General features: G+C 32.0%; 2 protein-coding genes and 1 non-coding gene across 3 annotated transcripts; 2 read left to right on the top strand and 1 right to left on the bottom strand.

The window, feature by feature from the left end:
* The first annotated feature begins 11,899 nt into the window (after positions 1–11,899).
* Positions 11,900–14,419, top strand: LOC113851373 (trypsin inhibitor DE-3-like). Its single transcript, XM_027481836.1, has one exon. The coding sequence runs from the start codon at positions 13,726–13,728 to the stop codon at positions 14,308–14,310; it is 585 nt and encodes a 194-aa protein (XP_027337637.1). The 5' UTR covers positions 11,900–13,725; the 3' UTR covers positions 14,311–14,419.
* An 8,941-nt stretch (positions 14,420–23,360) lies between these two features.
* On the bottom strand, positions 23,361–23,467 carry LOC113851680. The gene has a single exon (XR_003502251.1). It is a non-coding gene; the product is annotated as a small nucleolar RNA R71 (small nucleolar RNA).
* Positions 23,468–36,925: 13,458 nt separating this feature from the next.
* On the top strand, positions 36,926–55,624 carry LOC113849644 (RCC1 domain-containing protein RUG3, mitochondrial). The gene is made up of 6 exons (XM_027479686.1): positions 36,926–37,533; positions 38,449–38,588; positions 45,987–46,181; positions 46,300–46,428; positions 46,523–46,678; positions 54,859–55,624. Exons 1-6 carry the CDS (start codon positions 37,016–37,018, stop codon positions 55,050–55,052), a joined length of 1,332 nt encoding a protein of 443 aa, XP_027335487.1. The 5' UTR covers positions 36,926–37,015; the 3' UTR covers positions 55,053–55,624.
* Positions 55,625–72,089: the final 16,465 nt, after the last annotated feature.

Below are 72,089 nucleotides of genomic sequence, written 5' to 3'. Positions count from 1 at the left end.
ACCAATTCTAGCTTGAGCGAGCCTTACTCTTGCCTGAGCGAGGCCACTTTCACCTAGGCGAGAAAACCAGACACTGCAACAACTCAATTTTCTATTTTTCTCGCCTGAGTGAGAATAGGTCCAGAGAGCTCCTTGTTTTTCCTATGACTCCTCACCTAGTCTAAGTGTTAACTGAAAAGCTTCCTCCTTTTATTTCAGGTAATTGCTTACCAATTTGCCCCAACTGAGTTTCCAGATTTCTGATTGTAGCTTCTTTATTTCTTTGATGAGTTGAAGAAGCTTGCATAAACTTCTCCAAAGCGTCTTCCAACTTGGAAACCCTCTATGAATTAGTGGGGTAATTTTGTTGCTACTGAAATACAGGTTATCTGTTTGATGGCCTAGCCTCTTGCCTCCACCCTTGGTTTTTGGCCTCGATTGCTCCTCCAATTTTGATTGTTATCATAAGAGCTTTTTGAGAAGTTATTAGGTAGTTGTTGATTGTTCATATACTATACTTCCTCCTTTTGCGCAATTAAAGAATAAGAACAGTGACCATTGGGAAGGTCACCTCCACATAAATCACATAGAAGGCTAGATATTTGATTGGTGAAGACTTCAATTTGTTGAGTCAAAAATTTATTTTGAGCCAATAATACATCAATGGTATTTAGCTCAAGAACTCCTCTTCTTTGAACAGGCTACCTATGATGCTGAGTTTGATAGTTAGTAAAGGCTAAAGTCTCAATAATCCTTATAGCTTGTTCAACATCAGTAGACATCATTGTACCTCCAACTGCTACCTCTAGGATCATTTTAGTGTTGGGCCTTAAACCATTATGAAATATGTTAAGTTGAGCAATATCATCAAACCTATGGTTTGGACACTTCCTTAGTAGAGATTTGAAGTGCTCCTAAGCTTCATAGAAGGATTCATCAACTCCTTGACAAAATACTAAAATGATGGATTTAGCAGTGATAAATCAGGATGGTGGAAAGAATTTATTTAAGAACTTCTCCTCCACATCATTTTAGCTCGTAAGACTTTGATTTAGGTTTGATTGCAGTCATGCTTTTGCTTTTGATTTAGCATACCATCCTTAGACTGAAGGTCAATCAGAGCAAACCATTCAGACCTTAAAAGATTTACTAGGAGCTTGTGTTATTGAGCAGAAGGGTGATTGGGAGGATATGCTTCCTTTGGTGGAATTCACTTATAATAACAGCTACCATTCTAGTATAGACATAGCTTTTTTTGAGGCCTTGTATGGCATGAGATATCTGACCCTATTTGTTGGTTCCAAGATGGAGTCTATTTGATGGTTGGACCCAAGATGCTTCAAAGAACTACAGAGTAAGTTGCTCAAGAGAAGAATAAGAGTGACTCAGATCTGTCAGAAATCATATGTTGATCGACACCAAAGACCTTTAGAGTTTGATGTGGGTGATCAAGTATTCTTAAGAGTATCACAAATCACGGGTGTTGGACAAGCTTTGAAAGCAAAAAAGCTAACACCTAATTTTATTGGACCATATCAAATACTACATTCGTAGGGGACCAGTGACCTATGAATTTGTGTTACCATACTTATTAAAGACGTTGGATTTAAGGAGCTCAGAGGTAACACCATCCGACTAGTGAAAGTCATTTGGAATCCAGTCATTGGTGATGTAATGTGGGAATTGGAGGACCGGATGAGGGAGCAATACCCTCATTTCTTCCCTGATGAGTGAATTTTTAAGGACGAAAACTTATTTTCAAAGGGAGAATTATCAAGCTTATATATTTATATATATTTTCCTTTTAAATTGTGTTGTAAATGCTTGAATTTTATGAATTATATATGATGGAATATTATTGTGAAAGCTGTGTAATGGCTGGATAAAAAGTTGTGTGTTTGTAGTGTTGTTGGTTTGTTTTGACATAGTTAGTGATGGGGTTTGTGATTAATTATTAAGAGTTTATGTGAGTGTGTTAACATTAAGAATATAGCAGAGCCTTTTCTTATGAAACCCTTGCTCGCATTGCTTTCATTCTGGGAAAAATAGGAGTTTTGGTGTAGGTATTCTTGCTCAAGCGAGACTGAGTCGTGCTAAACTGGGTATTCTAGAGCGATCTCGCTTAAGCGAGATAGGATAATGCTGCCCCAATGTTCGTGGGCAAGTGTACCCATCAAAAAGTAATAAAATAGTTTTCAAAAAGAGTTCTTAAGTTATTGCTCCACAGAGATTATTTTCAAGTACCAAAAATAGCTTGATTCGATTGTTTAAATGTAACGGGATTATAACAGACCAAAAACAAAGCTTAATGTTAACAATAAATTAAAAGAATAGCAATACAATGTATGAGAGAGATCAGATGAGATGAGCCTAGGACTTATGAGTTCACCTACTACACTTCTTTATGTTCTAATTAATTTAATTTTGATATTGGTATCCAAATATTTGTCAATCACTCATAATTAGTTCTATTAACACCCAATGATTATGCAATGTTAATATTCTTTTCTCTGAGCAAACACCCCTAATGATCATGCAAGGTAATTGGTCGGGAAAGCACGAAAACCTAATGAGTTTGTTAATTTAATAACGACTTAAAGAAAGGAATTAAGTGTGATTAACATAGCCCCTTGTCTCATTTTATCCTATAGTTTCATTAATTACACGTGATACAATCGCCTACAATGCAACTATGGGATGCTAAGGTTGATCAAATCTTAACATACACAATATAATCCAATAGAATAAAAACCAAACATTAAAGAAAAATCAATACCAACATTGAAGTAAAAATCACATAAAGTTTGTAGTAGGATCCGCCATAGCCTTAGCTATGGGTTTAGTTACTCATAACAAAATAAACTACGAAGAACGTGATAAATAAACTCATAACCACAAAGGAAAACTCAAACAAAAGAAACCCATAAAGGTAAAAGACTAAGAGAGTTCTCGTTCTCTAAAGGACGCTCAATTACTTGCTTGGACTTCAAGGGGAAGCTCATTATCCTTGCCAATGGTCGCCAATGACTCTCAAAGATGTGTTTCGTTAGAACTAAGAAGGGGAAGAAGGTGTGTAGAGAAGTGGAAGTGTCAATTGTGGAGCATAGGGCCTCTTTATATCGGTTGTGCCCTAAGTTTCCAGTCAGTTGAGTTCTATCTTTTCAAATTGGTTTTATCCACAATCAGAATTGCTCCAAATCTTCATATCTAAGTTTAAATTTTAAATTCAAAATTCAAACTTAACTTCACATAGCACTGCCAAGGACTAAAAAATCTAATTTTTATTCAGAATATCTCTATAATGCACTAATAACAACTTTCGACTAAATTGCAATAATTAATAACATAATTAGTGTAAATGTGTATAAAATAGAGTTTAAGTGTATAAATATAAATCATAAAATATATCAAAATATGAACTTATCACCCAACTATCCTCTCGTCTGTGCGAGATGAGCTTGCTTAAGCGAGAAGTTGCAAGAAAAATGGGAAACTCTTTGAACTCATTCTCACCCAAGCAAGATGTCGCTCGCTCAAGTGAGAATGTTCTCACTCAGGCGAGAATAACAAAAAATTGGTTAAAAGCAATTATTTGGTTTTCTCGTCCAGGCGAGAGTTAGCCTCAACCAAGCGAGAAAGGGTTGATTTAAGGGTATTTAAGAAACTGCAGCCCTCAAAAACTTTCATTTCTCATCAGACCACCTTCCTGTCTTATTTTCTCTTTATTCTCTCACATTTTCTTATTAGAGAAAACCTCACAAAGCCCAAATCTCTTCCCGATCCGAGTGTGAGCACCCATACCATTCAGATCTAAGTAAGTTTCTGGAGCTTAATTCTCCTCCTTTATTCCTTATTCCTTTGTTTTCTCTTTCTCAAGAGTTTTCTACCTTGTCATTCTGAGCATATTTGAATCATTCAGATTGTATTCTATATTTCGACGTTGTACCTCTCTCTTTGGGACTCATGAGGAGAATGATCTTAGAAATCCATTTCCAGGTAAGGGGAGCTTACTCTAAGTGTTCTTTATTATTTACTCGGATATTGTGATATGCATATATAAATCTTGTTTTAGCTGAGAATGAGTTGATGTATAAACAAATATTAGGATATAACATAGAGTATGTGTGATAGGGTTCTTTGTTGTTCTGCGAATGGTATGAAACTATTTGTGTTTGGGATAAATGTTTGAAATACTATAACATAATGTGCTGAAAATATTTGATATATACTGCCAAACCAAAATGTTGAGGTTGGCTGGTAAATGTTGTACTTCTACACAAGTTGTAGAAAAGGAGAAAATGTTGTGAGCCACTCGATTTTGCTGAGAAAAAAATAAGATAGCATCATGCTGCTTTTATCATTCTAGAGTCAAGTTACATGTTTAGGTGGTTAGACATGTAACAGGAGGAGAACTGTTGGGCTGTGTTGTGCTGTGTTTGGATCTAGCTACCGGGATAGGTTGTTCCTAAACCAGAAAATTGTTATATCCTTCTAGATTACTTAGGTTGTGAAACTAGTTGGAACTGAGTTATTGGGAATGGCCTAAATTGTTGCATTGATTTGCTGAACATTGTTGATATATTAAGTTGTATAAATAATTATATTATATTCTGCACTTTTTTTTACTATGGTTATTTGCTGTGTAAGTTCATCCTTGTATTTTGTCTGTGTTGGTATGTGTGCTACGAGATGACCATATGGTGGTACGAGAGTAGGTGTGACAGGTGGTACGTCCACTCATGCTGGAGGGTCTAGTTGAGGAGGAACTCGAGCCTGATATTTTTGGAATCTGTAGCTATACTTTTGTTAGTCTAGGTCTTACCTATGAGTCTAGACTATTTAGCTACAGATTTGGTTATAGAATGTAATTAATTGTTTTTAGCTTTGTATTCTTTTGAGCTCCATATTGAACAATTCTTGTAAATATTGTTAGGAGACAATTATATATGTATATATTCAAGATTTTATAATGATGCCCTTGCGACCTTACTTTATTATTGAGATGTTGAGTTAAGTTTTAATTCTTTTAAATGGATAAAAATTTATACATGTTTTAATAGGATAGTATGTTAAAAATCCTTCTCTAAAAGTGGTTGTGACATATGATGACTCTATAGTTAAAGTAATGCAAAAAGTAAAATTTAATAATTCTAATTAAAACTTTTACTGGCTTAAAAAAGGCGAAGGCATGCTTCATTGCTAATAAAAAAGTTGAAAGGCTGGCCGGTGAACTTATTATCTTGAATGAGTTAAAATATAGCATGCTAATATAAAACATGAAGAATAATAAATAATCTTGTCATGTAATCATGTAATAATTATTATTTTATAACAAAATTTAAAATATGAAATAGAATAAAGAAGAACGTAAGGGAAGCTTTTTATGAAGTGTTGACTGTAACATCTTAACTTTTTAATCTTAACTATACATTTATTTGTATAAGATTGGAATAAAGTGCAAATTTTAGTATACAACATACATTATAAATACATATTAATTAGAATCATTTTGTGAATAAAATTATTCTTAAAACTTGCTAACAACACAATATTAATTGAATAACGGTGAAAAAAAAATCATAATAAATCAAAAAATATTTACAAATATGATCACCAAGCCTGCATTTATATATATACACACACACACCATCAAGTACAATAATTTACAAACCATATCAAAATACATGAAATCTCATATAATAATTACATAACCAAAATGAATAAAGTCCCAGAGCAATCTCAAAACATATCCTAACACTAAGGACCCGGTGTTAGTCATTTCCATGCCATCTCCCTATCTCCTCTAAATTCTTAGAATTAAGTTCATCGTCTGATCCAAGGTAGAGGTCTCCTGAATCGATCGTAACCTCAACTCTCGAAACTCGCTTGAACGTAAATCGGGTCGGCCGTCCGAGATGGTCGTGATCATGGTATGTACACAAATATTTTATGGCTGTTAGGGTCCTAACTGTACTATTATAAATATATATACATAAAGTACGATGAATTCTATCATTTATAGGAAAGTCAAAAGGGACACTATAATATAGTTCAAATTCCATCATAATAATATTTCTAGGTATATCATAAACATGTACAACTAACTTAAAATAACATGTTCTCTGATATTTATTAAATACATAATTAAGGCTATATTGTACAAAGCTATCTGCAAGCTTAATCCTTTCTTGATGTGCTGTTATTTTATTTTTCTTAAAATTTTAGTAAGGAAGAGCGTCTATTCTATCATTTTACAAGTCAACATATTACACAAAATCATAATATAACATAAAGGAACATGATCATTTCAGCAACTAATCCACAGAGCAATCATAATCACATATTCATAATACAACAATTTATTATAACTTATTTAATTATCTCCTTCAAATACGCAATCCCAATGCATTGTGATCACAGACAACGATGCCTCCAGCATTTCTTAAGGTCTTACTCAATTAGGTAAATAGTCACTGGTTAACACATATACACGGATACAGCTATACAATAATGGGCCTTTTACCAAAGGTATAGTCAAGAGTCTAGTCAAGAAACAAGTGTGAGGCTATGTGATGCATTCGCTCTTAGAAAGAGTGTGTATACATACGCAAATGTCGTTCACCACCCTATGTGTCCCCCAGATTTCCTATCATCTCCGGACTCTATACCGCCAGTGTATCTCTATAATTATTCACACTAGATTCATTTCATATCCAACACTTATACTTATCTCAAGAATCCCTTTATTCTTCACTCATAAGATCGTGCTTAAGCACTTCTGGACTAAGTCCAGACTACTCATCCCTTTAGAGTATAGTTTCACTCATTAACTCATTCAGACTAGCATCATACTTTATAACAATCACAAAATACTCATATACATATTTCATATAATTACACCATAATCACTCAACATGTTTCCATAACACTCCACATAGAGTACTTACTATATATTTCATGTAAATATATCACAACCATTCAATCCAAACAACCAAATATGCATATTCTCAACTATCATTCATAAATATTATACTCCAAACACATATTTTCACAAAATCCCTATGTCATAATGCCCCAATTCAAAATAAATACTTCAATAGAACAACAAAATAGAGCTCTTCTTATCTCAAGGTGAGTATGTGGAGAAATATTGACAAATATTAGAGTTCAACCATGGAAGTTCTCCTGAGTACCAAGAGATATTTGTGAGAAATGAAAAATATGAGAAATGATAAGAGAAAATAAAGTTTAATCTAGAGAAACTTACTTGGAGTCGTTTAGATTTAACATCCAAAGTCAAATTTGAGGAGTAATTGGAGTTTGAGAGAGTTTTATCTAAGAGAAGAAAGTGAGAGTTAAGAGAAAACGAGAAGAGAGCGTAAGGTTTAGAATGAAATGAAATTTCTATACTGGAAATCTCTTAAATACCCCTCAATCTCGTGCACTCTCGCTTGAGCGAGAAACAGCTCACCTGAGTGACGCTATTCTCGCCTGAGCGAGGTATAGCTGCCTAAGCGAGAACACCAGGCAGTGGTCTCACCAAGCATTTCCTGATACGCTCGCTTGAACGAGGTCAAACTCACCTGAGCAAGATAACGTCCAAAGAGTTGGATATTTTTCTGTGAGTCCTTGCCTAACCAATTCATCTCACGTACGTGAAATTACTACTCGCTTGAGTGAGATCATGCTTGCCTGGGTGAGGTGATAGTTGTGCTGAATTTATCTTATCTTGCTTGAACAAGAATCATCTTGCCTGAATGAGATTGCTCTAAAATCATGTCGTTCTGGGAGTTTAGTCTTGCTTGCTTGAGCGAGATCTGTCTCACCTGAGTGAGATTCCTTGCACTAGACTTCCACTAAACATCCTAAAATCATTCCAATACACTCTAACAATATATAATACCAAACAATTCATCAATTTATTTACTAAATGAAAAAGAGGGTGATACATTGACACCTCATAAAACTTTCTACAAAATATACTTACAAACATATATATATATATATATATATATATATATATATATATATATATATATATAAGGTTTTGATATGAAAATGAAAAAACAGACAAAAAAATATTTTTCTTTCTCATTTCCTCTCTTCCCCTAAAGTTAATTCTCAAATTTTAATGATTCTTTAGAGTTTTTAAAAAGTTATGGGAAGATACATTAATACAATGATGTGACAAAATTTTAAAACTATAACACGCAACATAGTTATAATGCTAAAAAAAAGAAAACAAGTAAAAATTAATGCAGAAACATAAACATTAAAGAAAAGAAGAATTTTAATTTCAGGAAAAGTTATTTTAAACATGGTAAACTTTTTTTTAATAATATTATTTTCTCCTCGTTGAAGCAAGTCGTTGTATACCGTTTCATGTTTTTCTAGAAAAAAAAAGTTTGCATATTAAAATGTAATTAATATCCTATTCGATTAAAAAATTTGGTAGCAGCAAGACACTTTTAAACATGTAGGATTTGAACACAAAATTTAAGGGTGATCTAAAATTTCATATATATTTATTTGATAAAATTTATTGATTTGGTAAATACATAAATCAATTAAAATAATTGTAGCTAAAAAAAATACTAAGAAAATTTATATATGATAAAGACAAATATCTAAGTACATTTAATTGTTTGAATCGATATAATAGGACAAATAAAAATTAGATATGTCTAAATATTTTTTTTATCTAATTAATAGAGAATATAGCAAAAAAATCAACTAATAAGATTTTGAATTGATATAACAAGAATTGCTTACTAATATTATGATAAAAATTTTATGAATTTATTTATGTCATAAAGTTGATCTTCTAAAATTTTGAGTAATAATGTAATTTCACATTAAAATATAATAAACATTTCATTTCTTATATGAGAAAGTGTTTTCAAAGATATTATAAAAATTGATATATCAAACAAAAAATATAGGCTTAATAAGTGTTTGGTGTAACGTCTTTAATTTTTTTATAAAATTTAAGAAAAAAGTTATACGAAAAGAGAAAAATAAACTAAATTTCTTTGTATTCATAATATAAAAACTTGACAAAACTTAAAAATTTTTTGTCATTATTTAATTCACAAAAATACAAAATATATAGAAAGCTATAAAAGATAAAACATGACTTGCAAAATAAATTTGCATCAAAATAATAGTAAAATATGTGTATGTATTATCATTTAGATACAAAAGTTCATATATACAAAGATTGATCCAAAATACATTAGGACTTAATTTACAAAATTAAAATATACTAAGTCCTAATGTGCAGATCACTGTCACACCAAAACACTAAGACTATGACCCTAGTCTTCATCGAACCAGCCTTCTATCTTAGTTAGCTCCTCCAAAGTCAAGTTTTTATCCTCTCCAAGATCTCCTATGTTGGCCACAACCTCAAGACCAGTCACTTGTTCTAAGGTAAACTGAGTTGGTCTTCCATAGTAATCATGATCTAGGAAAGTATATACATAATTTACCGCATCTAGCCTCTGAACCAAATCTCTGTATATGTACAAACAAAGAGTGTGGTGGTCTGGTGGATCCTACTGCTAATAGGGTAACCAAAGGGAATATTATATCATATTGTCATTTCTAGAGTAAATACATTATCCAATCCATCATTACTATTTACAAAAAATTTACAATGGTAGACCTGCTGCCACTCCCTAAATACATAATTATGTCTACTACTAATTAGCAATTCTGACAACCTAATGGGTCTTTGAGGGTCTGTCATCCTTGTTCCCTGAAAATATTAGTAACAATGACGTTTTCTCCTCACAACTGAATCAAGATAAAATTAACTTAATAATTTTAAAACACGCATATGCAAGATAACATACAAACTAACTCAAATAATAAGCATATCAACCATATCACTCATAAACATATAATATTTTCCATATACTGTGATTGTATTTTTTCAACATTTTTATCATTCTTTGACTCCTTATATCTCAATCAATCATTGTCCCTAGGATCCCTTGAGGTCTTCCTCATGTATAGATGTTGCTAGTTAGTCGCAATAACACAGATATAACGTGTGCTGATCCGACCCCTTTAAATAAAAGTATGGTCAAGAATATGAGTCAAAAAATAAGTGTGAGGTCTATGATGCTTTCATTCTCATTAAGCAATGTGCACCCAATATAGATATTCATTCTGAGGCTTTTGTTCTTTTGTTATTTGTCACAAGTGGTTCTACTACTTCCACTGAGATTCATATATATTTGAGAGAAAAAAAATAGAAGAATGTAAGCTCAAACATATCTCAACTTCCAAACAAAGTTTCATGCATATATATATATATACATATATATATATATATATATATAATTAATTCATCAACAAATTTGCCAGAGGTCGGACACATCTGAACTAAGCCCAAATCGTATATATGTTATCAATATTCATATCAATCAAAAGAATCAAGTATACCTTAACTCATTCACTATTTAAGAAAATAACCATAGTCTCAACCCCTCAAAGTAATCTTTTTTCATCACATATTTTTGAAATAAATAAGAGTACATAGTCATACATATAAACAATAGGTATTCAAGATTTTAAGGATGCGATAGAACTCATCTTACCTCAATGAAATGATTTTCTAAAGGGTTTTGCGGAAGAGTGATGTAACATATTTTAGGTTTATATTTATAGTTTTATTTTAATTAATAAACATTTTTCATATACTTTATTTTTAGAGTTTCTATCATTTTCTAGTTATTTGAATAAATTGGGCTTATTACAAATAAATGCTTTAATTTTGTATTTTCGGTTATTCTGACCTCTGACTACTCTTTTGGCCATAACTTTGTCTACAGATATCTTTTTTGTCTAATTTTAGTTTCATTGGATTCTACACATCTAGGCCTTTAAAATGCATATATGGATCGCTAAATTTAGAGTTGTTTTTAATTTTTTATGATTTTTGAAGTTGAGACAAATTTGTTGAATATTGTTATGGGATAGCATTTGAAACCTTGTTATTTAATAATTATATTTGGACTTTTAGGCATTATTAAGGCTTGAATTTTGGCCACTTAATTTACCCTAATCAGAACCTATAAATAGACTAATAAGGTTCTGAATTAGGGAGGAGATTAAACACTTTGAGCTTTTGAAATTTAGCCGAAATGAGAATCCTTGTTTTTACTTTCTCTCATTTTCTTCTCATTCTTGCATGGGTTAAGTGCTTCAATGAAAAGCTAAACCTGCCGTTCAATCTGCAGAATCCAAATGTTGTAACTCTGATTTGAGTTCTGGGCCAAATTACTCCAAGTTTATTCTCTTTTTCTCTAACCTCAGATTTGTGTATTGTGATCGTGATTAACTTTTTTGTTGTTAGAATTCGAATTAGGATTCGATTGATATTCTAATTTGATAATTAATTCAGGTTACGTTAAATGATAATTTGATTTAATTCGTGATCTAGTTCAATTAGGTTATTCGATTGAATTAATAATTGAATTGAGTAAACATTTAAACTCAGATTAAAATCTTTAGATACTATGATAATCAGAGTTACATACATTTAGTATTCTGTGGATTGATATTTCTTAATTTGTTTCTACCCAATTTTAATTTGTTCGTAATTTAATTTAATAAATTCACAGTTTTCAAACCCCCAAAATTTACTCATATTATTTTTAAAGAACCTAAAATTAAATGTAATTGAAGATGTGTCTCTGTGAATCGACTTAGGTTGAGCTCTATACTGCAAAATCCTTAGTGAAACTTAGTTGTTTTGAGAGTGACTCGGCATCTTCTATCAAAGAGATCATCCAAAGACCAAGTTCTTCTTATATATTACAAGGTAGACCACATTTGAGAAAGGAGAAAATAGAGTAATATACAAATGAGATTTAAAGATTGAGTTCCAAGAAATTTACTTGGAATTAAGAGGAAAGAGAAACTCAGATTCATAAGGAGTTTGAGGTTTGGGAGATATTTCTCTGAGAAAGGAAATGAGAGAACAGAGAAAGAAGTGAGTTTAAAGGTTTTCTTGACTTACAATACAAGTTTTAGAATGAAAATCTCTTAAATATTCTTCAAAACTCGCGAATTTTCGCTTGAGCGAAAAAAATCAAACAAAAATTACTATTCTTTTGTTGATATTTTTGCTCAAACAAAAGTATTTTTAATTGAACGAAAATACGACAGAGCTACCTATCTATCGTGAATTTTTGCTCGAAGCGATTGCTTGAGCAAGAGTATAGATGAGAAAATCTAATCTATTCTTTTTGAACAATTTTTTTTTTTTGAGTTAAAAGAAATATTCTTTTATTCATTTTTTTTTTTAGGAATGTTACATTTGTTCCTTATAAAAGTTGCACAAACACTTAATTAAGATATTTAAGTTTAAATTGTACAAATTCCTTAAAATTATAATAAATTAAAATACATATTTAGTTTCTATATTTTATAAATTTATGAATTAATTTTTATACTTTTTTTTTTAATTTATGTACTTAAAAAAACTTATGTGTTAGTTCTTTAAAACAACTGACGTTTATTTCATATACTAATATTTTGTTATGATTTAATTTTATTTATTGTAATAAGAAGCAAAACATAAATTATAAATATCGAAACGTAATAAAATACTTGTATAAAAATTAAAATATAACTTTTAAATATAAAAGAGAATTTTACAAAACGTAATTAATTTTCTATCCGATTAAAAAATTGGGTGGCACCACGGCGTTTTTAAACAAACATGAAGGATTCGAAGGCAAAATTTGAATCATGAACTTTGTGTGCGTGGAAAAGGACACACTGTTCTTCAACACGATTTTCATTTTCACGGGAGCTATTACTTGAGCTCCCGTGACCCAAAATTTAGTTACTTGGCCCACTGTGTATTCCGCTCCAATTATTAGCTGAAGCACGCTATTCACATGGCACAAATTTATTTTTTTTCTATTCTACAAAGATAGAAAGTGTCATTTCCAGCTGTAAATGTCGTTATACAATTTAATTTCACCTACATATTTTTATTTGTTAAAGATATCAATTGAAAAATAATATTTAAAATTACGCTAAAAAAAAAAGCAAATATCTTTCTTCAATAGTAAAATGATAAAAAATTTAAGAATATAAGTAAAAACTCATACAATATTTTTAATGCAAACATGTAACATTTTTATTAAAATGTTGTATTTATAATTTTTGAACTAGTATCTATAATCATCACATAAATAATTATTTTCATGAGTGCTAATGATTTATTACTTATTATTAGTGGAAGTAATTTGAATCAATCTATGTCTAAAATCTATTATATACCCAAAAAGAGTTGTGTAAGAAATTTAATCACTTAGTCCGTCTATTAAATATTTAATATCAGATCTTGATATTAAAATAGCACTCATAAGTAAAATGAAATGAAATATTTTTGTTAATTCTTATTGCATTATATTTTATTTTAAATAATTGAAATTGTAATACTATGACTATTTTACTTTGTTTCATTTCATTCATATTCCAATAATTTGTTACCATAAGGGAAAAAAAAAAAAGATAAGCGAGCTTACGATGAAAAGTAACTGAAAAAAATGAACATAAAAAAATTGTTACAACAATTTGTTACGTTAATAATTGTATTATGTAAAAATTTAGCTGCAAGTGACCATGGATGTCTATAAATACAACCTCTTCTTTCTAAAACTCTGCACATCGAGCCTCACCATTGAATAACGCAGAGTCTTCTGATAAGTAACCAACGAAATGAAGGGCACTACCATATTTGCTCTCTTCCTTTTCTCTTCTGCCTTCTTCTACCAACCTTGGGCCACTGCTGGTTTTGTGTTCGACACGGACGGTGAACCACTTAAAAATGGTGGCACATACCATATATTTCCGGCTATATGGGCAATAGGCGGGGGCATAGGAACTGCCGAAACTGGAGATGAAACATGCCCTCTATCTGTTGTAGTAGAGGGCAGTGAGTTGTCTCCAGGACAACAAATAAGAATTTCAAGCCCTCTCAAGATTGCATTTATCAAAACTAACATGCCTGTGGAGTTTGAATTCACTGCTGGACCTGTTTGTGCCCCCATTCCATCAAAGTGGACTGTTGTCAAGGGTCTGCCGGAAGGATCAGCTGTTAAAATCGCTGAGTCTGCAGACTCCCTCACTGGTTGGTTTAGAATTGAGACAAGTGAGTTTCGCGAAGCCTATAAGCTTCTCTTCTGTGAAGCAAAAGCCGACACTTGTGAACATGTTGGACTTGGCCCCGACAAGAGGTTGATTCTGAAGGAAGAATACCCGTTAGCCGTTGTTTTTAAGAAATCTTCAAACGTTGTTGCTTAAGGAAGCAGCTAGCTGTGGAAAACTATGTACTTTCTCGTAGCGAGAGAGATGTATATGCTGTGTTGCGTTATTAAATAAATATAAATCATGTGTCTTTCTCGCTTTTAAAATTGAGTAAGCTCTGTTATTACCTTTTCTTTTAACTCAAAAGAGATTGAATTTGTGGGAAATCTTAGGCATGAATAAGCTGAAATCATGATCAGTATTTGTTTGGTGTTTGGAGAGAAGAAAAAGAAGAGTGTTGGAGGTAAAGCCCAGGATTGAAGAGGAATTATCATTAAACAAAAAAAAAAAAAGGAAAAGATAAAAAAGGAGAAGGAGGGTTAATACAACAAAAGAGGGTAATACTCAACTATATTGGGACAGGAATATTAACAAACTAAAAAATTATGATACGACTGTAATGCTAAAAGAAAAAAGAAATTAGTACAGAAACACAAAAATTAAAAGCAATGAGGAATTTTAATTTTAGTATAAGTTATTTTAAAATTAAAATAATTTCATTTCTATAACTATTATAATATTCTCGTTCTATTAATATAAAAGTTCAAAAAATTTTAAAAATTGTAAAATATTAGTAGAAGATATACTAAAGCGTCTGAGATAAATAGTTGTTATCTGACACGAATGACATTCTTATCTTTTTTTAACTTTTTTTTTCTTTAAAAATTAACACATTTTAAATATTTCTTTTCTATTTTTACTCTAATATTTCAAAAAAAATTCACTACAAAAATTAACATATAATAATTTATTTTATATTTCTTTTTCTGATTCTTTTTCTCTATTTTTTAAAAAAATATCTCACTCTATATATTGACATTAAGTTAATTTTTTAAAACTTTACTCTCTAAAATTTTCTCGCGTTACATTTTTCAAAAATATATATAAAATACTTTTCAACTTTTTTTTTCTTCCTGTTAAGCGTACGTATTAAACAGTTAAAATAAATTTACGATTTATTGTTTGTTCTTTTCTTATTATTTAGTTTATGTAAATTAAATTATTTTGAAAAATATAGGTTGGTGCTTATTGTGATTAATTTATCAATAATTCTTTGAAACCAAATTAACTTTGGATTATTGAAAATAATTTTTACATTGACAAAGTGATAAATTTTGTAATATTGATGCAATAGTAATTAACTTCACAAAGTCTCATTTGCTAAATAAACCTATTTTTAAATTGATGCATGATTTTTGTCTCAAAATTCATTATCATCAAAATGTAATCATAAATTTATGATAAAAGAAGTTAAACTTTAAATTTTATGTTTGTTTAGATATAATTTTCAGAAGTATTGCGATTTTAGAAGTGATTCAATTTCGTTCATGATGTTTTCTATTAAGAATACTTTAGTCATTAAATGTGTAGTCACACATATAGTTTGAAAGATAGGTTAACAATTTAATTTTAAATTTATCACTGAACAATAATAAAATTTATAAATTAAAAAAAATTGATCTATTAAAATAATTATAAAAAAGAGAATTAAAAAATGAAGAATAAATTTAAAATATCAAGTCATTAGTATTAACGGAGATTTAAGAATGTTAATTATTAACCATTTAATTATCAAAATTTAAAATAATAAGAATTTAACTAAAAGCTTTTAAACTACAAGAACATTAATAAAATTATAAGAATTAATTGATTAATTTAATTTTCTAAAAAAATATTTTTATTAAAATATTAATTATATAAAAATAAAAAATAAGAAATGCTTCCCAATCTATTCCAACTTAAATATGCCATGGATATCGCTTGGCCGGAACCGCTTTGTCACGCAGGGGCCCATCGCCCTCCGTACGCTTTGCGAGCGAAGCAGATTCAGCGGCTAATAACACGTTTCACCTTCTGTCCTGCAAGCAGAAAAGATTTTGTTGGGTAGTGTTTCAAGAATATTAATTAAAATAACTCTTAAAAAATATTATAAATTATGTTAGAATTATTAAATATATATTAATAATTTTTATTTTTATTTCTTAATTAAAATTTTAGAACATTGTTACTATTTAGTAGAATAATTTTCTAGAATATGTCGGATGAATGTCGAGAGATGGACATTGCTGCACGGCATCTTCACAATTAAAACACGTGTTCGGACGACCATTTATCTGTATTATTATCTTTTTCCTATTCATTGTCTAAAGAAACAGATTAAAATATAAAAACAAGAAAAACAAATCATAATAAAATAAAATTACAAAAAATATTAATTTCAAATTTTAAATTTAAGTTTAAAGAATAAAAGATAATAAAATTTTATTAAAATATATTTATTATATTTTTATAATAATAAAATTTATTTTTAATAAAAATTTACTCATTAAAATTGAGTCTATTGTCACATTGTTAAATATATTTTAGAAAAAATATTTTTTAAATAAATTAATAATATTTAAATATAAAAATGTAAATATACCTAAACTTAACTTTTACTATTATAATTAAGAATTAATTAATAATATTTTAAAATATACATCATTTTAACAATATAAAAATAATTTATATATATATATATATATATATATATATATATATATATATATATACTCACTAAGTAAGTCTCATTAACTAATCGTTAAAAGAATTAAATGATATCTTTAAAATAATAGTAAATATTTAAAAATAATTAAAAATACTTAAAATAATATTTTTAATATTAATTATTTAGCTAATATCTTTAAGTAAAGTGATAATTATTAAATTAAATATATTTATTATATTTTTATAATTTTATTATAATAAAATTTATTTTTAATATAAATTTACTTACATAAAAAAATATTATAATAAAAAAGATATTAGATAGTAGTTTTTTATTATTTTAAAAAATATTTCATAACGATGTAATATTTATTGTTATGCAAAGTGAATATTGATGATGTAACATCCTATACTTTGATTTAAATAAAATGAGGTTGGTTAAAGTATAAATTGGAATTAGATTTGGATAGAATTTATATTTTTTTTTAAAAAAAAGTGAACAGTAAAACCGCTTATGAATAGTAAACTGCGTATGAACAGTGAAACCGTGTATGTACAGTGACGATGACGTCATCAGTGACATCATGGCTGACGTCACATCCGCGTACAGTCCGTGTACACAGTGATCGCGAACAATGTTTCTGGCGATGAACAGTAAATTCTGGCGGTAAACAGTAACTTTCAAAAAATTTCTATAAAAATGGGGTTTCAGACAAAATTTTCATTTTTTACTCCTTTCCAAGGTTCTTAAAGGTTCTAAGACTATATCTCACCATTTTCTCCCATATTAAACCTCCTAAACTTAGATTTTTCTTTAGATCTGTAATTCTACGTCTGATCTAAAGGATTTCAAGTAAGTTTCTCTAAGTTTGAAGTTAGATTTACCGTTCGTTTCTCTTCTTCTTCTTCTTCTTATAGATGTTCATGATGTTCTTAAAAAAAACTCCGTTTTAGAGTTCAAATCTTCGGTTAAATCTTTGTAAAAGCTCTGTTTTGAGGTAAGGGGGCTCTACTTTATCATTTTGTTATGTTTATTACTTGTATTCTCATGGATCTTGTCATGTATGTGATTATATGTGGAATAATCCTTTTTTTATGAGAAATAATCGGTGAAAAGTGAGAATAATTGGCTGTTTATGTGATTTTATGATGAATACATGGTGAAAATGTGATATTGTATTCAAATAGGGCATGATAAGGTATATTGAGGATGATTGATATGATTTTATGATTGTGATATGGAATAAACAAAGAGATGGATGTTTCATATTTGAATATATTGTGTTTCATGTAACAATGATATGTATTGTGAATATGCTATGATTTGATGAAAAGTATGTGGAAACATGATGAAAAATATGTGTGAACATGAAAAATGGCATATGTGAACATGTAAATATACTTGAAAGAGTATGAGATGGAAAAAGGATATGATGTAAATAGTTACAGAGATACACTGAGGAGTGGAAGATGGAGACGATATGGGATATCTTGGGGAAATGTAGGGTGGTGAGTGACATTCAGGATTGTGCACGGAATATTTTGTTCGAATGCACCACATGGCCACACACTGATTTCTCGACTTGACTCCTGACCATTACCTTTACTAAGGGGCTGTCTATTGCATGTGTTGTATCCGTATTGCATTGGGCCATCCGACGACTATTTACATGGATGTGTAAGACCTCAGAATAGAGGCATCGAATAACTGTGGCCACAGGGCGCGGTAAGCGCGGATAAAAGTAAAGAAATTGTGAATCTGTAGAATATAATATGTGTTGAGATGAGAATATGCTTTATATGACATTGTGATATGTAATGCCATGATGTTTTCTTTAATCATGATAAGATGTGTTTTGGGATAAATATGTGTAATGTATGAGTGGTAGGGTAGGGACTCACCTTTACACAATATTTTTCAGGAAATCAGGACGAATAGTACCAGGCTCACAGTGCATGGATGGATGAGAATTGTTATAGGACTTAGTTATTTTGAGTTATGTAATGGATAATTTTAGTTCTATAGCATTCTTTTGAAATAATTGTAAAACTACTCTTTCTCTTTGTTGCTGATGAAAACTTTAGAATCTTTGTTTTTGTAAAGTACTTATAAATTAATGAAATTTTACTCTATGAACCTTATACCATTTCAATGTCTCTTTTTTTTATTAGAAAGTTTTTGAAGGAAAATTTACTTTACCATATTAATTTTTATGAAAATTTATCATATATTGAGGAAAGAAATATAAGGCGTTACAGATGAGGTTTAACATTTATTGTTATTGAATTTGAATTTGTATGTTTAATATTTTTTACGTTTAAATTTGAATTTATATGTTTAAAGTTCAAAAAATTTTATCGATGAGATTTCTTATATAAATCAAAATTGATTCTTTATCTTGCTGAAATACAAGTTTATATGCAGTATTAACTAAATAATCTATGTCTAAATAAAAAAAAATCACTAGTAAACAAAAACAAATAAAAGTATTAAGAAGTTTCATTATTAATATAAAGAGAAAAAGAAAGAAAAAATGAGAAAATGAGAAAAAAAAAACATGTGAAAACTTAGAAAATGTATCTACAGTTGTTGGAAAGGGTCAACTTTGTACTACATAAAAGACGAAGAAAAAGATATTCATAAAATTATCCATCAATGCGTGTGTTTTTAAGTTAAAAGTTGTTAAGATTTTTTAAAATTCTAATTTGTAAGAACGGTTGACACACAACTGCTCTTTTGAAGTAACTTAAGAAAATAATTAACACATAGCCGCTTTCAAAGACTGTTCATTAAATTAGAAACTAAACCTGCATTTACATGTAATGAGTATAATAATTTACAAACTGGTCATTAAAATATGTAGAACTTAAAATAATAATTACATAGTTAAAATAAACAAAGTCCTAGAGCAATCATGACCCATATCCAAAATGTAACATCCTTAATTATTTAATACAGTAGGGAAAATAATTTTCAGAATCAAGAAGGAAAATTAAATTAGATCCGCTTGCTCGCAGAATACCATGTTCAAAAATATAAAACATTTCATTTAATTCACTTAGACTTATAAAAGTTTAAATGACACGTAATAGAGATTATACAAATTTAAGTAAAAGATTAAGATAACATTAATATACATTATTCTCATAAATTTACAAGAAGTTAACATTTGCAAAATATTTTAAAATACATTAGAATTCATCTATAACATTTACAAAATACAAATAAAAGGTGATAAGTCCTAATGAGCAATGTATCCATCCTAAAAATTAAAGATGATCCTAGTCATCTTTCCCAAATCACCCCTCTATCTTTGCAAGATCCTTGGAATCAAGATCTCCACAGACTCAATATAGCGATCACCTGAGTTTGTAGTGGCCTCCATACTGGTAACTAGCTCAAAAGTCCACTGGGTCGATCTTTCGAAATGGTCATGATTATGGTATGTAAAGAGATAGGTCACTGTTGCCAAGGTCCTAACCATACCTCTATAAATATACACATATGGGGTATGGATGTTTATTAATATGAATATGTAGATGACTATTTGAAGGTGTATTTGATGTGAATATATGTGTATATGTGTGATGACATAGATGCGTATGTGTATACGTATAAGAATATGTGTATGTGTTGATTTGGTGTTGAGAGATTGGATATATTTGGGCTGATTGGGAAAATAGACTAAGAGTGTGCTGTGATGAGAGAATTCTCGTTGTAACGAGAAGGCCATGGGCGAATGACATGAATCTGGCGTTCTCACTGTAGGAGAGGGCAACAAAGAAGGGTGTATTTTTGGGTGTAGTCTCGTTGTAGTGAGAGGGACTCACTGTAGCGAGATTCTGCGAAAACCAAAATGTAGATGCGTCTAAGATTTTCACTGCAACGAGGAGGGGTCTTGCTATAGCGAGATTGTCACGACTCCAGGGGTATTTGAGGGGGTTAGGGTTCGGTAAACTCATTTCTAGAAGGACTGCATATAAAGCATCAAGTCACCTTAGTCGAGCATTCTCAGACAAATGGGTAAGCCGAGGCAGCAAACAAGTTCATTTTGCACAAACTCAAAAAACACCTAAGCTCAGCAAAGGAGAAATTAGCAAAGAAATTACTAGAAATTCTATGGGCATATCGGTGTACTCCCTAAACAAGCACAAAAGAAACACCTTTTCGGTTAACCTATGGTACTAACGCCATGGTTCTGGTTGAAATTGGTGAACCGTCGTTTCAGAGGCAATACTTTGACAAACACTCTAATATTGAATCCTTAGCTATTAACTTAGACATATTGGATGAAATACGTGACCAGGCAGCAATTATGACTGAGGCCAGCAAAAGAATAATGGCAAGAAAGTTCAATTTGAAGCTTAAAACAAGACAATTTCAGGCTAGGGACTTAGTATAAAGAGCCACAGGGGAAGCATGTCGAGACCAACGAGAGGGAAAGTGCGTCGCCAACTGGGATGGACCCTTTCGGGTAATATCTTGCTAGACAATGGATCATACAAGCTTGAAAAACTCGAAGGGAAAGCTATACCGAGGACTTGGAATGTGTCACATCTCAAACATTATTTCAATTAAAGCTTATTATGTAATTCAGTGCACTCTTTTCCTCGCTCAGTTTTGTCCTCTTAAAAGAATGTAAAAGAGGTTTTCCTGATAAAGTTTTTAATTAGGCACTTTATCAATAAAATTACAACCTTTTTTTAGAAGTATTCAGATAACACAATCAATTTACTCCCGAGTATCCCACTCGGTTAAGGATGAATCAATTACTTAATTATTTTGTCCTGAGTACCCCACTCGATTAAGGATCAATTACTTAATTATTCCCTCCCGAGTACCCCACTCGGTTAATGATGAATCAATTACTTAATTATTCCCTCCCAAGTATCCCACCTGGTTAAGGATGAATCAATTACTTAATTATTCCCTCCTGAGTACCTCACTTGGCTAAGGATGAATTATTCCCTCCTGAGTATCTCACTCGGTTAAGGAGGAATCAATTTATTAATGATTTCCTCCCAAGTATCCTACTCGGTTAAGCATGAATCAATTTATTAATTATTCCCTCCCAAGTACCTCACTCGGCTAAGGTAAGAATTGTCACTTCCCGAGTACCTCATTTAGTTAAGACAAAACACATTCATGGTTACTTTGCAGTTATCAACATAAGCAATGAATAAAGAACGTTAAAAAAATAATTGAACGTGATTATAAAAACCAAATTTGTATTAAAGGCCAAAAAAGCATTACAAGTATAAGGCACTATCGACCTTAACGCCAACTGCATCTTGAGTAGGAGCATCCTCGGCAGCCTCATCAACCCTTCCATGATCGCCCCCATTTGCTAACAGGTTTTAACAAGGAGCAAGGGTATTGGCCTCAACATCATTGGGCACTTCGTCATAATAAAGGAATTTTACTTGAAAGAAATCCCTCATCATATCGAAGTGAAAAGCAGGAGGCACTTGACAAAACTGCACTGCCTGTCGGACAGCGTGTCGAAAACTGATTGCATGCTCATCGATGAAGTTGCGATGACACTCGACTACAAAAGCCTTCATGTCTGCATCAACTTTCTCCATATTGCACCTCTCCCTTGCCAAGGTGTCGGCCAACTCCAATCCTTTGGCCTTGGTAGATTTCTCAGCGACTCGAGCCTGATCTTCAGCAGCCCAGACTCGATCATCCATTATCTTAAGGTGCTTTTTCAACTGGCCCACCTCATGCTCCAAAGCTTGATTAGTATTGGCCAAGTTAGACCAAACTTCTTCATTTTTTTCAAGAGCCTTTTCGATGGTAACTAATTGGTGTTCAGTCTTTTCAAGATCAAGAATGGGCTCCAAAGCCAGGTTTTGGGCCATAACCATGGCTTGGGTTTAGAACCTCACAGAACCACGCCCATTTTGATCTCTTGTCATGACCATCAAGGAGGGCCTACTTGTCATCCGATACTAAGTCTGGTGAAACCAACTGTGTTGGCCGAACATTCTTTCCAAAAAAATTTTCTATCATTACCATTGATGGAACAACAGATTTGGTCAAAGAACCACTCAGTGTGGAAGTGGTTTTTTGAGAGGTTTCGATGCGGCCTTGTTTCTTCTTTCGGTCACCTTCTGACAAGTTTGTAATTAGGTCCTCTTTTACAGCCCATATATTCATATTTGATCTTTATTTTATTTGGGTTTTACACTAATTTGTATATTAATTGTGCAGTTTGGTATAAAGAGGCACTCCTGGAAGCATTGCGGCACCAAATGTGGAGGCCAACAATTTTGAATTGAAACCAGCACTTATAACCATGGTCCAGAACTCGATACAGTTTGAAGGCATGCCTAACGAAGACCCTAATCTTCATCTGACAAAGTTCCTCCGATTGACGGATACCATCAAGTACAATGGAGTCTCCAACGATGTTATTCGACTCCGTCTTTTCCCATTCTCGGTATCTGAAAAGGTGAATGCTTGGTTCGCCTCACTCCCAGCCAACTCCATTAGAACTTGGGAGGATCTCACTCAATAATTCTTAGGAAAGTACTTTCCCCCATCAAGGTCCTCTAAGCTTATGATGGAGATATGTTACTTCCAACAACATGAAGTAGAATCTTTATTCGTGGCATGAGAGCGATTTGGAGAGCTTTTGAGGAGATGTCCTCATCATGATTTTCCAATGTAGAGACAGGTACAAATTTTTTACAGTGGCTTATCAATCACTACCAGGGCTACGATTGATGCCGCAGCAGGAGGGTCCCTCATAAGAAAAGATTCATATGATGCATACAAGCTGGTAGATGAGATGGCATCTTCTAGCTTTCAGTGGCACACCGTTGACTCGTAAGACATCAAGAGGAAAGAGACCGCTCTGGTCTACTAAGCAGAGAGTAGCAGCCCACTAATGAACCAAATGGAAGCCCTTGCAAAGCAACTAGAATCTTTAATGAAGGCTCAAGACCAACCTGTAAGAGCTCTTGCAAGCCCAGAATTTAAGCAAGAAGAGGCAAACTTCATGGGCAATCACAGTTTGGGGTGGAGGAGTAATCCTCCTAACTCTTAGGGGAATGGCTTTGGAAGTCAAAATTCAAGTGTTTATCGCCCTCCTCATGTGCAAAGTCAGGGAGCAAGACCTGAAGGAAAAGAAGCTCCTAGATCTCAATCCAACTTTCAAGAACAGATGATGCAATATGTGCATTACTCTGATAAGAGGATGACAGAGCTTGAATCCAAGTTAGACCAATATATTGAGAGAACTGATAAGAGGTTCGTAGATGTTAAATCAAAAATACAAGTCAGCTCCTCTAAGATGAGTGCACAATTGGAGCAAATTACAAATCTTCTGAGTCAAAAAGTGATGGGAACACTACCATTTCAACCTGAGCCTAATCCAAGGGAGCAATGCAATGTCATTACTCTAAGAAGTGGGAAAAATTTGAATGGGACGCAAACACATAAGTCATGCACGCCTGTGCTGAAGGAGGAGCACGCCCTTGCATCACCCTGCACGCCCATGTTGCCTGAAACAGAACAGCTGTGCTTAGAACAGCACGCCCTTGCAGACAACGAAGGGACGACCATGGTAGACGGAAGCAAGGTCATGCTTAACGAAGGCATGCCCGTGCTGGATAATGAGCAAAGCCGTGCTTACCACCCAGATGCAAAAAAGGAGACAAGGGAAGATGCACCAGTGGTGACAAAACCGAAAGTTCCATTTCCACAACGATTGATGAGTATCCAGAGAGACCCTCAGTTCAATAAGTTCCTTGGGATCCTCAGAAAGCTCCACATCAATATTCCTTTTGTTGAAGCCATATCACATATACCGAAATATGCTAAATTTCTCAAGGAGATGCTAAGCAACAAAAAGAAATTGGAAGAATTCGAGACAGTTAGATTGAATGAGGAGTGCTCAACAATTTTACTAAGGAAGCTGCCGCCTAAGCTTAAGGATCCAAGGAGTTTTACAATTCCATGCACTATAGGCAATTCTTATTTTGATAAAGTGCTCTATGATTTAGGTGCTAGCATCAATCTAATGCCATTTTCTGTGTTTAAAAGGTTGGGTATGCAAGAACCCAAGCCAACTTCAATCTCTCTACAGCTTGTTGATCGTTCAATAATGTATCCTAGCGGCATAGTGGAGGATGTCCTAGTCAAGGTAGATAAGTTCATGTTTCCTGCAGATTTCATTGTCCTTAACATGGAAGAGGATGACGAAGTACCCATCATACTAGGAAGGCCTTTCCTAGCCATAGAAAGAACGATAATAGATGTTCAGCAAGGGAAGCTCACACTGAGGCTAGATGATGAGGAAGTTGTATTTCAAGTTTTCAATTCTTTCAAGTACCCTTCTAGCCAAGAGTCTTGTCACTTTGTGAGCACTATGGATATTACTTCTCCTCCTCCAATTTATGTAAAGCATGGAACCACAAGAAAAAGGCCAAGGAGGATGCAATATGAGAAGAAGAAAAGACAAAAGCTTAAACCATCCATTAATAGCCTCCTAATTCGAAGCTTAAATTTTCTTCTCTTTATTCTAATCCCCATCATATGAATAATTTTTCTGATGTAATAGGTGTCAGGGAGGCAAAGCTACTGGGGAGACAATTGTATATCAAGGGAGTCACCTCTGAGACTCATACCTTCTTCCCACCATGATTTAACATGAACGTCAGGCTCGTGACGTTAAACAAGCGCTCCCAGGAGGCAACTTGTGTCTTTTATTTTATTTAAATTTTATTTCTTTTTGTTTATTTTAATTTTTGCTATTTATATTTTATTTTTACAATAAAGAATAAGCATATTGAAAGATTGCAAGAACGGAATTGATTGTTCCCATACTTTTGAGCTTTGATTTGGAAGCACGCCCATGCTCATCACATATACGGCCGTGCATTGAGTCGCAGTTGTGAGAGAAAGCTTTACATCATAAGCATGGGCGTGCTCAAGATTTCAGCATGGTCGTGCTCCCTCACCCAAAGCCGTCGCGCCAAGAATTATCATTGAACCTCTTTCCTTTTTATTCAATTGCACTCTTTGCATGCTTTTAAGTTAATTTCTTTCAAACATTGAGGACAATATTTCGCTTTAAGTATGGGGGAGTAGTTCCTAATTATATGATTGTTATTTGCATGTTACTGAGTAAAGTGCCTATACTATTTTTTATGATAATTTAAAACTTTTTACCTCATGGAACCCAATTTTTTCCAGATAGAAGAGCATGTTGAGTGATTATTATTGGCATTATACTTTCATTTGGAAACTAATAATTAGCTAGGTTCCTTACTTTTATGCTCTACATTAAACTTTAACCCGCAGATGTGAGTTTTGAGCCTTAAAGGGGATTTCTATCTTAATTTAATTAATTGTACCCCTTTCCTCATTATTTTGTGTGATTATCTCCTTAGGTTTTGTGCTCTAGAACTTGACTTGGAACCGACTTAAGACTTCTCTTTTTAATTGCGTGTTTTTAATATGATTGAGGCATAATAGGATTTTTATTCTTGGCCTTCAGCATGTTTGAGATACAACTAGTTGTCCACTTTGAGCTTTATTGATTTTCTTGGTCCCTTACATTAAATTTATAAAATATTTTGATGACATTGAGTTTATGAATGAAGCAATTGAGTTGTTGAATTGTTTGATTAATTCTTATCTATATCTCTCATATGCAAAAAGAAAGAAAGAAAGTATGAAAAAGAAAATAAAAAAATAGAAAAAAAAGAAAAGAAAAAGAGTTATATATGATTGAAAGGAGAGAGGAGTAAAGATAGTGTTCATATACAAAAATATAAAAATTACTCCAAGAGCTTCATTTGTAAACTTAGGGGATGTTTATAATTTTTATAATTTATTAACCCTTTCTATATCCCCTTTCTTTCATTTATCTCACCTCAAATTATCATAACCCCTTGGCCACATTATAACTTGAAAAAGACCTCATGATTTTTACTTGCATTTAATTTATTTAGTGGAGATTCAGTTTATAGTCAAGCCTATGGTAGTACACTCTTCTTTAGGAGAATTGAGTGATATCTTATTTGTCCCTTAGTGAGAGAGGAAAGTAGAGTACCTCAGTTTGATGTTTGAGTGAAAAGTATAGAAATATAAGATTCTAATTGAGAATCCTTTTAATTGCTTATGCTCAGTGATATTACTCTTGTTGCTCTCTTTATCTCCTCATCTCGGGTTCCTTGTGTGGTATTATGTTTTAAGTGATTATGTTACTCTTAACTAGCACTTTGCTTCAGGACAAGCAAATAGATAAGTATGGGGGAGTTAATAAGTCTGTAATTAGGCCCTCTTTTACAGCCCATATATTCATATTTGATCTTTATTTTATTTAGATTTTACACTAATTTATATATTAATTGTGCAGTTTGGTATAAAGAGGCTGCAAGTGGATTTTGGGTGCATTCTAGGCCCAAATTGATGGAAGATTAGAGCTTTGCAATAATCAGTATGCCCAAACCCATTCAATAAGCACGGGGTGCTTTGAGCCCATGCACGGTCGTGCTTAAGGCCTTGCACGACCGTGCTCATCTGCGGGAAGCCCATTTATGAAAAGTTCTTAGGGTTTTCAAATCCTATAAAAGGGAAGATCTGAGGCACCATTGAAAAACACTGTTTTTACATCTTGGCTTTGACTCTAGAATACATCTGATCTCGTCTCTCTTGCACGGGATCCTTGGCACATGCTTGGTGATACTTGGAGCTTCAAGCGATCGTACTTGAAGACCGGGAACACATCTCACACTCTAGTTTGCTATTTCTTTTGATTATGGCTTTGTTTATGATTGTTTTATTTCTTTTCTTTAGCATGAGTAACTAAGTCCATACCTAGGGCTATGGGAACTATTGTTCATGAATTTATGGAATTTTGATATTTGAATTTAAATTTGATTTCCGTTTTGTGATTAGATTTTATCCTATTGCGCTTCTTTCTTAATCCTAATTAATTATATTGTCAGGCGATCGTACCTCGGTTAATTAATAGATCTATAGGGTAAAACGAGACAAAGGATTAGGTGGACCAAACCAATCTTTCTCTTCTAATCGTTATTAAATTAACAAATTCATAGGCTCCTAAAACTTTCTTAAATTAATGTCTTGCATGACCATTGAGGATGTCAATTTAGAGAAAAGAATATTAATATTGCATGACCATTGAATATTAATAGTATTCGTATGAATGATTGGTAATCACAAGGAAATTGAATTTAGAGTTAAATAGAAAAATAACATAAAGGATTGAATGAGAAAACCCATATACCCTAGGTTCCTCTCCGATAAGTTTAACCAAGGCGTGCAGTGTATTCCTTGCTCTTAGTTTTATAATTGATTTTATAAATTCTTATTTTTAATCAATCTCGTATCTTTGAAGCTTAAACAATTAAATTAAGAAATTCTTAGTAATTGAAAATCAATCCTTGTGGGACGATATTTCGGGAACTTAATTTAAGAACCCTTTATTACTTCTCGATGGGTACACTTGTCCTCCAAACACCTTCCTTATCCTTGCCCTTATCTTTTCTTTTCTTCTAGGCACCTTCAGGAAGTGGAATGACGACTGGCGGAGGGCGAGCAGTATCAAGATCTAGGACATAGTCCACTTGAGGATGGCAGTGTTCCTCAGTAGTTGTACCCTCTGGGGTAATGAGTTTGAGTGCTTGTTGGTAGGTCACACCAGCTCTTTTTTGCGCCATTATGCCTGCACTGAGAATAAGAAGTCAAATCAATATAACATGATCAATGAAATCATAATCAAAGAAACAGAGCATACCCTCCAAGTCTAACCGAGGCCTGGGAGACTTGAGCAATAGAATTAGAGCGCGAGCAAGAAGCTCTTGGGGCAAAGTTTTCAAATAGTTTAAATTTGATACCTCTTCAGGGGACAACATCTCTTCAGGGTATACGTCATGCCAACGGGGAATGAGAGTCCAGTGAAAGGGGAAGAGGGGCTTACATTCGTTATCATAAAAATACTTCTTACTAACCCAAGGGTTTACTTTTACTTTGAAGTAACCAGTCTTGAAACTCTTAACGAAACCCACCTAGCTTTATCAAAAGGATGGGTACAAAAGAAATGAAGAAAAAGACCTACACTAGGTTCTATATAATGATATCTACATAATATCCTAAATGCTTGCATAGCCGCCCACCCATTCGGGTGTAGCTGAGTAGGCGGCACATTCAGCATATAAAGTACTCCCATTTGAAAGTTATCAAACGATAATACACCCTACCTCCCTAAACATACACTTATATACAAAAAAAAGTCTCGGCTAGTCCAACATCCTTGCCTAAAAATACAAATTCAGGATTTGTCGACCCATCTCCTCGGTCATCGTGGCACAACCTTTAACAGGATCCCTAGAACTACTAGGCCCTGAACCCTTAGATATCGAATCTTTCTACTCCATTGAGTTATCCATACATGAACTAGAAGAGAAGAGAAAAGGATAAGGTAGAAAGGAACGTACCTTTGAATCTAAAAGAGAGAATACTTAAGCAAACGAGCAAAAGTATATACCCTTCAGTGTAGAGTAGAAAATGTACATAATGCCTGGACCACCACCTATTTATAGAACATATGCCTTCGGGCAGATGAAAGGTCACTGTCTTTCTCAACCGTCAGATCTCTTTCAAGATTAACAGACAAGAATAAACAACCTTTCGTTTCAGAGGCATGAACCATGAGGAAACCCTAATTTGTCCAAACCCTAAAAAGATACATACGTTGTTTTGATAGCCACGTCAGGGACAAATACGATAAATGACCCGACCTTTCACACGTAAACAGTAATCCGAACACCTCTTCAACCTGATAGCAACAGTTTAAACCACATACCCTGTTGGTTAGTACCCTTCTGCCTATATGAAGGAACAGTACCAAGATAACAACAAATCTAAAGCCCTTGGGTCATATCTCCTCGGGCTTGGAAGGCTAGTGTACTGGATAAGACACCACATGAACATTGTGACAGAAAAAGGAATATGAATACCCCTTCGGTGTAGAGAACAGATATCCCTCCAGTTAGGTTAAAGTAAATTAGTAAATATGATTAAAGAGACTAAAAAATAGATAATCATTAATTATCTATATAATTAGAAGCATAAAATTAGGGCTGAGTCATGAAGCCCATTATTTTGTCTATAAAAGAAAAGTACAAAGACAGGTAAAAGGGTTGACTTTTAAATAGGAAATAGTATTGATTGCCTAAACTGACATCTGACTTTACTATCAGAGTGTCTTTTGCAAATACACTTTCCCACGTCATATAAAAAAGAGTCAAAGATACCTGCATGGACATTATTTTACAGGATAGAAGAAGAGAGTATAGAAGACCATTGTATCCATAACGAGACCATTTACACTAGTGTATAATAATCTCTTTATACATCTTAGACTTTATTTAATTAATTTCATAGATTTGAATTTTTAGAAAACATAAATAATACAAGGGCCGGCTCAACCAACTAAAGCAAGGGCTTTAATTTTCAAAAAGAAATTATTTTAATAGTAATATAATTTTTAAAAAAAATTAAAATTATATTTAAAAATAATTTGAGTAACGTTAGCTTTTTATTGATATTATAAATAACTTTAATAAATAGTAAATATCAATTAATAAATAATAACTAAAGATAATATTTAATAAATAATAACTTTCAAATAATAAATAATAAATTTTTTATTTTAATTTTTTTTTAAAAATAATTACATAATAAAAACATTAAACAATTTCTTATCTCTTACGTAGTTACATCATAAAGTTTGCCATATGATAGCTATTTCCCATTACACTTGTCGCAAGGTAATTCTGAACGTCTGTTTCACCAGAAAAATAATATTTAATTATATATAATAATCTTGAAGATTAGTTGAGCTACCGTAATCCAAATTTAATTACTCAGCCCACTGTATACGTACCGCTCTAATTATTAGTTGAAGCGCGCGATTGACATGACACATTTTTTACTTTTTTTTTTCTATTTTACAAAGATAGAAAGAGTCATTTTCGGTAACCGTCGTTATACAATTTAATTTCATCGTACATAGTTTTATTTGTTAAGAATACCAATTGACAAATAATATTTAAAATTATGCTAAAATAAAAACAAAGCAAATATCCTTTTCAAAAGTAAACTGATAAAAAAAATAGTAGTAATTAATATTTTATGAACTATTTTAATCAATATTTTAAGAATAGAGGTAACAACACTACACTAAAAATTGATTTTTAGAGCACTAACTTAGATAGTAATTAATAAAAATGTGTTTTGTATAAAACACTAACAAAGCAGTTCTGCCCTAACTGCTCTCCAAATTTAACTTATTAGAAACCACTCTCTAATATATACTTCTAAAAGCAGTTCATTTGGAACCGCTCTTTAATATGTACTTCTGAGAGCAGTTCATCTGGAACCACTCTCGTAAGTGTATTTTGGAAAGGGGATGTTAAATAACCACACTCAGAAGTGCTATACTTTAGAAAGCGGTTCACACATGGAACCACTCTGAGAATTTTATAGAGCTATTAACACGTGGAACCGTTCTGAAAGGTGTAGATCAGACAACAATTATTTCTTAATTTCTCTTAGATGATGTATTTCAAATTAAACCATAAGCCCTAAATCCGGCTATCCCTGTCCCCGCACCAAGTCTGTACCTCAAATTTGTCTGTGTTTAGTGTTTTTTGAGAAGTTTTTGTAGAAGAACAAACACCGTTGACATCACATTCGTAATTTTAAGATATATTCTTAATTGTTTCTTTATTTTCTAGCTATATTTGGACATTTGCACTCTTTCATTCAATCTGTTAACTAAAATGCACATGTATTATTGAAGTTGAACAATTACAAACATCCCTCTTCCATACTTGGCTTTTGGTGAACTGCGACAAATTAGTGAAACTTCTTTCATTCCAAGTTATTGTTGTTGTGTTTGTATGAATTGATTATATTCTAAAGCTTACCATTGCTGCGTGACAGAGAGCATGAAATTAGTTTTTATTTTATAGAAGTTGATTTGAAAAGGTTGAACTTTAGGTTAGTTAACCTCTGAAATATTGTTGGAATGGTTATTTAGGATTTGCTAAACATGATATTTGGACACTAGTTGACTGTAATGCAGGTGATTTATGTGAAAATGCATTTGATTGTTGTGAAAATTGATGTTCTGAATTGAAGTCTCATGTTCTATTGTATTTTTTTTTTGTTCCAATATAAATAGAAAGTAGGGAACATACTGTTATGTTGTTATGGGAATTGAATTAAGTTTATGTGTTGAACAAGATATTGTTGTTTGTTTTTCCCTCCTTATGTATATTTGCTCTATGTATGAATGAAATTGATGTTCTGTCTTATAGAATGTTATGAATGTATGATTATTGTTAGTGATTAAACTTTGTAGGGTATGATTTGAAATCTAAAATTAGTGAAATTGAGTTACCCTATAATTTTGCCCCCCTTATGTAACATTTAGAAAATTTTGATAATTAATCTCTTTTAAAATTGAGTTACCCTATAATTACGTTACGTGGAAAGTTTGATGTAAGCTCAAGTTTGTACTCTTCTAAATATAGCATTTATGGTTAGTGTATTGGATAAATACTTAAGTAACCCTAGGATATAACATTAGAAGGCAGGAAAGTGTGTGATGTGTTATTTGAAGAGAACAAAATGGTACATGCTCACCTATCATAAGTCTAATAGTTTAGAGATCATAAGATACTTAGGTACAAAATCTTATAGCTTCTTTAACCATAGTTGCAGAGTTTATTGCATGTTTTGAGGTGTCCAACCATGGGATATGGCTACAAAACTTTGTCACTAATTTTCCTATCGTCAACTAAATTAACTTTGTCACTAATTTTCCTATCGTCAACTAAATTAAAAGGCCATTAAAATCTATTGTGACAATAACTTTGCGGTTCTTTATTCCAACAATAATATGAGTACAACCAAGTTAGAATTTATTGATATCAAGTTTTTGGTTATTAAGGAAAGAGTTCAAAATAAACAAATTTATATAGGACATGTAGAGACTACTTTTATGTTAGTTGATCTACTTACTAAAGGCTTAGTGTCTAAAGTTTTTCATAAGCACACTGCTCATATAGGTGTAATTCTTGATTGTTCCTTAGTTTGAGTGTGAGTCTTATTTATATTCTATATACTTTTGTTTGATACAAAATAAATTAAATGTCTATGTTTCTACTTTAAATTTATTTTATGTAATAATTATATTGTAATTTTGAATTGATCTCTATAAATATTAAAGTTTGGACACCAGTTGGAAATATACATGATTAAGATCACATTGTAATTTCCATGCCACTTATCCATATTTAATCTATGTCATTGAAGTACATGTGACTTTGGTGATTGATCAAAAGCTTTTCAAGCAATCATTGGTGGAGTATAATAGGTCTTCTTGGATGTTAATTGAGCTTAATTTCATAATTTAAATAAGGTCTTGAGATGTTGGGTTAGGCCTTTAATGAAGTTATATGAATTTCTTGCTTAATTCTTAGATTTTTCTATAGCCTCACCTTTCTTCTTTGTGCAGGCAATATTTAGAGTTGTAGATATCAAATTTAGGAGATCTTGGTGGCTTTGGAAAGTTAAGACATAGATCTACAATTTCATCTGATATGCTTGTTGGCTAATTCGATCAAATTCAGGATTAAAATTGCGCTCAAAGTTGGATGCAAGTTGTTGCTGGGCAGCAAGATCCTCCCTCATTTAAAAGGATATATCTCATTCAATTTAGGCCCAAATCAAGCAAACTATATGTCCTTGGAAAGCTTATTCAAAGGGCTTTTAATTGGGATAAGGGATACCTTAAGAATTTCACTTAGGAGAAATCCAAAAAGACACTTGGTTCTCATAATTCATAATATACTTTTTCTTATTTTTGGAGGAGCTCTCTTTTCTCTTTAAACTCATAGGGCATTTTTTTGGTTTTTGAGCACCCATTGAGATAAGCATGATAGACCAATTTCACAATCAACCTGAGGAACTCATCATTCTAAGGTCTTATGTTCAAATTTGAATTTGCATTTCCATTCTTTTCTTTCTTTTTTGATTCTGAATTTATTTTAAATTAAACTTGATTGAATTTAAATGTTCTGAACTGATAAGAATAGAACCTTAATGATTTAAAATCTACCTAATTAATTTCAAACTAATCAATTGGGATTTAATTAGGTTTAATATAAGGCTTAATCACATATTTGAGATTAAGGTTAATTGGATAGGATCTAGATCGATTTACATAGCATTAATTGTGTGATTGCTAATTGGTGCATGTGTATTGATTAAATTCTTGAAGATGTTCATGTAGTTAATATGATATTAGAATTGAATTGCATCTATTTTGATAATCTGTGACAAATTGAACCATTGTATGAGATTTTCTTAGGTTGAACTTTTTTAATTGATTTTTCTCATTTTGTCTTTCTGTTAATTGACCTTTGTTGCGTAATAAAATCCCCCCAAACATGTCTCTCTTAATTGTATTAAAAAATGTAACTCTTCTCTAGAATTTGACCTAGGTTACACCATATATTACATTTGTTTTTAGTACCTAGTTCATTTGATTGCAATCGCAACTTCGCAGATTAATGATAATTGTAGTTTAATCATAATGGCATTTGATAATAGATATAGTGGTTCCATGTTCTTATATAAAATGAACCAAATTGTTTATGAGAAGTCTAAAATTAAATAATATATAGTTGCCAAAAGTTTTTTGTGATATAAATGCCAAAATAAATATGCCTCCAAGTGAAGATTGTTAGAAAATTTATATTTTTAATAAAATAAGGTAGACTACATATTATCTATAATATTTATATGAGTTATTTACATTTTTACAAACTTAATAAAAGTAATCTAATTTTAGCCGGTTCTTTAGACTACTAATAGAATATAATATGAGCTTAATAAGTGGATACTAAGTTTAGGCCTATTAAGGAATAATGAAAATTTTAATAGATTTAAAATAGAAAAAATAGTTATGGTCTCCAATATACTAAATCAAAAAATATTTATTCTCTTCCTATCAAAAGAGAAAATGGTAGGCTTCACCGGAAAAATACAGCAATTTGGTTTAGAAAGATCATTCAACAAAGGTTCATATTTTGCTGCATTTACTTTATTAAATCCTATAAATCCAAGTATTCCTCAAACTTTCTTCTTCTCTTAGTATTTTGACGTAATGTATATTTATTTATATGAAATTTTATAAAGATTAATTTTTTTTAATAATTCAATCAAAGCATTTTCATTAAAATAAAAAAAACAAATATTAAAAAAGTAAGTATTAATTACACAATATTTTTCAAAATTTGCATTGAAATAAAGAGATATGGTAACTTTCTTTTTAGTTAATAATTAAAGAGTATATATTAAAAAGAGTGTTTTAAAGTATCATGTGTTGTTATTAGCATTTCTTTAAAACAAATATTAAATTTAGACCTCGAGAAAAATGTTTGAAAAAGATAAAAATATTTTTTACCAATAATAAAGTTGTTGGTATTATTATTATTATTATTAGACCATGTTTCATCAAACGTGTTTTTCTTACAATTTTATTATCCTTATTCAGTCATAATTCATTCCTTCTTAAATGCTTTTGAGAGTTCAAATTACAATTTAAAAGAAAATATATCTCCTTTGTAAATCTATGTATCTTTGTTCATATTTCTATTTTCAAATTGTTTATCATACTTTTTACAGTTTGAGATCAAATTTTATACACGAAAATTTAATTGACACTTGTAAAAAAGTAAATTTGTTTCATTTTATTAAAATTTTCTATATTATAATTAAATAAAATAAGAAGTTGCGATAGTCTATATGCTAAACATGTATCAATTTATTGGATAGAATTCTATTTCTTTTCATAATTTTTATATTGTACTTTAATAATATATATTGATTTATTTTATATAAAATAATATAATATTTTGTGCATAGCATAGGTAATTTGTCAAGCACAATCAAACCTATGCACTAAATCAAGTCACATACTAAAAGAAAGGTAAAACTATAAATATAGATAATTTAGAGAAAACAGATGAAGATGGTGAGATCAATGAAGACATATCACTCATAATAAGATATATCAAGAAAATGTAGAAGAAAAAAAAATCCATACAAAATCCTTCACAAAGGTAAGAAATATTCAAAAAAGGTATGTTATGAATGCAGGAAGCTATTATATCAAAGCAAACTATCCAAATTTTAAAAAGGACAATAAGAAAATTTTAAAGACAAAGAATAGGCCAGAACTTTTCTTAACGTGGGAGGACATAAATAATAGAGTAGTTATTCAGACAGGGACAATGAGACATTTAATGAAACATATATGTATGATAGTTAATACAGGTGACGAATCAAAAAATAATTAAAATTTGAACTCTAAGTTAGAAAAAGAATCTTATGAACTTAAAAATTTAAATACTATTATCTCTAAGTATTTTAAATTAAAAAGAATGACGAGTTGAGTAAGTATTTTCTAAATATTTTATTTTTATTTATTTATTTTCGTAATTTTTAAAAAATTCTTAAAATTATGATGTTGAAATTAGCCCCTATCATTACTTAGACTTGAGTTAACATATAAGATTCTTTAAAGTTGTGGTGATTTTTACGTAAAGGTTTGTAAATGCAAAACGACTGGGGTATATATTATGTTATGTACCAGCAAAATTAGTTACAAAATATTTAAAATTGTGGCCATTTGAAATCGCCCCTAGACCAATACTATTGGCACATTGAAACTAATTGACGTGTGTGAAGTACCGTGATAAATATCATTTATAAAAAAAAATGTTGATACTTAAAACATCTGATAAAAATAATTTAAACAAAAAAATAGTTTAGAAAAATATTATTTTGTAAACAATTTTTTAAATATTATTATTTTAGTAAATAGCTTTTTAAATATTATTATTTTGGTAGAAAAGTCTAAATTTGAATGTAAATTTAAAAAAGTAATTAAATTTTAAAAGTTAAGTAAATGACAATTTTTTTTTGTTACAAACGGAAAGTTGATAGATTAAAACATTAGTTAAAGATTTAAAATTATAATTTACGCTAAAGTCATGTGATACAAACAAGACAATAAAAATGCAATTTACATGATCAAAGAATGCTCCTGACCGAGCAGTAACAGCACCGCGTGAGAAGAACTGAGCTGACGAAGTGATGGCAATTGTCGGGCACCGCCGCCACATAGCCGCTCTTACTCACTGCTTACATCACTCCTACACCGCCTCATCCATCCCTAAAATCCCCTTCCTCTTCACCGTAGACGAGGCAACCGACACCAAGACGCTTCAGCTTCTCTCTTGGGGAAGAGGCGCCTCCGGCCAACTCGGCGGCGGCATCGAAGAAATCCGGCTCTACCCTTCTCCGGTGGCGAACCTCACTCTCCCCAAATCCTCCTTCGCCCTCTCCCAAACTCCTGGCCAACTCTCCACTAACGAAGCAAAGAAGAAAGAGGTCGTTGAAGTGGGCCTCTCTTGTGGGCTTTTCCACTCTTCCTTGGTCGTCGATGGGGCCCTTTGGATTTGGGGCAAAGGCGATGGTGGAAGATTGGGCTTTGGCCACGAGAATGCCTTGTTCGTTCCTACATTGAACCCTCACCTTCTTAACGTTCGCTCTGTTGCACTTGGTGGCTTGCATTCCGTTGCGCTCACTTCTGACGGCCAAGTCTTTACGTGGTCAGAATCACTTCAACTCTTCAGAATTTCCAATTGGTTGCTAAAATTAGGCAAATTGTGTGTTAATATGAATCATAGAGTTAGTTGATTGTTCGAGGTGACACGATATGTGAAGTTAAATTTGATTAATTAGAGATTGAGTGTGCGTTTGGTTCTGCGCTCTTTTAAAATCAAAGAGTATTAGGTGTTAGAAAAGAAATCTAACTTAGCTCATTAGGTCATATTTTTCTTCTTGTTATAAACAATATTTGATGTTCCGTATGCAACTAAGTGGCAGAGGCTGGGTATCCCTTGTATTATATTTCATTTTAAAAAAGAGAAAACTGTTTTTGAGAAGGAAATCCAACAAGCCCTAAGTGATCGAGATTCAGAGATGAACAAATTTCATCTCTTGATGACATTCATCAACGAATTGCTCCCAGGAAGTTGTGAAGTTAGTGTGGGCTTTGTTGATCAACTGACAACTAGATTTCTTGATGGATTATCTTCTAATTGGACACCTATCTTGAGTTCCAGCTTGTGATTTAGATTAAAGTTTTTTTATCTGTCAGTAGCTACTTCAATAAGTGTACCCTAACGTTGCTAATAGATGAAGGAAGAGGTTTAGTTTGGTGCAATGGTGTTATAATTCAGCACTTGATAGGGTGGGAGTGGGTGCAGGCTGTCCTGTCACTGCCTGTTGTTATCTGTTGCTTGCAAATATTTCATTATAACTTTTAGAATCAGTTCTCCTTTTCAGTTCTTAGAATGTTATTCTTTAAATTAACAGACTTTGTTGAGGTTGGAAATACTTTTGAAATTTCAGGGAGTTAAAAATGTTCCTAAATTTTGTGATGAATGTTTTATCCTGCCTATGTATTTAAGCTTTTTTGGCTCCCAATAACGTTAACTTTTATATGAAAATGAAGTTTGCAGGGGTTATGGTGGGTTTGGTGCACTTGGACACTCGGTATATCATAGAGAGCTATTTCCTAGGTTAGTAAAAGGATCATGGGAGAGAGCTATAAAACACATTGCTACTAGTGGAACGCATACTGCAGCAATCACAGAATCAGGTTTGTTTGATGGCTGGAACTTCATTTTGAAATGTCCATAACAATTTTAGATTAATGAATTGTAACATGTAGGAGAATATCGTTATTGAATTTAAAATCAGGCTCATCATTTCGGTTATGTTTTCCTTATGTCAAATTGTTGTTTGCCTATATTTTCTAACCCTAAATTATTTTTTCTTCTATTTTGTGGAACAAAAAGAGTGTTGGAATATCTCATCATACCGATATTATATCTTTTAGAATATTTTTGAGTAGTTTCCTTGTATTACATCTTAAATTCCATAATTTCAACATGGTATAGGAGTGGTACTATCATCTGTTACCTATCTAATCACTATTCATCTGGCAAATTCCCCAAAATTTGATGTTCTAATTTATTTCCTGATTCTTTTCAATTAGTCGTCTTACACTTTGATCAACTAAATCGTGTTTTCTGTTTAGCATTTAGCACCAGACGTGTTTTTGGTGTCCATCATTATTAGAACTGTTGTCTGTCAATTTACCATTTACCAAAATCTCAGGATCTCCTGCACACATGTGCCCTTTTCTACTGCTTTCTCACCCACACACAACAATTGTGCATGGCAACATGTAGAAGTATCTTTACAACCATTGTTTCTTGTGCCCAAGTTGTTGGCCAGTCCTCACCTCTTATCTGTTCTTGGTTTGTTGTTTTGGGTCTCTTCCTTTGTTCAAGCTTTTCAACTTTTTGGTTGTTGCCCTTATAAGCACTAGTTTGAAAATCGGACTGGATTGGCCGGTTCAACTAGTTGAACTAGGAACAGGCCAGGTGACTAGACAGGACAATACTGAAAACCAGCCAACCATTTAAACTGGTTGTAAACTGGCAAAACCAATGGTCTCATGGTCTGACTGGTTTTAGGTTGCATGATACACGATTTGAAAAAAATTCCAAAGATTGTCATCTTCATGCCTCAAACTTAAGCTATATAAGACAAGACTTAGCCACTGCACCAAGCATCTTGTTGTTATACATTTATACAATATGCAAATTCTAAATAAAGACCAATTTTATTCCTTGTTTTTTATATTTCTTAATATAAATTCTATTCACATATATACATGAATATTATATATATATATATGACTAAAAAAAAGCTCATGACTTAAACCACATACTGACTCGGGGATATATTGTCATTATCCAAAGTTAGCAGCATTAACTTTTATCTATTTTATCATCATAGTTTGTTTCATTGACATCATCTTCCTGCTTGTGTATCATATACATTAGAATTTATGATAGGATGAAATTCCTATAAGAGAGAAAAATGAGTATATTGAACTGAAATTCAAATGCGATTGCAGAAAGATAAGAGCGATGCTCCCAGCAATGGAGAGATTTCTCCAAGCCTGGCCTAAGTTTAAGGAAAAACTGAATACCTGTCTATCCTCCAACCCCACTTGCTATCTGTTACACACTCTCTCCTAACTAACTCTTCACACCTCTTGCCCCAGCCTCTCACCCTTTACCGCCTTTGCCCTTGGCCTACAAAAATAGGTCTTTCCCCATATCCCCTTATGTGGTTGGGCTTTAGTAGCGTTTGGCCCATTTAAAACTGCAACATAGATCCTTAACAATTTTCTAAAGGAAGCAAATTTTGAAACATGTAAAGAAATCAGTAATTTACTTACATATCAACACTATAGTTAATTATGTGTTAAAAAAATTGAAACAACAAAATAATTTGATACTACTCTCCTTGATTACTTTTGTGGGAGGTAGAAAGTGCTTTTTCAATACAAGGATATTCCTTCCTTGGATTTTGGGGGCAATAAGACAAATTATGTTCCTATGGAGTTGTGTGTCTTGGTTGAGGGCCAGAGATACCCCAAGGAGAATTTGGATAGGAATACTGCCAGGGTATGAAGAATTTGTCAATGGCAAATATGAGGGAGAAGGAAGATAAAATATGGAAAATGATGGAGTTGAACGAGGGACTGAGTGGGTAAGAGCAATGTAATTTCTAGCTTTTGGATGCTGTTTTATTGCAATGGGCATCATTTATTTTCATCCTTCCCTGTGTATTTATAACTTGTTTTAAACAGGATAGATAGTTTTTGCCCTGGTTGCTATTTATTGCTACAAAAATGTTCATTCATTTCTTCCATTGTTTGTGTTTCCCCCATAGTGATTGATAACATGCTCGATTGCTAGGAGGAAGAAGAGGGACCCATATTTTATTATGTAAATTGTGTCTAAGGATTTATTTGTAAATATTAATTTTAAATAATAAATATAAAAAAATTAGATGACGTGGTATATCATGTGGTGTCACATGGTAGTGCTGAGTTGACTCTATATTAGCTTGCTCAACACTTAACAGAAGGAAGATGACGGCAGGGATTAAATCCTAACTTTTAAGAGATTAAATCTTAACAAAAAATTTTACGAGAACTTATCACAAAATTTTTAATATTTATAAGGACCAAAAACATAATTAAGCTTCTTAATTTTAACTAAATTTGATAGATAATCAATTACCTCTTCTTGATACCATTGAAAGTTGTATGGATGGCCTCTTTAGCTTGGTTCATTGCCTCATAAACAATGCCCATGGCTTGCTTCTCATCTAAATCAATCAAATAAAGCACTTTATTTAAAGGATATGCACCCTTTAAATAGATAAGAATAATCTTCCAAAACTAGTTGTTCATAACAATTTCCTTCACCAATTTCTCCTCTTTTGTCCTAGAAAACTTACTAGATTTTCATTCATCACATGAGAACATTCTTAACAAAGCTCTTTTGTTCTCATGAAGGCACCCGAAATTTAAATATGAAGTGGCAAATAGAGTAATACCTAGTCTCACTAAATCTTTTCCTTTTGTGAAGTGTTGCAATAATGAAATAAGAGAAGTCCTTGAGTAAATATAGGTTGTGATTTTCCTGCCTTTTGGAATTGTTTCCTCATGGAGGGGTATTTTTCTCTCAAAGTCTTCTAACATTAGATTAATGCAGTGTGCAACACAAGAAGTCCAACATAAATTCCTCCTTTTCTCCATCCACATCTCTCCAACAACTTCTGAGTTTGTTGCATTATCAGTCACAATTTGCACTTTTTTCTCACCAACCTCTTTCTACAACTTCTTCGAGTATTTTAAATATTTTGTTAGCTGTTTTGGTAATGTGAGAAGCATCAATTGACTTAAAAAATACTGTACCTTTAGGGTGTTCACTAAGAAGTTCAGAATGGTTCTCCTCTTTTTGTCAATCCACCTAACTATCATTATCGTGTAGCCAACATTCTTCCAAACAGCCTTATGTTCTTCAATAAGGGTCATTGTCTACTTCACTTCTTTCTTCAAGTATATCACTCTAATCTCATGATAAGAGGGTGGCTTAATTCCTGAGCCATGTCGTGCAATTAACTCACACATAGTAGGAAATTCTTCACTTCTTGCCACATTGAAAGCTATGACATTGTTGTAGAAAACCCTTGCAATTGCTTGACATGCATCCTCCCTTATACCATTCTTAAATATGCTGTTTATTGTTGCTTGAGGACCAACACCCCTTTTCTTGAAAAATTGTCCGACTCTCAACTTCAGCACCTTTAGTGGCTTTTCTCTTTTCACCAATTTCTAGAGTCATTTTTGTAAGCTAAAGCTACTTTTTTTTTTTTTTTGCCTTTCAAGGAAGTAATAATCTCCATCATTTCCTTATTCACATCTTCAAGAACAAATTTGCAAGGTTCAATATTTTGATTTATTTTAGTCAAGTGGTGTTTTACGCAATAAATACCTCCATTTAGTACCTTTTTAGCAGAATTTGCTCTGAACCTTCACAGTTCCTTGAACTGAAAATCCATATTTCCATCCCACATCTGCCCTGTTTCCATGAACATTCTGGGGAATCAACCTATGAGGCATGCATGAAGAGCTAACAACAGTGGAATTGTTAGTTGCAGTTGGGAGTGACCTAGAACTGCCACCACAGAGCAAGAAGAAAACAGCTAATGAGTCATTGTTGGTTTAGGGTTCCACGAAGAAAACAAAGCAAGATGAGAAGAAAACAATTAACATGCAGGATTGAGGCAAAGAAAACCGCAGAGAGATCGTGAAGAACACACAATTAAATGTTGCAAACTAAGTTGCTCTGAGGTCTAGTGTTCGATGAAGAAAGAAAAGGATTTAGGAAAGCGGGACTTTGTTCGCACCTAAATATAAGTGGCGTCGGGCTCGGGTTATGAAGGATTTGGGCCGGGATCTAAAATCCACCCCACAATTAGGTAAAATTGAAATCAAATTGTGATTTCATTGATTTTACAACTCAAATTGCAATTTTACCCTGCTGTGTTTGCATTGTTTGGCCGACCACAATCATAAAATCTTACAACTCCCCATTTAACTACCATGCTCTTGACTATTTGTTTGCCTCCATAAGAACATACGAGTATACAGAAATTCTCTCTAGTTGAAGGAGTATGAACTTAGAAACCCTCTTTTTTAGCAAATGACGTTTACAAGTCTTTAACTTCCTTAAGGGAATCAAATTCCATTCCAACACAAAGACAGAGATTAGAATACTCACCAACTTTAGTCTCATTTGTTGAAATAATTTTTGGAGGGGTTTCTAAATCATCCAAAACAAGAGCAACTTTCTCAAGATCTTCAATATTATTAATAATAGAACTTTCCTTGCATTCCACATGCATGACAGAAATTGGAGATTAATCACCACAAGCAATGATGGAAGGAAACTTTAAGCAAATGTAATAGCTGGGAACCAGCTACTGATAAGTCAGTCACTTACAAGTTTTAGAGAGATTTCTTGAGTTGAAACTTCTTGCTTCCCTCTTTGCTAAAATAGGACAAAAGAGATATATGCACAACTATGAATCTCCTGCTTCTAAAAGACAAATGTTGATGAAATTTATTTCAGCCTTCTTCCCATGTTTACTTTACAGCCCAAGTTCATATTCCCCCATGATCTGTTATTGACATTTTCCATTTTTGCATGCTACATGATTAGTCAGAGCTATTTATGAGAAAGAGAGAGATTATACTCAGACCCCGCATTCAAAGGTAGTAGATTTATATTTTAGGGGAGTGAGAGAAAGTTACATGGTTAATTTAATAAAAAAACACATAATAGGCATAAGATTAAAATAAATTGAACAGTTAAGATTTGGTGCGAGTCTAAGAGACCTACACTTGATATCAATGGATCTCATTTCATATATATATATATATATATATATATATATATATATAGTATTAATAAATTTAACGAGAATACTTAATATTAAATTATAGACTTAAATCAAAATTTGATCTTTTTAAATATTGATTTATTATATTATTATTAATTTTTTTATATTGTAAACATTAAAGTTTGTTAGAAAACAAGAGAAGGGGGATTGAATCTGTTCTCAATATTTTTTGTAAATTTGTGATAAAAATAAAATTAAAAAATTATATATTTAGTCCCTATAGTTGATATTCTTTTATGAATTAGTTTTTATATTTAAAGAACTTATATTTTAATTCATGCATAAGTGTTTTGTTACGTTTTGATCCCTGTTGTTAGTGGTGTTATAATAACAGGAACCAAAATGTAACAAAACACTTGTACATAGACTAAATTTTTTTTTTTTTTTTTAAGTATAAGGACTAATCCATAAATGAGTATTACTTATAGGGAAATGACTTCAAATGTTAATTTTCACTAGATGTCTTATGCTCTACACCTCGACAAAATGGTGTAATTTAAAAATAGTCATTTTATGAAACCATTCACACTTTTATAACAACAACAACAATCAAGTCTTATCCCACTAGGTGAGGTTGGCTAATGAATATCAAGACACCATCGAATTTGATCAAAAAATACTCATAGTCTCATTCTTTTCTTCCTGATGATTTTCTAATTGCATTTACAGTGATATTTTCTTATAACCTGTTACCTTATTGATTGGGTATCATCTTATGTTCTTAACAATTAAGTATGACACTTTGTCTTTTTTTTTTTTCACATTAATCATTATATCTGTACCTCCTCATGTCCTTGGATTCACTTATTTTGTTCATAATCTTAATTTAGGGGTTGACAAATTTTCTATTCATACTCATAAATGTGTATTTCTTAGTTACACTCAATCTCAAAAGGTTATAAGTGTTGCTCACTGACTTTTAGTTGCTTAGCTAATGTTCCTTTCTTTGAATCAATTTCCTTTTTTGGACCTTCATCACTCACCTGAGTTTGAATTTGCCTGGTCTCTTCCTTTTGTTTTGGTTGTTTCTCAACCCCTAGAAATTCTACCTCCTGTAAATGATTCTCCTAGTCTTTTACAAGTGTACTATAGATGACACCAACTATTAGTCAATGATGGGCCCCTTTTGTTTTGGTTGTTTCTCAAACCCTTGAGATTCTACCTCCTGTAAATGATTCTCCTAGTCTTTTACAAGTGTACTATAGACACCAACTATTAGTCAATGATGGGCCCCTTTGTGACTTACCTTTGACACCAACTCTTCAGCCTCTTCCATCCTTGCCTGTTGAGCTTGATTTTCCTGTTACTCTTTGGAAAGGTATATGCTCTATTTGTAATCTTTTTCCCATTATGTTCTGACAGATTATCGTTTGTCTCCTTCCATGTACTTGTCCTTTGTTTCTTCTATTTTTAAGAATACTCAGGCAATGCTCTTTCTCATCCTAGTTGACAACATACTATGATTGACAAGAAGTGTTCAGAGCAGTCGTATTTGATACCTTGTTTCTCTTTCTCTAAGGAAGTCTATTATTGGGGCAGATGAATTTACATTGTCAAGGTCGGCCATGACGGTAAAATTGATCACCTTAAGGCTCATCCGGCAGTCAAAGGTTATACTTAGGTCTTTGGTTTAGAGATAAGATAAGGGCTGATGGGTCAGCCCCAGCCCTAAGGATTTTTAATCCACTTAATTAGTGAGCTTCATGGGTTTGGGCTAAATAGCCCTATCAAAAAGTGGGCCAATCAGAAATGGAGCTTATTATAGGGTTTTAAGGGCTAGCCCATGGGTTCCCACGCTGTATGACAGCTAATATTCATAGGCACCTGAATACTTATTTTCTTCCAGAGCAATTGAAGATGCATTTTTATTATACAAATCAAATAAGATTGATTGATGTATTCAAAGTTTTTCTCAGGCCTTATAAAATGTAATGCTCGATTGCGGATATAGATTATTTTTTTTATTTTTAGCTTTTTCTGTACTCTTTCTTATTTCTTTTGTGTTGTTAACTTCGCAAGGCTTTAAATCCATTTCTCTAGTGTACAACTTTTTTGAGACAAAATTGAGTTTCATTTTGGGAATGTCCAGTAACATGAACAAGATGTGAAGTGAAAAGGTATACACCCTTTGAAACTGATGGCAGGTTTCTGTCGGATGCAGGGGATCTTTATATCTGGGGTCGAGATGAAGGGGATGGCCGATTGGGCCTTGGTCCTGGTCGGGGCCCAGATCATGCAGGTGGACTTAGTACCCCTTCTAAAGTAAAAGAATTACCTTGCCCTATTGCTGCTGTTTCTTGTGGGGGATTTTTCACAATGGTATTGACAGAGGATGGGAAATTATGGAACTGGGGAGGTAAGCATCACCTCCTTTATATGGCATTTTCTCCCATATTATTTTCTGTAGAACTAAAAAAATACTTTGATCCAGTGCTTTTAGTTTTGAAAAATTGATAATTTTAGCATTTTCTCAGCCAATTCTAACTATGAACTTGGGAGAGGTGATAAGATTGGTGGTTGGAAACCAAGACCAGTACCCAGCCTTGAGAATGTTCGAATAATTCAAATAGCAAGTGGTGGATATCACTCCCTTGCATTAACTGGTTTGTTGATGGGACGTTAAGTAAGCATTACTTCATTTCTATTCGCATGGGTTGCCTATATCATTATAACTACTTCATTCTTGATTTATATTAGATGATGGCAAAGTGCTCTCATGGGGCCATGGTGGACAAGGTCAGTTGGGCCATGGATGTGTCCAGAATCAGAAGATACCAGCAGTAGTTGAGGCTTTAGCTCATGAGCATATTATATATATTTCTTGTGGTGGTTCTTCATCAGCAGCTGTGACGGGTAAAACATTTCAGTTTACATGGCATATTAGCTACGGAATTTTTTCACTTTAGTATATAAGTAACTTTTATCCTTCACCATGGGTCTTGTAAAGGCCAGAGTTTAATGCCTTGCTTCAGCCTATTTATATGATGCTCTGAATTTGCATGACATTTTAGGCTGTAGGTTGCACCCAGGAATCTGTTATTTCAGGTGTCACTGTTGTTGGGATAATGTTTGAATTTGCTTACTTCAAAAAGTTATGCTAGTTTCTAGTCAATTTACATGCTGTTTCCAGTGACAATTGTGCAAAGTAATCAGCAGCAGCCACTATACTCCTCCATGGGGGTGGATTAGAGCCTCTCAGCTGCCAAATGACAGTGGCAGAGCACTTTACTGTTGCTGCAGTATATGTACCAATAGTGCACATTTGCAGCTCAAGCTATTACACTTTTAACCAAAACCAATCTTCAATCTGGCAGCTGGAGAGATTCTTCGGGTTTCTCATAAATCAAAGAACCTTACAAAGTTAAACTGGCCAAAGTCCTGATGCTGGTTTCCAACAGTTTACTCCTAGCTTTATTTTTTCTATCAGTCATTCAACAACTTTTTTTTTTCTTTTGTCTTTGGGTCTTTCCACCCACACAGCCAGCCAACTGATGTACTGGCTTGGGTTGCGTTGGCTATGAAATGGAGCAAGATAGCTGCAAGGCACAGCTAAATGGCCAACTAGGTGATTCTCTTTAAGAGTCAATTGTTTGAGGAAAGGACTCTGCATATTAATAGAGATCCCCAGTCCACTCTAAAGAGCTTGTTGGAACTGTATAATGATCTGAAGCTATTCTATCGCTACTCCTAACTGAAAGGCAATAAATGAAATGGATAAAATGTCAAGTGAAAGAAATGAAGAAAATGTAAATGGCTGAAAAGCATTAATTGCATTGATAGGTTTTTTATTGTGGACCTTTGCACAATTGTTCCTTTTTCCTATTTATACAATCATGGCTCAGATATTGTGTAAAATTGCTGTTGGGTCACTATTTTTACAATCTCATGACATGCAGCAACACCTGATACCTATGAGCAATGTGCTCACTTAGTTTGGCTAGAAGAAAACTGCCTCTACGTTATCTGTCCTCTATGACCACAGTTTAGCAAGGGTTATCCACGTGCATGCAATGATCTTTTCTAGGTAATACCAGTTGTTAAGAGAGAAGGAAAAACGAATTAGCATTGGTGGAATCCATGTCTCAACTACACAAGGGAGCATATATTTATATTGATAATAAATTACAGAATATGCCGGGCTGCCTGATTATTGCAAATAAATGTCATTTTCATAATCCGTCCAAATTTTAGTTCAACAAGTTCACATGTAGCTAAGCCCATGGCTCAATATTTTGCTTAAGCACTTAATGAGTAACTAGACTCTTTCTTACTTTTTCATGAAATCAAATTATCATCAATAAGAACACAATATCTAGAAGTGGATCTTCTATTATTAGGGGAGTCTGCCCCAATCTACATCAAAGTAATCCACAATTCAAGTGTGACCTTTTCTTCATATAACAGTCCTATTCTTGGAGCCCCTTTGATGAATTTTAAAATGTGAATTATCACATCCTAATGTCCTTTACAAGGGAAATTAAGAAACCAACTTACCACATTGACTACAAAAGAGATATTTGAACAAGTGATAATGAGATTGTTTAACATCAAACAATAAATTTCCCCAAAGGAAGAGGAACAAGATCCTAAGTATCATTCCTCTAAAGTGCAAACATTTTATCGATCATAGCTTGTCACCAACCAAGATGAGAGAGAGTATTACCTATATTTTTAGTAATAGAAATAGAAGACAAGGAATGACAAGTATAATGGAAAGGGGACAAAGGATGATATATTAAAGCAACATAATGAGGAGAAAGATTATGAGTGAAGCATATACCTTTTCAAAAAGCAATAGAAAGATCAAACACAAGAGGCAAGGTCGAAGGAAGCGAAGGAGATGGTGCTGAAGGTAAGTCAAAAGGAGCATCATTGGCTGGTGGTGGCAAAGAGGATGTGTGGTTTCATTTGTGGTATACTTGCAAAGGATGCTGAAGGGGACTATCTGGAAGAAATGGTGTCTCTACTCTCTAGTGGTTGAAAAATAACAAGAGGAAGAGACCAAGGAAGTGCGATAGATGTAGACCTAGAGTCAGAAGGTGAAGAAGCAGAAGCCAAAAAATGGAATTGACTCAAAAGGTAACATCAGTCAAGATAAGATAAAGATTAGGAGTATGAGAGTAATACTTGTAACTTTTTTGAGATTGTGCATAGCCAAGACAGACCCATTTGTGAGAAGGAGCAGAGAGCTTGTAAATTCCTGAACTAAGATTATGAACATATAAGTAGATCCAAAGACACAAGGGAGAGGATGTAAAGATTGATGCGGAAACAAGAAAGAGTATGGTACCTAATTACTAAGGATAGAAAGCATCTGATTAATAAGGTAGTAGGACTAAGGTAGTAGGACTGTAAGGACAGCATCACCCAAAAAACAATGTAGAATATTACCATGAGGAAAAAAAAAAAGTACAAGTAGTTTCAATAATGTGTCTTTTTTCTTTTGACAATTTCGTTTTGTTGAGGGGTATGAGCATAAGAAGTCTGATGAAAAATGTCATTAAAAGTCATAAAATTTTGAAAGGTATGAGACAAATATTGATGAGCATTGTCACCATTCAAGGTGTGAATGAGAACACCAAATTGATTTTTAATTTCATGGTAAAAAAATTGAAATATAAAAAATAACTCTAATCGATTTTTCATTAAATATAACTAAGTACAATGAGAATAGTCATCAATAAAAGTAATAAATACCTAAATCTTAAGGTAGACAGTGAGACTTGGACATTAGAAGGAATCACATTAAAAGGAGATGAAGCTCGATGGCTAATATGGACTACTAAAAGAATTGTGAATATGCTGGCCTAATTGATTGGACTCATAAGACAAAGTGGATATTTGAAAGAGACTTGGGACCATTTGCTGTAATATTTGAAGTCTGAGATGACCTGATTGTGCATGAACCATGAGAGGAGAGTTCACCACAGAACCAATATGAGTAGAGGGATATAAATGATAAAGTCCTTGTGACTCTAGTCTGACACCAATCATTTGCCCTAAACTCTGGTCTTGCAGAAAGAGTCTTTAGTAAAAGATACAACACAATCAAGAGAATGAGTTATACAACTAATACATAACAAATTAAAGGAAGAGTCAAGAACATAAAGAACATTATTAACAGAAAGTGATAAAATGGGATGAACAATACCGAGATCTTGAGATTGTGTTTGAGACCCATTAGCCATAGTAGTTGATGGTAAATAAAGAGACTTATTACTAGTGACGTGATTACTAGGCCTAGAATCAAGGACCCATGAGCAAGAGGCAGTGGAACTAGAGGTTTGATGCTCCTTGTACCGTCAAAAGAAGTCATTGTAGGTGGCAGGAGGAGGAGTAGAAGTTAAGAACATAACTAGAGCCACAAGCTCAAAAGGGGCAAATGAAACTTTCTGGGCCATGAGACAGCCCATAAGCAAGAGACACCAACATAAAGTGTAATAGTGGCTGTAAGCATAGTAGTCAATCTCGAATCCACGGCCGACCTCAAAAACGCTATAGCGGCATAGCGGATAGCGGGATGGCCGCTATTTTAGGTATTATAAATATACTCATAAACTCATAAATTAAATTACACACATATATATATGCTTAGATGTCAATAACAAGTAACAACAAAATATAAAAATAAATTTAACTAACTAAATTTAAGTCTCTAATGCTTAGATGTTTAAAAATACTAAGTGTTCAATTCAAATACAAATATTTTAATAATTATCATCATCTTCATCTCCAAGATTTGCCATGTCTTCTTCATTTTCACTTTCATCACTACTTTTGTAAAGAACCTTCTCCTCCTCCTCCTCTTCTTCAGAGTCTTCGTCATCACATTCTTCTTCTTCTTCTTGTACAATTTCTTTTCCTTTTCCCTTAGATTTAGATGAATAAGCAATTGTAGTTGTCTTGGATTTTGATTTAGCTTGTCGCCTAGTGTAGGTTATAGGCTCACTAGCCCCAATTGCATTAGCAACAGCTCCCCAAGTCAAGTTATCATCATCAAACACTAATTCATCTACAGCATCTTCAGCTATTCCTTCTAGCAACCAATTATTACTATCATCAACATCCTTTAAGATAATAGGATCCACCACGTCAGAACACTCAAAACGTTCATTAAGAGCTTGGTTATATTTAATAAAAACCAAGTCTTGTAACATCTGATGCTCAAGTCTACTTCTCTTTTTAGAATGAATCTATTTTACCATAAAAAAAAATATTAGATTTTCACTTTTCATATAAGAACTTCAAATTGAGGATTCAGATATTTACTTACGTGCTCAAAAGTACTCTAATTTCGTTCACATCCAGATGAACTACAAGTCAAACTCAACATTCTAATAGCAATATTTTGTAAATGTGGTGTACGTACTCCATAATTCTTCCACCATTCAGCTGCAAGTTATGCATCAACTTATTAACCTTTTGTGTTATATCTACATAATTACATTACAATAAAAAAATTAAACAAATCTCTTACCAAGAGCCATTGTAGCCCTTTGTCTTTTTGCTCCACTTAAACCAAAGAGACCTTCAGCTCTTCTATATGTTGATAATTGAATTGTAGCATTGTCTACATCATCTTCATTTGTACATAGTCTTTCAATACATTTATACAAGCCTTCCACAACTTCAGGATCATTCTCAATTTGTTTATTGCTATAAAAAAATTGAGGATTCAGATAATTACCTACAGCATGTAATGGATGATGAAGTTGACACTCCCATCTTTTATCAATTATAGCAAAAATCTCCTTATATTTGTCTACATTTCCTTTGAATGCATTTTGAATGCTTTCTTTAGCTCTATCAATTGCCTCATATATATAACTCATTGCAAGCTTTCTTTCATTATCAACAAGTCTCAAAACTTGCACAAGTAGCCCCATAGCCTTAAGATAGAAAACCACATCATTCCAAAAAGAAAGCATAAGTACAGTGTTTGTTGCCCTTTTTCCTTTAGCTTCTTTGGCTGTTTTGGACTTTAACCACTCATCAGAAGTGAACATTTTTTTAAAGTTGTTTTTTTGATTATGCAACCTTTGTAATGTGAGGAATGTTGTGGCAAACCTTGTCACTCCATATCTAACCAATTCAGCTTTATTGGTGAACTTCCTCATAATATTCAAAGTCAATGAATGATTATAAATAAAACCCACAAGAGTAACTCCCTTTTGGATTGTTCTCTTGACTCTAGGTATTTTTCCAATGTCTTCTAATATCAAGTCAATACAGTGTGCAACGCATGGAGTCCAAAACAAACGTGGTCTTTTAGCTTGCAACAACTTACCTAAAATTAGATTACAGTCTAAAATTAGAAACTAATAAAATAATTAGTAACTGAAATTAATATAGGGAGTTAAGAATAATTCTTACCGGCTAATACATAATTACTTCCATTATCAGTAACTACTTGCACAACATTTTTCTCTCCAATCTCTTCAACAAAGCTATCCAAGAGCTCAAACAACTTTTCTCCAGTTTTCATATAAGCAGATGCATTAATGCTCTTTACAAACATAGAACCAGTTGGACAATTTACTAGAAAATTGATCAATGTTCTATTTTTTTTATCCGTCCACGTATCTGACGTAATTGAACATCCATATTTTTCTCTTTCTTCTTCACGACTTTTCAACATTTCCTTTGTATACTCTAACTCCTTTTTAAGAAGCGGAACTCTACACTCATGATAACTAGGAGGCTTTAGATGTGGACCATAGTTTCCAATAGCTTCAACCATTAATTTGAAACTTTTTGAGCGCACAACGTTGAAAGCAATTTCATTCCTACAAAGGAATCGCTCTATGTATTGAACTGTTCTTGCTCTGGCCTCTTTGACACAAGCATCATTTATACTTGTTTGTCTTTTTGATTTTGCTAATTTGATGCTTGTTTCTGGACTCTTTAACCACAATAAATCCAATGGGTCCTTGACATTTTTTCCTTTTTTCGTCGCATTACAACTACTAACATAATCTGATGCAACACTTGAGGTTGCAGGTCGTTTTCCACTACGAATATTTTGAATTTCTTGCAGCTCTTCTTCATCATCATCATCTTCATCATGCTGAAGTAAATATACCTCTTTTTCAATTCTCTTCTTTTCATGAGCTGCTATTAGTGTTTCTTTTATTTCTTTGGGAATCCTTGGACACTTATCAACATCTCCCTTCACTCCCATCTGGTGCCTCTTTGCTCGGATAATACCGCCTGTAGTCGTTTTTCCACAAAAGTCACAAGTAACAGACTTTTTATTATTTATGTCTTTCAAATTATTCCATTGTCAACCTATATCCAAATTATTTCCTGAAGGCTTCACTAATGCACAGGATGAAATTGAAACAGAGTCGGTTCCTTATGACAGATTGGGAGGAGTAGCCATTACTTCTTTAAGCTTTGAAATTTCGAACAAAAAATAATAGAAGAATCAAAACAGAGAAGAGAAAAAAAAAAACAGAGAAAAATATAGGAAAAAAAAAATGTTTAGTACCGGAAAGTTCGCCGGAAGTCTGCCGGAGTTGGAGAAGATGACCGGAAAGTTGTGTTGACCTTGAAGAAGATGAGAAGAGATGAAGAAAATGACTCAAAATAGTTTGGGTCACCTTAGAAGCTTGCCAGAGACGAAGAAGATGACCGGAAAATCAAGTGGAAGTCTCGCCGGAAAAACAGAGCACAAAGAACAAAGGATCATCGGAAAACAAAGAACAGAGGAGAGAGAACCGAGAACAGAGGAGAGAGAACCGACGGGAGAAGAGAGGAGAGCAGATGGATGGAGGCTAGGGTTGAAGATGATTCAGAAATATAAGGGGGGGTCGAAATTCCAAAATTGTCCCCCTTAAAGGGCCCTAACGGTAAAAGATGAGGGGCAAAAAGGAGAAACGCGCGAGAATGAGAGAGCGGCCGCTCCAGCCGCTATTTTTGGTGTTTTCCGCTGCTATTCGCGGCGCGACAGCCGCTACTGTGAAACGCGACAGCGTCGCCGTTGCGGGAAAGGGCCGCTCCGCCGCGATTGCGGCCGCTATTTTCGCTATTGACTACTATGGCTGTAAGAAGCAACTCCGTCAGGGTCAACAGTGGTTGGAGAAATGGCATCATGCACCTCCACGAGCGGCAGCTGGGCAGATTTGACACGCTGCATTTTATAGTGCGTGTGGGTGCATCAGAGCTCCAATCGACATGAGTCCAGCTGTGTTGGGTTGTGCACAACGAGGTGGTTCAGATTGTGTGGTTGCCAGAAGAAAAGTTGCTGGAACAGTACTGATGGTGAATAGTAATGTTGATGTTGAACAGTAATTCCATTGATAAACAATAACGTGGCAAAGGGAAGACCAGAAATCGGCCAATGAGTAGTCAGCCCTTTCCCACGGCTCTAGATGCCATGTTAAGAGAGAAGGAAAAATGAAAGAACATTGATGGAATACTTATGTTTCAATTACACAACAAAATATATATTTATATTGATAATAACAATAATTACAAAATATTTACAAAATATTCAATTATCTTATTAACATAATTACAAAGATAAAGTTGTATTATTACTATAATTACAAATGTTTAACACTAGTGATAAGAAACTTAGGAGAAACACCCCACAAAAGCTAGCAATTGTAGTTGGAAAGTGCCTATAAATCCTATACCTCCAATGTGGATTTCAAGTCCCATAATTACCGTACTCCACAGTCTTAGCACTCACAGCGGGCTGGTTGTGCACTAGTCCTTCTAACTAGTCCATGGCAAACATTCTTCATTCCTTTGCCCGAATAACTGAATCCCGTTTTTGGTGAGTCTAAAAAGAAGCAATACTAGCTATGAAAATCCTTGAATAAACCAGTAACATCCAGCTAATCCCGAAAACCTTCTGATTTGTTGTTTGTTTTTGGCCTATTCAATTACAGTCCCGATCTTCGCTGGATTTGCTGCTGCTACTGATTGAGAAATTACATGTCATTTTTGGCTTGATAAGTTCTTGTGTAACAATTTTTCACACCAGTATAGTGCAAACTTAACATGCTCTTTTTGGTTCTGAACAGATAATGGAAAGTTGTACATGTGGGGAAATGCTAATGATTCTCAATTGGGAGTTCCTGGGCTACCAGCGGTTCAACCATTGCCGGTTGAAGTCAACTTTCTAATGGAAGATGATGGATTGGGACCCTACAAAGTCTTATCAATTGCAATTGGCGCATCACATGCCATGTGTTTAGCTTTAAGGGAAAATAGTTAATAATGTCAGCTGACGTGGAAATTAAATGTTTGACAATAATGCCCTGCAGCATGGATATAATTGATTTTGATCCAGATAATTTTCACAAATGAATTGCTGAAGAGAGTTTTTCCTTTTTGTGGAATAGGATGTCATATAATGAAATATATGGCAAATACAGATGATTGTTCCAGTGGATTCAGATTTCGTCATCAGTTCTGGGGGCAATGTTTCTTACTCCTCATTTGGGTTGATGTAGTCATTAGCCTGAACATTTTGAAGTACTGAATGGGCCAAGGCTTAGAATAGTTTAATCCCTTTCTAATCATTATGGTTAGTGGCCTGTGCCTGAGAGCATGATTGAATCAATGTTCTGATTTTAACTGTAATTTCATTAGGAAAGCATATCTTCAGCAATTCAATTTTGACAGTTTTACGTTGTTATAACTAACAGAACACGAAGACGAACTTGTATTTGAAGAATTTTTAGCTGACTGTTTGAGTCTTTCTCTTTTTGAGGAAAACGATGCTGTTAAGAACATAAGAGCATTGAATTGCCGTGTCCATGGTTTAATAAAATATACCTTGATGGGTTATAAGCGTTCTAGGAATCCAATACGTGTAATTCACTATCTTGGTTATATCAGTCCATTATTCAGTTTGATAGTTAAACGCGATTCCGAACAAAAATACTTTCAGTAGTTGCTTTTATTTTACCGTAGATGGGTAAGATTGAATTTTGAACTTCATCTCGCATTGGTTCTATACGAGGCTGGAGAATCTTACGCAATTTTTAATGCCTGTAAAACATTTTACGGGCTTTTGGTGTACAGATTTTTTTCCTTAACGCGTATGCAATATAGTAAGAAGTTTTACATTGTTATATTTGTAAAATTATTATTTTATTCATATTTGACCTGAACCTCTTAAGAACCCATTTTGGTATTGAGTGCGTGTTCTTCCTTCCAGTGGCGGCACAGTTATACCTCCTACAGCTGGAGGCCTCAGTCTTTAAGACATAGTTCATTTGCTCGCAAGTCATTTTGTCATTGTTTCTTCAGTTGTCAAAAGCTATTAGAACATCGTCAACGGTGCCGTTTATCGTGAGTCACCCATTTATACGGTAAATGCGTGCACAATCCTGTAACGGTTAAATTAATAAACGGTTGATATTAGTTACCGTTATCTAGGAAATCTAGTTCTCACAACTATGATGAACAAATTTGCTGAGGGGAAGAAAACGAAAGACATGCTTTCTGGTGTGGTTCGAGGGATGACTGTCATATTACAATGATATGATTTTGCTGCCCCGTGTCTATTTTAGGATATCAAATGGAATCCTGCATCCAATCATTGCAAAATCAAATCAAATCATATAAAAATCTATTAGACTAGTTAAGTTCCTCTACTCCATTGGATTTAAGATAATAATTTCTCTGTTTCTTCTGTAATAACACATCCTCAACTAAAGCTATGTTTTGGAACAATTTGAGATCCCACTTTTGAGTGATTGTTGGCACATAGCAATTTTTTCCCCACAATATATTAGTGAATTTTTTTCCCACAATTTATTTTAATCAAGTTATTACTTTTATTTATGATTATTTTCAATATTATTATCTTTATTTGATTAAGAAAAGTCAATGCATTTGAGAAATTCAATAGAGAGGAGTACTTTCATAAAATTGAGAAAAATAATGAATAAGTAGGTATAACTTGTTAGAATTCTTGAGATTATACAAATAGCCATTTACATGATCAACTTCTAAGAAAAACTATTCTAAACACACCTATTCAACTTTGTAGAAGAAAAAAACCTAGCTTGAGCCATATTTATGTTTAGAGTTACCCAACAAAAGTCAAAATAAAATTTATTAGAGAAAAATACAAACCTAAAAATAGTCATTATTTCTGGTTGATAATATGTTTTTATTATATATGTTTACAAATTAGTTTTTACACTTAAAACAATTTATGTTTTAATCAAATGAATATATTATTACATTTTAATCTTTAATGTTATACGTAACAAAATACTTGTATAAAGATTAAAATATAATTTTTTAAATATAATAACTATTTTATAGAAGTGTCAACTATAAAAATTAAATGTATAATTTAATCTAATAATAATAATTTTTTTTATTATTATTAAAATATATAATAAGGATAACACATAAGAAATTGAATTGAAAAGAAAATATAAGAAGATCAAATTAAAACAAAACAAAATAAAAAATTAAAGAACTAATTTACTAATTTAACTGATAATATATCATATCTTTCTTAAAGTTATGATATGTTTTCTATAACATCTTTAATACCATTTAAATAGTTTATTTTAATTTATGTTATTTTAAATAAAACTTAAATGAGATTTGTAAAGATTTGGATAGTTAAAATGTTATATAGATCTATAAATATAGGCTAACAAAATTAACAAATTTTAAAATACGTTTCATAACTTAAATTTATGTATAAAATAGAAGCTAAATTTTAAATTATGTTTTGATATATATATTTTGAATTTATGGTATAAAAAAATTATCTTTTAATAAAATAAATTTTTAACTAAAATTAAATATAAAATAATAATAATAAAAATTTAAAATAATTAATTATTGAATATTACACATTACAATATGATTTATTGAAATGTCATAAGTTTTAAATGAAAATTAAATTAATATGATTACATTTCTCAAAATAACTAATCTTAATAAAATAGTTCTCTTTATTACAATCCGGTGCGAGTATGATTTTATAATGGATCTATCTTTAAATTCTTTTGTTACATGAAAATGTTTATAAGGGTGAGTTTTCTTTAGCAATTAAATTTTTATTTTAATAATATAATCTTAGTAATACAAAATATTTTCTAGTACATTATGCGTCAAATTAAAATTTATTTATAAAATAATTATAAATCAAACAGAGAACATTCATATACATAATTCCTTACCTAATCAAATAACATCAATTTCTCTTTATTTGGCATAGTTAATTTCTTAACTCATGTCACTTTAATCATTTCAATTATGAAATATTCATCAAATAAGAGTACTTTAGATACTCATGGGCCTCCAAATCTTTGCCAATATACTCTTCCTAGCTATGATGGGCTTACGCCAGCATGGATAGTCATCGTCAGCCACCACACACGGATACAACATGTGCTTTATTAGACATTCATAACAAAGGTATAGTCAAGAGATCAATCAAAAAATGAGCGTGAGACCTATGAATGCTTTCGCTATCAATCGTATATACATAAGCTATTAGCATTCATCACCCTTATTTCTTCCAGATTTTCTAAGTCGCCTCCAGACTTTATACCTCATTGTATCTCTGAATTATCCATATGAAAATTCAACAGTGGCACATTACAATCATATTGTTCCAATACACGTGTTACAATCACACTAATCAATGTATTACAATATATGTTATAATCTTACTCATCGATGTATTACAACACATATACTATAATCACATTAATCGGTATTTTTGTAACACATATATCAGTTACGCTCCTTTTCTTTTTCTTACACCTTTTCAACATTTTTCACATATTACACATTTAATTATCATTTCAATATTTCATCAATTTTCATTAGTAACATATTTTCCTTCAATTTCTTTTACTTTACATTCTCTTAGCAATTCACATCAATCTCATTAATAACTCTTACTATCAATCAAGTTTCCTTCATCTCTTTTACTTTATTCATTTCATTGACTCATGTCTCAAGTACATGCATTTATACTTCATTCAATTTACACATATGTAATACAATATCTTTTATCATTCAATGACAGCTAAACCATTTATATCAATTTCACCCAAACTTCTCAATCAAACATACAATTATAAAACAGAAGAACACATCATTGCAAGACCAATACAATGCGCTAAAGGTTGGACGCTCCTAGACTAAGACCAATAGTATAGTTCATAAGTATTTTGCCAGAGATCACACTCTCTCGGTCTTAATAAAAGTAATCTAACCTAAGGTTTTAATCATGTTCTAGCAAACTTATTATTTTCAACACGAATTTACACCCTAGGACTATTCACACATAATCATCATTAAGTAAATTATGGAACTTCTCAAAATGGGTTTTCTTCACAATTCTTATTATAAAATTTTACTCATATAGTAATAAAAATAGATATAGGTTTTACACATCCACAAATCCATTTCTTTTTATATTTTTCTTTCAAGAAAAACACTTTGGATTCCCCTTTCAAAATAGATTTTTCAAATTTCTCAAGCTGAATATACAATTAGAACCTAAGGTTTAAGGTCCACTCCCCTTACCTGAAAATAGATTTCTAAGGCTAAGTTCTTTGTGAGCTTTAGAGAAAAGCTCCACATTTCGACCAAAAATACTATCTAGAAACTAGAGTTCTTCCTAACATCACAGGGTAAAGTATTATTATAAAGAGAGGAAATAGAGAAATAGAAACGAGATTCAAGAGCTTAGCTTTAGAAAGTTACTTCAATTCAAGTAGAATAAATGTTGGAGCTCAAATTCGAGAGGAATTTTGAGTTATGGGAAGATTTCTTTGGGAAAGGAAAGGGAGAGAATGAAGAGAATCGAGAGTGAGAAATGGTTTGGAGAAAAATGAAATTTCTCAATGTGAACTCCTTTAAATACCCTTCAAATCTGTGTGTTCTCGTTTGAGTAAGCAAGCTTTCGCTTGAGCGAGATCCTTCTCACCTGAGCAAGAAAAACAGATAGTGGTTTTTTCAGGCTCTTTCTGATATTCTTGCCTGAATAAGAGGTATCCTTGTTTGAGTGAGAATGATTCCAGATTACAGATTTTTCCTGCAAGGCCGCCTGACAATTAGAGCGACCTAATCTTTTCTTGCTTGAGCGAGAATGTCTCATAAAAGTCTAATTTTAAAAATATCTGTCTTGCTTCAATAAGAAACTCTACACCAAAATTCTTATTTTTCTTGAAAACAAGAGAAATAAAAATAAAAGTGTTACATTTTTACATGAGACAAAATGCATAACATGGTTATATTTTGAAAATGGAGTCATTGTCATTTTATTTTGAATAAGAAAAAATTGAAAAACCTTTAATTTATAATGAAAATGTATATTTAAAAAATTAAGCTTTGAAGTAGATATATGAACAGGGAAGGGTATAAACTTAATCCCACATTACCCCTAAAACATTCACTACGCCAGAATAGAGATCTGAGAGCGGTTCTGTTTTAAATTAGAGAGCGTTTGAAATTGCTCTAAAATCTTACGAAATAGGAAAAAAAGAGAACAAATTAGTAGGATAATTTTTAAGTTAATAGAGAGGAAAAAAGAAAGAAAGAGAGAATGGATGATTCACCATTCACAAAGTGAAGAAGAAAGAAAGAGAGAATGAAAAAGTACCTACAGATGTAAAAAAAAAAACTAATTTGTTAGCGCAGAAGATAAAGAGAGCAGGCTATTAGAAAATGAAGAGGTATCTACAGATGTGAAAAAAAAATTAATTTGTTAGTGAGAGAAGACGAAGAGAGCAGACTAACAAAAAAGGATGAAGAAAACATAAGAGAATAAAGAAGACGAACAAAACTTACAGTAAAAGAGACTAACTTTGTTAGCTAAGAAGAAGAAATGCGTTGAGCGTGTTTCATTTATAAATAATTTTAAAGACTTTATAGAACAATTCATAGAGAACTGCTCTCAGAAGTATAGTTCTGAGAACGGTTAACACTCTCAAAAGTTGAGTGTGTTTCATTTATAAACAACTTCAAAGACTTTAGAGAGGGATTCATAGAGAACCGCTCTCAAAAGTATAGTTCTGAGAACGGTTAATAAAGAACCGCTCTTAAAAATATAGATTTGAAAGCGGTTTTCTATTAACCGCTCTTAGAAGTATAGATCTGAGAGCGGTTAATAGAGAACCGATCTCTAAATATATAGTTACAAAACAATTTCTACTAATCGCTGTCTAAATTAGTACTTTCAAAACTCATTTATAGCGTAGTGATTCATCCTAAAGTGAAATAAATAAAAAAAACAAATAATAAGTAAATAAAATAAAATTTTAACGTGGCTGTTTAATTTCTACTCTTTCATATCCATCCTCATGAAATAAAATAAATATATTCTCAAATTTAGCATCACTAAGTTATCACTGCTCAAGTGTGCATAATTAAATTAAAATAGGATTAACAAGACTTCTCATTTAAATTAACCCATTAACAAGTAATCATGTGTAAATTATCCATTCTAACATAAAATAAATATTTGCAATATTTTCAAAATATATTTGGAATCACCTCGTGTCCCTAATAAATAGGATTAACATGATATTTCACTTAAATTAACTCCTTCAACGTGAAACAAGACTTTAAAACAAATTTATATCCAATTTTGTCATAGTTCTAATATTTTTATTTAATTACAATTAAAAAATAATTAATCTAATCAATTTAAATAAAAATAAGTTTTAGACTAAAATAAAATAAAAGTAATAATAATATAGTTTCCTTGTATAAAAATTTAGAAATAAGAATAAAATTCTCTTCTAATCTAAAAAATTAAAATATTTCAACAGTAAATAATTATATTTATTTTAATAAAATTAGTTATTCAAAATAAATAAGAACAAACTTTCCTTTTTCCTTTTAACCAATTTTTTTTTTTTTAACTTCAGATTTTTATTTTATTTTATTTTATTATTTTCTCTCTCTCTTCCCAACCATCGCTCACCCACCAACTAAAATGAAATGCACGCACACACAGATATGACATTAATTTCTGTGGCTCTCATTTTTGTACTACATTCACACATTTTTCAATTGGTAGTCTCTCCATTCAAGAACCTCTGTAGATAAAAGAAAGAACAAGAGTCCAAGTGTGAGCTCTCATTTGTATTCAATCCATCTCATCATTATTCAGAAAGATTTGCTCAAAATTCACATTACGTTATGAATGGGTATTGATATCTTGTTGCATTTTCATGCTTTTGGGAATCGAAAGTTTGAACATGTTTTCTTCTGTTTGGTCACCACAATTCCTGTTCCTTTTTCTTTTCTTTTGATTTATGTGCTTATTGCGATTGCTTCATGACTGACTTGTCCAGCGAGTTTCTTACAAATGGAAACCATTGTTGTGACACTAGCAACTAGAATCCGTTTCTACAATGGAATGCAAATTACTACTCTACTAAAGTAAATGTACTTCAAATTGTTGTGATCAGTACCCATTATTTTTCAATCTCATCATTTTTTATTTTTTATTTTTTCTTTTTTATGGCAATTCTCTTTATCTTTCTTGTTATTATCATAATACAAAGACTTATGAGTACAATCCAATACGGAAAAATAGAAAAGAAATGCTTAAGCTAGATGATAGTTTCACATCATTATTTTATGTAGAGTCTAATAGGGTGTTACATTTTCTTCTTCTTCTTCATCATCATAATAATAAATTAGATTATTTTAGGTTGCGGGAAAATAATTTTTCTTTAAGATTAGAATTGCAAATTGAACGTGCTTAGTGTGCGATTGAATAAGTTATGATATATTTAAGAATTTATGAATATGTGATTTGGATAAAAACTTGACACTATAAAAGTCTAAATTTAAGAATTTGGATTATAAAAATGTATATAATTACTTTTAGACCATTAGATGTATTTTGTGAAACGTTAATCTTTGCATTTTATAATATTTTATTGAACTAATATTTTAAATGATAATAATAGTAATAATAATATAATAAAAATAAATAAATAAATAAATCATAAAAGGGTAGGTGAATAATAACAAAATGAGATTAGACGCTTTAAATAACGAGTTTCTAAAAAGTCAGTGAATATATATCTATAAAATATATTTTTCAAAAGTATATTATTGAGAAATAAAAATTATTTTCTTAAATATGTCACATGTGATAAAGTCAAACGCATAAATTTTTGTCATACTGATATAAATAAAATAAAAAAGTATTTTATTTTAAAATAAAACATAAATAAATATCAATTATAAATTCATTTATGCTATTTCTTTTTAATTCATGCAACAATTAAAATAGTAATGTGTGAATTATTTTCTCATTTGCTTATTATAAAATAAAAAAATTAAATTTTTATATCTTTAGAATGAAATAAGATAAATAAAAATTTATTTAAAATAAAATTCCAAAAAATTATTTTTAATCGTAAAATCTCATACTTTTATATTTAACTAATTTATTTAATTTATGCATCGTTTTATAATAATTAAATGTAGATTACTCTATTATTCAAACATCATAAGTGGAAACTGCATTAGTTTAGTTAAACTATTTCATACCTTGTACATGTAAATTATTGTACATTTTATTTTCATTAAAAAATTAGATATTTCTTTAAAAAAAAATTATATTTAAAGATTAAAACAAAAATTTTAAATTTATATAATAACTAATGATAGTTAAGTATAGAATACTTTATCATTTACATATTATACAACCATAAAATATTTTTTAAAATTTACATAATGATAATAATAGTTATATATAGATTACTCTTTCACTGCAAATAATAAAACTGTACGGATACCAATATAATTACATTATCTAGTATATCGTAATGTTAATTATTTTATATTTTTTTAATATCAAACATGTTTTTACCTTTTATTATATAATTTTAAAATGATCTAATAATTACTAATAATGATATATAGATTACTTTATCAATCACAAAATATTTAATTATATAATAAATTTTTCTATCATATTTTTTTAAAAAGATCAAAATATAAAAATACCTTTTTTCTTCAAATTGTTTTAATATTCTTAAAGGATTTGTTTCATACCTTTCAAAAATATTTTACTTTCAATTTTATATATTCCAGAAAAAAAAAATTCTTTTTAGAATTATATAACGCTGATTTCTTTATTATACAGAGAAAATGTAGAAGCAGGAGTTCAAAACTCGTTGGACCTAATTATTTTAAAATTTAATTTTTTTTATTTTTTAAAATAAATAAAATATTAGAATTTAAAAAAATAAAATTTAATTTTGCACAATTTATAGTAATTATTTTTATGTATATCATAGGATACTAATATCTTTCTCACAGGGCTGATAGTCCAACAGATATGGTCAGATTTAAGGAAAATTTTTTGAAATTAATGTTAACGATTAAGTGATTATATTGGGAGAATTTCGTCTATGAAGCTTGTTGGTTTTGAACGGATTTCGGTTGGATGGAATGATTTTTAAATGGATAATTTTTAAGGTTTAGCTTAAATTGAGCCTCTTTTTTTTTACTAATTTACAAACTTTAAAGATATATTTTTTTAATGCAGACCACAATAATTTTTTCAAACTATTACTTATAATATTTTTTTTCTTTTTAAATTTTTTACTTAGGTCTTTGCATTTACCTTGGCACGAGACTTATACAATTGATTCACCGTAAAAAAATTGGCATCAAATATTGAATTTTTGAAGGCATAAACAAGGTTCGCTGCCTAATAAAATGTGTACATCCAAATGGCATTGAAAAGGAAAATGTGGAGTTTACATGTATTATCATTCCTGGTTGTTCAATATGCAATTTTCAAAATAAAAATTTTAATTAAGTTTCATTATTTACACTTGTCTCAAGTATCTAACACTAAAAGCATTTTACAATCTTGACAAAATCTTTTTTATTGTGTTAGTTGTTACTTTGTTATTCCTTTCCGGTCTCTTAGATTAGTTAATGTGTCCAAGGTATATTAGATGTCCTGGTAAATTTTTCAAAAAATATCAAACAATTTCAAAAATACAGTTGGATCAAATTTAAAGAGTATCTTAACTGTTACAATTTATAAAAGAGTCCAATTCAAATAAGGTGTAATAAAAAAAGAACTCCATTGTTACTCCAGAAGCAACTAAAAAACAATTAAAGCATTGAATCATCTATCAACCTCTTAAAAGGAATTTAAAATAACTTAAATAAGAAGGTCTCAGTAGTTTGACGAAGAAATCCCAACTCAGTTAAACATAATAGCATGTGTGTCTATATTATTGCAAATTAGTAATTACATTACTTGATAGCATACGTAGCAGCAAATAGATAATGCTACAACCCTTTAGAAAATTCTTCATTTAGCCGATGGACATTGGATGTGGCTAAGTGATTCTAGCTCCAGATTCTCTTGCTTTTGCATTATTTGCTATTTCTTCTTTAACTTGTGAAATTGTTAAAAAGATTGAAAAAAATGACTTTAATAAAAATTTTAACAGAAAAATATATCAAAACTTTACCATACAAATAAATAAAATATAAAGCTAAATGACCAAAACTAATGAAATCAATAACATATTACAATTTTCTTAGAATTCTCTAATTCTTCAATCAAATTAAAATTTTTAGTTAAAATTAATGTCTCTGTCATTTTGGAACTTAAAATAATTTTTAAATATGTTCAACACTTTACCACCGGTGTTGAAAACATTCTTTAAAGCCACAACAGAGATTGGAGTAGCCAAAACATCCTTGGACATAGATGCTAATGTTGAAAATTGAGATAAATTTACTTTTCATCATTTAAAAATGTGAAATTTATCCTCTCCGTCAACACATGCTCTAACTACGTACCTCTCTAGTTCACTTTTTTGGTCCATAGAATGTTTTTCCTTCAAATTTATTTAAACGCATCTGTTCTTGCCATATGATGTGAACTTTCAACAAGACTAGATGAATCAACATAGGAAGAGCCATTTATTAGACGGAAAGATGATTATTGTCCATTATTATTTTGTTGCTTATGTATTGCAGCATACCAAATTACATTTTGGAAAGATTTTGACACTAGTGAATAGTTGATTTGCAAAATATGGGTCATCTTTATACATGTCATTAAATGACCATTCTATGTACCTTAACTTGTATCAAGGATCAAGGATGACACTAAAGAAAAGAAGTTGATTCATATTAAAAATATTTTCCCAATACTTGTCATACTTTCTCTTCATGTCCTAACCTATATTACTCAAAGTAGAACCGAAACTCAAACAAATTTGTTTTAACTAACAACAAACATTAGCTAACTGATAAAATGTAGAATGTATGGTAACATATGTAGATGATGAAAAAAAATTAGTAGCTTCATAACAATTTTTCAGAAATTTAATAAAAGCTCTTGCATTTTTTCAATATACAATTGTAGGAGGATTAACACTCCCAAAATAGTCTAAGTAACTTAAATCTTCAAACTCAAGCTTATAAATTTTAGTTGAACTTTTCTGCGGGCCTCTAACATCATATAAGTTGAGTTCTATTTTGTTGGAACATCTAAAAAAAAAAGCTTTCAAGAGGAAATTCTTGCAAAGTCTATACATTCTCTAAACTTGGCAAGCCTGTAAGGGGAAGACCTAACAAACCTCACAACATTACGAATACTAGCAATGGAAGTATTTAAGTCTTTAAATCATCATTCACTACAAGATTCAATATATGAGCACAATATCACCTATAGAAGAAATCTCCATCTAAAACTAACCCATTCATGTTCTTGAATCCTTTTGCAAGTATGCCACAACAACATTATTAGATGATGCATTATTATCAATTGTATTTGTAGAAATATTTCTAAGCCCTCATTTTCTCAAAACTTCTTCAATTTGTTTTCCTAATGTTGTCTCACCTTTATGATTTGGAACTATAGATAAGAGTCAAGTAATTCAAGATTTGTACATATGTCCAACAATTAGTAATGTGCAAATCTATTACAATCAGCTTTAAAATAGGTCTTCAACTTGATTTTTTCACTTAAGTAAAGCTTAAAACAATCATTGGATACTGTATGTCTTTAGGGGAGTGTTAATTGTGATTGTAAATGTTTGTAAAGATATTTAAAACATTCTCCTTCAAATACTTTGAATGGCTGTTCATCTGAGATGACAAAAAAAGCCAACGCCTTTCAACAATATTCATAATTAAATCTTTGGCTAGCTGCAACTAAATTAAAAACTTCTCCACTCCTAAATGTGAGGACATTTTGATTAGGATTATGAGTCACAACATATGTAAATTTCTTACAAACTTTAATGTGACTAAGTATGCTAGATGTTTTATGTAACTTGTTGTACAATAATATGTTTTAGCGCAGTATTTAGATGCATCCATAGGTTCTTTAAATTCATTTTTAGATAATTTAATGAAGTGCTCCTAAGCACATAAGGTTCTTTGATTGCCATTTGCATTAGATTTCTGATAAATCTGTATTTTGACATGCTTTTATAGCCTAAATATCTATGTGTGACCATTATTTTAATTGAATTTTACACTAATTTATATATTAATTGTGCAATTGAGTTTTTGATACATTTTGGGCCTAAATTGGTTGAAAAATAGGGCTTCACTATAGTTAGCATGCTCAACTGTGCTTACTTGCAAGAAGCCCAACTATGAAGCAATTTGGAATTTTAAAATCCTATTAAAAAGAGACCTCAAGGGCAGCGAGGAGGCAACCGGTTGTCATCCTGTTTACATATTGTTTTGACTTTGTTTCCACCTTATCTTTTCCACGCCTCTGAGTCATCTCTTTCATCAAATTCTTGGTGGAATTTGGAGCTTTGAGTGATCGTACTTGAAGACTGAGAACTCATCTCATCTCCAACCTTTGGGGACATTCTAGTTTGCTATTTTCTTTTGACTATAGCTTTGTTTATGATTGTTTTAGTTCTTTTCTTTAGCATGAGTAACTAAGTCTATAGCTAGGCCTATGAAAATTCTTGTTCATGAATTTATGGAATTTTGATGTTTGATTTTTGTCCGTGATTAGTGTTTATTTTATTGCGCATAATTCTTTGTTGTGAATTGATCACTCATAATATAACCATAATTAATTATATTGTTAGACAACCATACCTTGATTAGTTAATAGATCTTTACGATAAAATAAGACAAAGGATTAGGTAAACCAAACCAATCTTTCTTTTTCAATTGTTATTAAAGTAACAAGTTCATAAGTGCTTTATTCTTTCTTAAATTGATGTCTTGTATGACCATTGTGAATGTTAAGTTAGAGAAAGAATATTAATATTATTTGACCATGAGTATTGATAGTGTTTGCAAGAATGATTGGTAATTACAAATAAATTAGATTTAGAGTTAAACAGAAGAATAATATAAAGGAATAAATAAGTAAACTCACACCCCTACTGCAATAAAAGCAAAACCGTGCTTAGACAAGTACACCCATGCAAGTTCAACAAGCACAGTCATGCATCACCATGAGTAAGGTCGTGCTTCAAGCGTAAAGCTTGAAGAATAGAAGAAAGAAGAACCTCTTATGCAACCAAGGCTCTATGAGTCTATGATACCTTTCTCACAGTAGTTGTAGGGTCACCCTCCCTACAATGAAGAGTTTAACAAATTCTTAGACCTATTGGGCAAAGTGCACATTAATATACTTTTCATCAATGCTATCTTTAAAATGCCAGAATATGCTAAGTTTCTCAAGAAGATTTTGACCAATAAGAAGAAGCTGAGAGCACATGAAACTGTGAAGCTCATTGAAGAGTGCTTATAGTCATCAAAAAGCTTCCACCTAAGCTTAAGGACCCAAGGAGTTTTAATATCCCTTGCATGATTGAAAAAACTCATATTGATAAAGTTTTATATGATTTAGGAGCAAGTATTACCCTTATGCCTTATTCTATTTTCAGGAAGTTTAGGATGCATAAACTAAAATTGACCTCTGTGTCACTTTAGTTTGCAGAGAGGTCAATCACATACCTTAAAGGTATAATAGAAAATGCTTGTGGAGGTTGAAAAGTTCATATTTCCTACTGATTTTGTGGTGCTTGACATGGAAGAGGATGATGATGTCCCCATTATCCTAGGCAGACCTTTCTTGACCACTGCGAGGACCATCATAGACGTACAAGAAGGAAAGCTCACCTTTAGGCTAGATGATGAGAAATTTGTTTCAAGTTTTTAATTCTTTAAAATACCCTTCTAGCCAAGAGTCCTATAACTTTGTAAGCACCGTGGATGTTGCCTCTCTCCCTTTAAATTTTGTGAAGCATGAAAATCCAAGAAGGTCAAGGAAGAAGTAACCTGAGAATGAGGAGAAACAAAAGCTCAAACCACTTACTGATAAATCCCAAGATTTTAAGCTTAAATTTTCTTCTCTTTGTTTTAATCCTCCTCATATGATTAATCTTTTTTATGTGACAGGTGTTATGGAGGAGAAGCTGTTGGGAAGACAAGTACATATCAAGGGAGTCACCGCTGAGACTCATACCTTCTTCTCACCATGATCTAACAAGATTGTCAAGCTTATGATGTTAAACAAGTGCTCCCAGCAGACATGTGTTGATTGTGTAAAGCATTTGTGAACTTGAACCTTTGAGGGTGGAAAATGTGTGATGATACATTATGAGAAAATTAGTATGTAAGTATATGCACTTAAAGGAGTTTGGCCATAGTTTCAACTTAGACCCTGAGGCACGAGGATAAGTACTTGCCAATTCTCTCTCTATATATGGTTCTGAATAGTTGATAAAATTATGTGAAATCTTAAATTTGGTCAGTGCTTGTGTGTGTGATTAAGGGAGTGAAACTCCAAAAGTGTGCTTGACTATTCAAAAGGTAAATGTGTGTGAAATCTCACTTCCATGCGAAAGAAGTCATGAGGTTATTTTATAACTGTTGTTAGTGAAAGATAGGGAGGACCTCGTCGTCCAGGGAATTTGATGGAGTTGTGTGACTTACCAATAGCCCTGTGAGTGTCCTAGGCCCTAGAACTTTGACTAGGATCTACACGCGATGGTCTTTATCCTGACTTTCTCCTAATGCTTATCTTGTTGGTTGAGCTAGATTAGTCAGTGGAGGTTCGAGTCTCTACCATACATGCGAAACATAGGTTGGCTAGTGAAACTCTCAACAACTTCTGAATAATAAGATTGTTATGCATTAAGAGTCGCATAAGCATGAAAATGAGATTTTTTCCAAACTAAGAGTTATCATTTGTATAGATCATGCATCATGTAATTATATTTGCATTTTACTAGATTGTAAAAGTTACAAATGTTTGAATGTGACGTATGCTCATACTTACATTCTTTTGTTTCTTTTCTGAATATTATTTACTTGAAAATATATCTCACTCCTTGTTTCCTTTGAACAATGTACTGTGGTGTTAGATATTTTATTTTAGTTGTCGCAGATTTTGATAATGATTTTTCCTTGTCTTTTTTTTTCCATGTTGAGCTAGAATTTGAGGAGGATCTTACAGGCACTAATTATAACATCCTTAATTTATATTTATAATTGTAACATAAATTATATCAATGAAAAGTAATTAAGGTAAATAGTTTTATTTTTATGGTTTAAAGAATTGAGGAAAAGTCAAATTTTCATTTTCTATTATTTAGTTTTATAAAAGCTTGAAGGCATTTAAATTTTTTAAAATTAACATTTATAAAATTTTAAATTTGTAAAGAAAATGAAACCAAAACTTTTTCTTTAAGAATTTACTCAGTCCATGATACATATATATAAATTTGAAACATAAACAATACTTCCTTCTAGTCTAGCTGAGTAAATTTCTATTTAAAATGAATATAAACTTCAATTGTGTAACACCTTAAATTTAATTTTTAAATAAATAAGGAATTTTGTAAATTTTTGAAATAATAAAACTCTCATATTTAATTCAAATTTCATCAAATATTTTAAAATAAAGAAAAGGGTTACAATCTCTATCAAGTTACTACTATAGGACCTATTCAAATACATTAGTTTCAAATTAAAATCCTAGTCTTATAGTAGTTTCATTCGTCCCTTTCACTGAGTCCGGTGCTGATCGTTTTGATTACCTGAAAAATAAATGTAAGGGTGAGTACTCTACACTACCAAAACATACAATTAAGCAGAGTCTCACCTTCAGCACATTTCCAATACATTAAACAAATACAAGTACAGGCAACATTATCACATCTATAAGTACAATTCATGAACCTATGCATACGCACGCCAGCTACACTCACATTGACACTGTGATCACATATTTACACCATGAATAGTCACCAGTTACCCTTGCCTCACTGATACCACGTGGGCAGTCACAGGTCGCTCAGCAAAGGTAATGGTCAGAGGTCTAGTCAGGAAGAGAGTGTGTGGCTCGTGGTGCACCTGTTTCACAGTCGGTGTCACTACCACTCTCTCTTTCCTAAGGTATTTCTACTGTCCTTATCTCCCACATTCCCAGTATATCATTGAATCATTCATAGCACATTACAACAGCGCTAACACACCCATTCATATATATTTTATTCATGCATGCAATAGTCATGCTTACACACGCCACACAGCTCACATGGCACTCAAATACACGGCACTAGGCCCACATTCATTTCACATTACACAACACATAGCCCACATTTATTCACAATATCATTAATTCACCAATCAATGGCATTCCATCACACACAATCACCCTCACGGGGTCCAATTATTCTATCACACATCACATTACATATCAATTTCCATCAAACACACAATTTCTATCTTCTATCTCAGCCATATTGCATTAATCATCAAAACACACAAGAATTACAATACATTGAGATAGGGTAGAGTCTCTCCCTTACCTCGGATTGACGTCCCACCCTACACAGATTTCGGCCTAAACACATGGAAGAATTCCATGAGAACTCCAAGAAACCGAGAAATAGAGAAAAGGGGATGAGAAACAAAACTCTAACCATTAAAAATCACCTCCAAGCATTTCCCACACAGATTCAACCTTCAATCAAGCTCCCGAACAACTTTGGAGGCAATTTAATCGGTGAAAAGGGCTTTGGGGAATGAGAGAATCGAAGGGAGAGGGAGAAATAACTCTCCCCGAACCCTAAACCCCTTTAAATCCTTTCTGGATACGCCCTCTTACTACAGCGAAAAAACCAAAGAAAATTGCACTCTGGTTTATTCAGAATCTCGCTACAGCGAGACTGCACCTAGAAATGCACCCGAAACTGTCGCTCTGTCGTTACAGCGATACGTCTCTCGCTACAGCGAGAAGGTGATAGTTCTGGTCCTTCCTCCCAGG

The sequence above is a fragment of the Abrus precatorius genome, unplaced genomic scaffold (assembly GCF_003935025.1).
Source record: "Abrus precatorius isolate BTA unplaced genomic scaffold, Abrus_2018 Scaffold9, whole genome shotgun sequence".
In the NCBI taxonomy this organism is placed as follows: domain Eukaryota; kingdom Viridiplantae; phylum Streptophyta; class Magnoliopsida; order Fabales; family Fabaceae; genus Abrus; species Abrus precatorius.
Note: the sequence above shows the minus strand (reverse complement) of the source record. Positions and strands in the feature narration are given on the sequence as shown.

What these genes read in the sequence shown, in the direction of transcription:
- LOC113851373 (XM_027481836.1), top strand. Translation starts at nt 13,726, where the DNA reads ATGAAGGGCACTACCATATTTGCTCTCTTCCTTTTCTCTTCTGCCTTC.
- LOC113849644 (XM_027479686.1), top strand. Translation starts at nt 37,016, where the DNA reads ATGGCAATTGTCGGGCACCGCCGCCACATAGCCGCTCTTACTCACTGC. An exon ending in GACGGCCAAGTCTTTACGTG is followed by an intron (nt 37,534 to 38,448) that starts GTCAGAATCACT and finishes TGAAGTTTGCAG; the next exon opens with GGGTTATGGTGGGTTTGGTG. An exon ending in TCACTCCCTTGCATTAACTG is followed by an intron (nt 46,429 to 46,522) that starts GTTTGTTGATGG and finishes GATTTATATTAG; the next exon opens with ATGATGGCAAAGTGCTCTCA.